The sequence below is a fragment of the Chanos chanos genome, chromosome 5, assembly GCF_902362185.1.
Source record: "Chanos chanos chromosome 5, fChaCha1.1, whole genome shotgun sequence".
Classification (NCBI taxonomy): Eukaryota; Metazoa; Chordata; class Actinopteri; order Gonorynchiformes; family Chanidae; genus Chanos; species Chanos chanos.
The window spans coordinates 9,554,427-9,615,374 of NC_044499.1; the positions used below are offsets into that span (position 1 = coordinate 9,554,427).

General features: G+C 39.4%; 2 protein-coding genes across 2 annotated transcripts in view; both read right to left on the minus strand.

The window, feature by feature from the left end:
* Window positions 1–5,447, minus strand: part of kif2c (kinesin family member 2C) — a 7,991-nt gene extending 2,544 nt beyond the window's left edge. Inside the window, exons 1-15 of the mRNA XM_030774607.1 lie at window positions 5,387–5,447; window positions 4,881–4,978; window positions 4,676–4,768; window positions 4,531–4,579; window positions 4,399–4,431; window positions 3,861–3,983; window positions 3,580–3,699; window positions 2,344–2,444; window positions 1,473–1,568; window positions 1,333–1,387; window positions 1,075–1,237; window positions 689–779; window positions 521–584; window positions 288–379; window positions 1–126 (exon numbers count right to left, since the gene is read on the minus strand). The exon at window positions 1–126 is cut by the window's left edge and continues 17 nt beyond it. Coding sequence (XP_030630467.1) covers window positions 1–126; window positions 288–379; window positions 521–584; window positions 689–779; window positions 1,075–1,237; window positions 1,333–1,387; window positions 1,473–1,568; window positions 2,344–2,444; window positions 3,580–3,699; window positions 3,861–3,983; window positions 4,399–4,431; window positions 4,531–4,579; window positions 4,676–4,768; window positions 4,881–4,978; window positions 5,387–5,447 — 1,365 coding nt within the window. The remainder of the gene's footprint in view (window positions 127–287; window positions 380–520; window positions 585–688; window positions 780–1,074; window positions 1,238–1,332; window positions 1,388–1,472; window positions 1,569–2,343; window positions 2,445–3,579; window positions 3,700–3,860; window positions 3,984–4,398; window positions 4,432–4,530; window positions 4,580–4,675; window positions 4,769–4,880; window positions 4,979–5,386) is intronic.
* A 48,923-nt stretch (window positions 5,448–54,370) lies between these two features.
* kiss1ra (KISS1 receptor a) lies at window positions 54,371–60,485 on the minus strand. Its single transcript, XM_030773763.1, has 5 exons — window positions 60,257–60,485; window positions 58,268–58,392; window positions 55,492–55,627; window positions 55,148–55,386; window positions 54,371–54,745 (listed from the first exon to the last, which is right to left on the minus strand). Exons 1-5 carry the CDS (start codon window positions 60,483–60,485, stop codon window positions 54,371–54,373), a joined length of 1,104 nt encoding a protein of 367 aa, XP_030629623.1.
* Window positions 60,486–60,948: the final 463 nt, after the last annotated feature.

Genomic DNA, 60,948 nt, shown 5'->3' on the forward strand with positions numbered 1-60,948 from the left:
TTCAATCATCTTTATGACATCATCAACTGATGACACAGGCATCTCCTGTAGACCAACCACTTGGACCTGTTGCTTCTCATCCTCCAGAACACGTAGCTTGGTCTTCTTGTTCAGCAAATCAAACACCTGCATTGCCAGAGCACATATGAAGCCAAAGACACACCAACTAAGAGTCTAATGTCAGCGTTGTTAAAACACACACGCAAGAGAAAATGGAAAACGGAAAGCATCATTCCCCGCCCCCAACCTGCCACGAGACATTTCAAGTACGTGAAATGGACACAAACCTTGCCATTGTAGATCTCAAAGAATGTGACGTAAGGGGTGAGTTCCAGGCCCGAGAACCTCCTCTGCTTCAGCAGGCTAAACACATCCTGCGCTGTGGGACACATGGGATAAATACATAGATGGACAATTTAATATAAACGTATGAGAGAGAGAGAGAGAGAGACAAAAAAAAAAACTGAAAGAAACCGTGCTAGCTGTATAAAAGGATCTTTTATGTGTAAGTTAAACTCACCTGCCAATGCATAGATCCCTTTAGAGCTGTTCTGGTTCTTTCCTGAGAAGTCTCCGCCCATTGTCTATGGAAAAAAACCCCACATTTTCACATGAATGACATTTCCTTCAATAACTCGCACGGATTACGCTTTGCATTCATTTTTCATAAAAAGGTCAAGACACTCACATGGGTCTTTCCACTCCCTGTTTGCCCATAGGCAAAACATGTGGCCATTCCACCTTCAAAAATGGTCTGGACCAGAGGTTTGGCTGTGAACCTGGAGTATGAAAGATGCCATTTTCATAAGCAATTCAAGTGTGTCTAAGCAACGTCCAATACTAACGTTTTACAAGAAATTAAGACCTTTCAGCTGTAGAGTGTTCGTGAAAAAGCATGGCAATAAATCAGTGATAAAAAGGTGTGAAAACATACTTCACTTTTACAAATAAAGACTGTGGTGCTTTTTAAGGTGAAAGGTACAAAAACCACACTGTATTCAATACCGGTAATTTCCATAAATATGTTATGATTCTTCACGGATGGAACAATTTCACAGAAAAGCACATGGTTACCTGTAAACCAGGTCATTAGAAGCTTCTTCGTCAAATGAGTAATCGAAATGGAAGGTCTGGTTGTCTAAATATTTGGTGAGGTCAACTTTCTGCTTTGGTTCGTGAAAGAGGAGGGTTCCGTTGCCGGGAATGGTCACCACGTCAATTTCTTTCTTTGCTATCTCTGAGCATAAAGCAAAACAGTGTATGAGGAATTCTAAAGACAACGTGGACCAAATACCTCACCGACTTTCAGGTGGACTATTTCTATCCGTTTACCTTTTTTATTCAAAGGACGCTTGCGGACACACACGCAGATTCTGTGAGTCTCAACCTACGAGAGAGAGATGTGAAAATTTATACCATGCATGGTCACAGTGAGAGGAGTAATGAGTAGGACAGAATGTTCTGGACCGTACCGGGTCGGACAGACACAGGGGTATCCTCTCCAGAGTTTCTCTGTAGTCTTCGATCATCTGGTAAAACTGCTTATTAGGACGATTCATGTCACCATACTGGGGGGGGGGGGGACACATTGATTGTTACAAGGATATATCAGTAAAAATGAAGTTGATTTATTATTATTTTTTTTATTTTAATTTGACCTTCAATCAGGAAGCTTATTTCAGTTTTCATGTCCGAGTCTTTGGTGAATAGTGTGCTGCTGCTTACAGACGTTAGCCTCGACTAAGACCATGAGAGGGCTCCCCCTGAACAGAACTTTCCAGAAAGGCCTCATCAGGCTATTAAACGACTCATCCCATATCACGAAACATCTGCAGCTGTACGGTCCAAAGTCTAATGTAGTCAAACTACATCACACCAAGTCAAGAAAGCATATATTTTCACTTTTTATTTATTATAACAAATCACTCTTTGGCTGAACAATGAAATCAGTTTGAATGATCTTGCATTTGTTCAGACTCACGTCTTTGTTCTGCCAAAGAATGTTATAATAAATAAACATGGAAATGCATGCTTTCTGAACTGACTGCGCTATACAGTCTGGCAGGAGAAGAAATGGAGCGTATGACAGATGTTTGGCAGACTTTTGACACCCATTCCGAGGCCCTCTGTTTGTGGAACCTTGTCACATATTCATCTGCAAGGCTATCAGCTTTCAGCAGCAGCTAACTCTTCACTGACAACATTGATAGGAAAAAGGGTTTGTCAGATTACTGGGCTAATATCGGGGACGACTGAAATAATAATAATAATAATAGGCTCTGTCTCGTTTCTGGGTGGAGTATCACTCTTAAGGATTTCACCTTTGCCTCACAGAATACTTACTTTGCCTTTCTTGTTTTGCGCGTCGGAGTTCTTTGTCATAAGAGATAGCCTTTTGTTTCCTGGTCTGGCCACATCATGGTTCATTCCTGAAATGCGTCGACCTGAGGGGAACACAAAAGCGCATAGCTGAATCAAACAGACGCCTTGCAACAGGAACAAACGGTTCTTCTTCTTCTTTTTTTTTTTTTAAATCGATAAACCTACATTCCATCACCCCTTTAGTATGTACCCGAAAGATTTTAATGGAGGATGCCGTCCAAATAGCAATAGGATGATTAAGTCTGGCACATTGTGTTCTCAGCATGAAGACAAGCAGAGTTATGCTTTAATTTAGCAAATGTTTACACAGATTTAGCAAACTGCCATCAGCCGCATTACGTTTTGGGTGTGTGAGACTTGCATATTATCCAAGTGATATAACTATATCATTTATTTAAACATTTGCCAACCACCACTGATTTACAAAAAAAAAAAAACCCCACCAAGATGTTCATGGCAACCTGTGCAAGACAAAACCAGTAGCTGTGAATCTCTGAAAAGCAGACAGGAATGGAACACACACTGTTGACTAGGCGTAGGATTTCTACTTCTTTGAACCAAATGAAATCATCTATTTCCATAGCAATGAACCATCTGCTGTTATCATAGTATTCTGTAGTCTTGCGATGATCTTTTTGATGTTCTTTGCTATTAACCTCGTGTTTGAAAACCTAACACCGCTAGACCTGTTCATTCTTCTTACTTTCCCCAGATTATCAAACAAAAGACGCTTGTTAGGTCTGCTTGCCTACAGCCTGTAAGCCAGACATGAGTGGCTGACTGAAACAACTGCTGGGTCAGCACTGGGACATTCTGCTGTTAAAACTTCATCACACACGTGTTCATATGGTGAAGAGACCATTTAATTACCATCCCGTGTAAAGGACTACGTGCACTAAAGGGTTAAATTCAAAGCCCTGTACGATATAGCCACGAATTACAATATTTCCTATAACAGTCAAGCCCCCACATATTCTAACCATGTTTTACTAATGGCTGAAAACAGTAGCACAGTCTGTAAGTAGATTTTTTTCTACAGAAAAACAAACAAACAAACAAACAAACAACAAAAGACCTAATGTCAAAAACGACTGCTTCGATATTCAGAGTTTACAACCCCGTGAGTTCCCACAGTTAAAGAAAACTCACCCGCGACGGACATTAACTGTTACAGCTTCGTTTAAAATGCGAACTCACTTGAGGTGACGGCCGGGGGAACACATTTCGAGGCCTCGCTCTCACACACGGCTTCATTCACCGGGAGCAGCGGAGAGGCCGGCTTCGCGTCGTTCTTCCTCTGCTGAAAGCTTAGTAACCCTGCAGAGGGGAAAACAGCAGCAACAAACGCGAGATTCACCGTGCGGACACACACAGAAACTGGGCTGGCCTGAAAGCCAACCATTAATAAATGACGGTAAAATACATTACTCAGTACTGAAACTGGAATAAATGTAGCTAAGGGACAGCTCAGTACCAACCCGAAGACCTAGGGATGGTAGACGAGGGTATCTCTGGAGCTGAGGGGTCGTTAGCTGACACAGCAGGAGGAGCGGCAAGCTGCTTGAACATACACGTCTGACGTGTCGTCATCCTCCTGGGAACTAAGCAGAGCAAGTCAAGGGCACATCAAGAACTGTGTATGCGTAAGCCCCACAGTGTTGAATTAATGTACGTGTCATTAAAAAAAGAAGCTGTTCCACAGAGGCCCAAGGTTTGATTAAGAGAAAGGATTGTATTGAGTGGGAACAGAATCAGCCCAGCAGAAATCAGCACGGTCTGGGTTGATCTAATGTAATCATTCTCCTGCTTTATTCGTACTCAGATGACAGACATGTGGCAGATGAAAGTATCTTTCTGACTAAACTGGAGAGGAATTCACTGAGGTTAAGGGGAGTATGGTGAGGTGTGATGAAAAAGGGAAAAAAATCAAAGTCTGTTGATTTGATTTTTGAAGTTTAAATCATTGTGACAGTGCCAAAGTGAATACACATTATTAAACATGCACTCCATGCAAACCTGACTCCTCTGTTGGACCAGCTGGATGGGCAACTTCAAATGGGAAATATACAGACATATTAACCAGCAACTGGCTTTTAGTTACATTTAAAACGAATCATTAACAAACAAAGGATAAGATAAGCTACTTACGAGAGGATGGGGCAGGTACCCTCGACGACCGCAAGTTGCTCTCATATTTCTATATGACAGAGAGAAAAAGGGGAGAAATTGTGATTCATCTTTAAGTTTGGTGACCTTTTGAAATGCCTTGGAAAACAGGGGATGGGAAACTGACCTTTTCTGTTACTGGAGCAGATGCAGGTTGATTTGAAGATTTTATGTACTGCAGCAGCTCCTCATTAAGAGGCCAAAGTTCGTCAGCATCAATCTGGGAGAGTTGTTGGCAGGGACTTTACGTTCACATTCACAGACAGTGAAAACTATTTCAAGCGTTTCAAGTGGTTCTCAAGATGCTTTACGAACAAATAACAAAAAGTCACCTCTTTCCCTTTGCATGTCCCGTCTTTCTCTTGCCACTCAACGGAGACTGTGGATTTTGCAGTATTAACAGATTTCACCGTAGCTGCATGTATTCTTCCTTTAAATCGACATGCAATATGATCTATTATTATTCACATTCTTACGCAGCCTCTACATACTCTACATACATGCAAGCTAAAGTGAACATTTTATAACAGGTTTACGGCTTAGAAGACATTGAGGCTATATATAATGCACGAATAGTCGCAGAAAACTGGACAAGAACACAGATAAAAACGTCTGAACGTGTTAAACTGACTGGAGAGCTGAGTTAGCTTGAAGGGAGCAACCTATGATATAATATTGACTAGCTAAATTTTAGCTGCAAGACAATACCGTCAGTATGTCTGAGAACGAAAACGCATTAATACATAATGTCTGTAGATAGCACTTACTGACAGAGTTATTCGCTTGCTATCAAATGTTTATTTTGAACCTGTTTGTGAGCTAACCTAGCTTAGCTTACCATTACTGCGACAGATGTTGACAGACAGCCCCATAAGAAGGTTTGCAGTGGTTGCATCCATCGTAGTTTGAAACTATATTTCCGTTGTAATATTATAAAAACTTCGTTATAGTACATATATACTTCGTTAGCGTTAGTGTTGTTACTCTGACTGATTTCTGATTTCAAACAAATCAAGAACGGTCCCAGCAGACTACATCACATTTCCAAACCCTTTACCGCCTCATTTTTAAAAGTCGCCAGCGGAAGTTGCTCCTTTGGCAGGTCGGGATATCCAAACATAAGCCGGAATATGTTTTCCCGTAGGACTTTGACCAATAATGACTTCACACAATATTGTTTTTCAATATTGTACACTTACATTTACATTTTTAATTATCGGAATATATGCGAAGTGTCGAATCGGTGAAATTTGTATTGTCGTGTTCTGTCATGTGCCCCCCCCTCCCCTTTTTTCTGTGTAGGGCGATGAAACCATGTGTTACTTAAAAAAAATAAATAAATAAAAATAAAAGTCGAATAAAATCATATATGGTAAAAGTTTTCGCTTTAACCTTCTGGTCAACATTTATCTTACTCGGATGTAGTAACATACACAGCCACACCGTGGAGCACTAATACCTCTGAAACACCATCCTTGCACCTTTCTTTTTTCACTGATGTCCCACACTTAGTTACTGATATATTTACATTGTCTTTTATTGCGGGTATTTCCGTAATATGAACAGAAATCTAATTTAAAACAGTCATGCACACCAGATCAAAAGGCAGCGATGCCATTTTAAAAGATGTAAAGGTTTTCTAATCATTTACTTTATTTTATTGTGGCATCGTGTCTCATTATTGGGTTCTATTTTAGAGATCACTGAAAGCTCCGAAGAATGACAACCTGTGCTTCTCTCCTAATTATACAGCCTATATTCTGCATCAAGTGGTGCTTCTTTCAAGTTTATATGGCCTTTGCTCAACAGTGCTGCTTCAAGCAATTAACGGCTGACAAAGGGTAATTTCTTGGGGCACTGAAAAGAGAAAGATATGTTTCATCCATATGTAAGCACTGCAGAAGACCCCAACACGCTTTGAAGCAAGACAAATGAGTTGTGTTGGACAACACATGAGTATCAGAGACACTGCTTAAGGGAATCAAAACAAGCAAGCGCCTTTGGAGGACACATCTGGCTCCCAAAACGATTAACAGATGAAAGCTTTTCGTGCTAAACAAACCTCTGACTGAGAAAAGACCAAAAATAAAACTGATATTTGCGGTAATTTGGAGAATGACTGTGCTCAGTGATATCACATGGTATGGGCGCCAATGAATTAATATGCCCTCTCCGATAAAAAAGTTTTTTTGCATGCAAAGGCCCAACTTATTAACACAATTTGTTTTATTGTCAGAGACCATAAAAGATCATGTTTGAGGACCTATCCCATTGAGCCATATGCTACTCATATTACATTACCGTGGTGGAATTGAATTATGGGTAGACAGCCACAATGGGTTTAAAGGCACAGCTATGATGAAAGAACATGCCCTCGCCTTGGAAGTCAAAATAAACACTTTAACATCCTACAGAAAGAACCTGATGGATTTCCCTAATCAGCGAAAGCAATTCTCTGCCTCCTTTAATGCACCAAGAAACCAAAAATGAACGAATTCATTTTTTTCTCAAACAAATAAATACATTTGAATAAATTTGGCTTGACAAAATGTCTGTCTTTTCTTTTCTTTTTGTTGCTGTATGGCAAAAAGGTGTAGAATGTTTCGTGTTATGTGAGTTAAGCTGAGTTTCTGATTCTGTAATTTCATTTCACCTGGGTTTATTTATTATTATTATTATTATTATTATTATTATTTTTAATTTTGTTTTTATTTCAAAAGCAATACCTATTGTGACAGTAAGAGGGCAGAAGATTCTCATCCAACTGAAATGGTATTGTCCTTAGGGACATTGATTCTGGTGTTAGTATGATACAGCCAGTGAGGAAGCTTCAGAGTTCATCCTAAGGCCTTAGAGAAATAGTATCCAGCCATTTGGGGTCCCACCTCCTTGACCACTGGTGCACTTTGCCCATCTATTTTCAGCCGACAATGAGGTAAGTTAAAATCCAAGACAGCCCCCTGATTACAAGGCAGCATCAAATTTATCCCAACCTCCCTCACCACAGTATGCGTGCAACGTGCACATGGGATAATTACCCAACCCCTTTCCCAACACACAAACACACACACACGCCCGCACACACACACACACACACACACACACACACACACACACACACACACGCACGCACACGCACACACAGCAGGCAGACAGACAAACAGGTTAAAGATGTACTGGTTTTCATTATGGTCCCTGTGATTATGTTGGGTTTTTCAACAAAATGAGTACAGAAAAGATGCCCAAATACTGCTACAGTCACGAAATGTGTGACAATCAGCAATACATCCTGACAGGATGAGACATCCTGTGTGACTTTGAAATCAAAGATAACATTCTGACCGCTGACCACACCCATCCCCAGTTAACCGGAATCCTGTGTTCTGTTCTAACTGTTCTAACTAAAATGACACGTTATTTATCCTCTTATTCACAAATTAGCATAAACTTCCCTCGGGCTGATGCGATGAAAGAACATTTAACGTGATTTCAGTTTCTGCAACACCAAAAACTGCATTACGTGATGTATTAAATAAATAGCAACAGCATTAAGGATGTTTTAGTTTATCGGACTCTGAAGAAGGACACAAAACAAGTTGTTCAATTGTACACAGCTCTTTTAAAGGACTGTGCAACGTCTTAAATGATTAAATTAAAAAAATTCAAATTCCATTTACAGTTCTGTTCAGTTCAGCAAATGCAGCAGACTCCAAGGCTAGTCTTCCGACAGTATATGACATCATGTCAGTCGACAGTTCCGCTCACAATTTTGTATGGCCCTCCGGATGAAATGGAAGCATACAAAAGACACAAAAAACGGAAACAGTTTGTGCACTGCAGAAATCAGTTAGCTTTGTACTGGTCTCAGTCATGGACATAAACACACACAGAATTCAGCTCTCTCTCTGACTGCTGGTGCAAATCAAGTGATGTAATACATGCTAATCTCATCTTAGTTCTTTTTCTGTCTGACTGTGAAAGGCAATGCTTGTTCTTTCATTCCTGTTCTGTTTTATCGGGAAAAAAAAGGGGGGTAGCCACACTGACAGATGAAAAAGAGGTTCTGTGTCCTTTGACTGGGCACGGGGCCCACCACACAAGTGCCAGGAGACACCTCTGTCGACAGATAGACTTCTGTTAAGATAGTCTAAGGTCACAAGAAACACTGTACACAGATACATCATAGATATACTGCACACAGACTGGAAGGAAGCAGTATTGGCAAAGAACCAGGTAGAACAGAACGCCATACAGACGCTACTGGGAGAAATATTGCTGGAAAAGCAAAATGTGAATAGAGAACTAACTCTCTTGATTAAATACACAAAACCCAAAAGTTACATAAAGCAACATGCCAGAGGCGCATTCCTCTTCTTAGTAATATTCTCTACATATTCATGACATTATATGTTCAATTAACGCAGAAGAAGAGACTGCTAACTCTTGCTGTCTCTGTCCAAGCTCCATGGACAGAATGAAACACACAGGTTTAATAAGCAAGGAGCTCTACTCTTGGCAGATCAGAGATTTAAGGAAATCTACTCCTTGATGATGAATTAACGCGGTTAAAGATGAAAGCTGGAGCTCGACACATTGCACGTAAGAATTTTTTTTTTGCCTATTTTAATCTTGTCGGGGCTTGTATGTAAATGTATGGCCTTCGGTCATATTGGAAACTGTTCAGGTACAGAAGTGTTGATAAGTATACATCTATGAAAACATGAATGTGACTCCACCACAACAGAGCCAAGAGTCATTACCGGCTCTTACCCCTGACGGACCACATGACTCATCTGACAGGTTGGTGTGCTTTCTTGGGAAACATGACCCGTTCTTTTTTTCAAGGTTGTCTTCCCCGAGGGACAGAAAACAAACTTTTTTTTTTTTTTTTAAAATATCGCCTTTAGATTAAAGCGTTCACCTGTCAGCACAGCTGAACTGGAACTCGAGGTCTCTTCTTCCTGATTAAAAATACAGTCTTAATTAAAGAGTCAAATACAACGTTATCTTGCTCTTCCACAGTGTCAGAGGGGATTATTAAGTCTTTGCAGGAAATGAATGGACCACCACGGCCTAAAAAAAAAAAATGCTTTAAAATACAAATGCATGGTATATGGTGAGAAAAAGAGAATGTGGATTCCACCCATGATTAATCCTCTGCTGTTTGTAAAATTTCTGTTACATATATGCTGACGTTGATGACTTGACTAAATTAACCAGTGTTTGCTCAAGGAGATGGGGGAAAGGCTAAAAGATAAAGCATATTGCACACATTATTAACTGTATTATTATTTCTTGTCTTTTGTTGTTTTTTTTGTTTTTTGTAATTTCAAACCTTATGGTAGATTTCAGTTTCATTGTAATAGCACTGTTTCGACGGTCATAATGTGGACTCTGGTATCAGGAAACACCATTCACTGAGGTGGGGAAAAAAAAACAAAAAAACCCCCAGAAACTTACCATTTGTTTTCAAAGTTTTGTCACGCACACCAGTTTAGCATACCAAAAACAGTTTGACCAAAAACATCGTAAATCATAGCAAATCGTGTGTTCACTTCACCAAAATTGCACTAATTTTTCTTTGTTCCTCTCAAAACAGAACTATCATGTTCTCTCAATTATGGTTGTGCCTGGCAGTTTTAATGTGATGATGTCATGGCGACGGAGAGCAATGGAACAGTGAGAGCTGCTACATTCCACTGCCTCAGGTGAGCACTGTTACACTTGAGCTTATTACGATCCACTGTTGTAACCAGAAAACAGCCAAAAGAACAACAAATTTTATTCTGAACTATCAGAGTTACAGAATTATGACAATCTGGGTGCAGTGTAGCCTAATCAATCAAATGAGAACATAGTGTTATATGTATGAATTTCAATAAATTTTGACAACATTTTACAGTTATATGCAAAGTTTTAAATGTGTGATAGGACTGAAAGGTTATAAAACTAGGAACGAGCCAACTTCCCTTAAGCAGTATTCAGACGCCTCAGCAGTGATAGACACGTTGTCATTTGTGGATCTCAGTTAATCGGTTTAAGAAAAAAAATCTTGTCAAGTGTTCTGCCTGTTGCAAGCTTTTTGGTCGTCATGCAAGCTTTTGTAAAGCAATTTAGCCTACTGTTATTTTAACCTGAGAAAAAAAAAAAAGGTAAGACACTACTCAGTCACAACAAAATTACTAAAGTACTCAGACACTGCGCGTGAAATATTCTGGCAGTCTACCACAAACGAATGTGTCAGAACACAAATTGAGGGGAAAAATCGTTTACTGTGAACACACCTATGTGAAAATCCAGCTGAATATTGATGAGTGAGTTAAAAAAAAAAAAAAAAGGAACAAATTTAACCAGCCATCAATCACCGAAATATGAATTTGTCCCTAGGCATGGAGGCTGTTTGTCGGCCGTCATTGCTGATTATCTACCCTGTAGAGATTGTGTTGTCATGGTTTCCAGTTCTGTTGAGGACAATGTTCCATAACACATTCATGTCATTTGTAAGCGTACCTGTATCTATCTAATTACGTGTATTTAATGTGGTGGAAATGTTCTACCTGTCTCTCGGAACTCACTGGGCACTTTGCCTAATTCACCTCCCTGTTCAGATAGTTGAGTTGTTTTGTACTCTTCCCTTTGCTTTGATACGCTACTGTCATATAACTGCACCTGAGTGAATTTTGTGAGGCCCTCCAAAATGTCAATCAATTTCCCCAAAGAAAAATCAGCATGACATCGCTTCTATTTTGAGTAATTACCTTGGAATGAGCGTGTTTAGGACATAGCTTTTTCCCTCCTGTCATGTTTGACAGTTAAGCATGTTGACTTTAGTTTTATTCCTAGCAATGACTGAGTACATTTTTTTGCAGCTTGAGAATCAGAAGGATTCAGCTGGATTAAAAACAGGCACAAATCGATAACTAGACTTCACAGGGCATGGTAATGATTGGTTTGATGTCATTAAATACGCTGTTGTTGATTAAATATGAAGCCATTTTAGGGTAGATTGAAATTATTTTCCAGAACTTTCCCACCCTTTTGGCATCTTCTCTAATGGACTGAAACATATTGTTCAGGTTTGTTTTTCATTAAGGGGGCAGAACGCTGTCAGACACTGAGACGGAACACAGCCTGCGATCCTGCAAGAGAAAGATCCGAACGATAAAAAAGTCCTCGCTGCCTCCATCCATCAGTGAATTATCTACCACAGACAAGGTATGACGCCTACAGCCAAAGTTACAGCACAGAATTCTCACGTTCATACTTTTTAACGACGCAAACTTTGGCTCGAGCATGCATGTCATTATAACAAAGAGGTAACTGTCGTTTTTATTTCTTTTTTTTTTTTTTTTTTTTTTTTCTCCGACCGTGAAGGGATGAGAAGATGATCTAGTCACACGCAAACTGCCTCCAGACGGTCATTATGTAACTGCGGAGGGTCCACAGCTGCAATGAATCTACGAGCTCAGTAAACCCAAACGTACTTCAGTTTCCTCGTGTGTCATTATTGGCCCTGTTATAAAGTCTAGCAGTAGGTCCCTGCCTGCAAAATAAAAATAAAGTGTTTTGATGTCATCCAATTACATTGTTTGCTTGTATATTACCATAAAAAAAAGAAAAAAAGAAAAAGATGTTTATTTTTCCTTAAAAAAATGAACGTATAGTAGTGCTAGTGAATACTCTGTGGCACAGACTTGATCTCAGTTTGACGTTTTATTTTCATTAATTATACAAGATATTTTTGTCTTTTCCGCTGCGCTCCAGAAATAACATCATTGACTGCTGGAGCCGTATGAAACGACATCGTTTACCGTCTGAGTGAATATACAGATTACAAATGGTCTTGGGTGGGAAGCATGTCTGGAAAAACTCTGCTCCTATAATCTGTTTAAGACGCAAATGATAGGAACAGTCTTCCTCCATGGCCCCTGGGCCCCTGCTGATGACCTCACGGTGGGCGGTTTCCTAGGTGACAGTTTAGTGGGGTCAGCCATAGGTTATGGGGTTTTTTTCTTGTACGTTACAGGTGTCTCTAAAGGGCGTAACTCCGGTTCCTGCTGAACTGAGCCAGTGCTTTATAATATCAACTGTTATCAGCTCAGTAGGCACAGGAGGTTGCGCCCATTCCCTTCCTCTGTCATACAAAGACTAACCACAAGGAGGCAGTCTCTTTTTGTAGGGGAGTCAATACTATCCATGCCTCTCAGGCAGACTTGATCCTAAGCTTAACCTGGAACTTTGAAATTTTCTCATCGTGCATTTCAACTGATTAACTCAAAGAAATAACGAATGAGATACAGGGGGGTTACAAACCACATATTCACCTCGTAACAGCTCCAAGCAGTTTATCATCTCCAAGAAGCAACTATCTAAACAGTTTGTTGGGTGTTAAAGTAAGATTTATGTATTTAATTTTTCAGTTTCATTCTACTGAAACTTTCAAGATTTCAGTCTGCCAACATACGGTTACTGAGGCATCATGATGTAATCAAACAAGGAGTGGAGTTTATTTAATTTGTCAAGTGAAATCAAGGCTCTTTAAACTTCCTGAGCTTGTGGTAGTCTGGGCATGAACTTTCATAAGGAAAATGAGGTGTTTCTTGGTTTTTAATGTCGTCATGACCTTCTGTCAGGATGAGACTGCAACTGCAGCCAACCGGGGAAAAAAACAGTAACTGACAACGATTATCTCATTTGCTAAAGAGAAATAGAAAGACGCTGCTGAAAAATCTGATAACAAAACTTCTTTTCCCTTTCTTTTTTTTCCTTCTTTTTTTTCCCTCCAGATTTTAGACCGGTATTGAAAAAAAAACAAAACAAAAAACGGCTAACCTGTAAGAACTAGAGGAGATGTTTTCCAGCGTATTGTAATTCATTCTGATTTCAGGGTGGGGAGAGGGGAAAGGCGATGTTAGTATGGACCTTTAACTGAATGTCTACTTAACCAGACCACCATGTTTCAAACAGAGAAGTTCACAGTTATGCTGGGGCTCCTTCCCCCCCCCCCCCCCCCCCCCCCCCCCCGTGGGTTATTTCCTGGAGTCTACAGTAGCACTCCCAAATCCCTCCGCTGCTCTGTGTTTGTACGGCTGGCTGTCATGTTCGTGTTTTCAGTCCTCGGCTGATGAGAGTTTGGGGCTCAGAGGCGCGGAACTTAGCCACTGTGAACATAGGTTTATAAAGATCTGTTCACAAAGTGGGCCAAGTCCTGCACCTCACGAAACATCGCCGAATGCCATCAGCACGGTAGCAGCAGAGCCGCACGCTCCTGTGCACTTCCTCGAATCTTTTTTTTTTTTCTTCTCTCCTTTCATCACCCTGAAACCCTGTAAAAGCCCCCATCTGCAAACAGACTCAACAGCAGAGACCATGCAGAGGCCATCTGCAAGGGAATATTTTCTCAGTATGGGGGATATATATCAAAAATTAGCCATGAGTTAGGTGAAATAAAAAAAAGTTTCCACGTTCATTATTAACTGCTTAAATGGAAAATAATTTAAGGCAGAACACATTTTAAAATGTATTTTTTTCACACAGTGTCAAATGTTGAAAATGATCATCACATTTATAGATTTTTCTGAAAACTTGTCATATATTTATTGAACACTGAAAAGATGTCAGTGGTTGGTATCTGCTATCTATTTATGACTCATAACTGTTTAGAGATAAGAGCAGGTCAGACCATAGCAAGGACTATGGAACATTCATGACAGAACACACAGCTCTCTACATTCCATACCACATCGGTTTAAGGTTAAATGGTGAGCATGGGTGTGTGTGTGTGTGTGTGTGTGTCAGTAAATCAATCATGCATTCAAAAGATGCTTGAACATGTTGCAAAAATATTTTTTTATGAGTTCAATAAAACTCCGTCCACAGAGATGCTTTCAAGAGTCTGTATTTTTGTTTCTTTCTTTTTCCACTCTGTTTCTGATTAAGCAGTTAAAAATACTAAAACGAATCATTACCTTATCTTAATGAACCCATTACCACAATTTTCTATGTGTAGTTACGTACCAAAGTAGATGGGATTCAATCCCAGTGCACGCCACATGTGGTGTTTCAAAAGAAAGCTTCAAGTGTCGTAACCGCTAAAGCCCCCCCCGCCCCGGTGTCAGCCTACATGCCTCTCGGGGGCATAATATTTTCAGATCATTTTTCAAAACTGTGATAGTAATAATTTAGAAGGGGGTCATTAACGTTACACCGTTACAATAATGTTATGATTTTATAATAACCATTTTAATTCTCTTTGACTGTTAAGCTCAGTGATTCTCGTTCAGTCTAGAAAGCTTTATAGCATGAAATGAGAGAGCACAAATAAAACCTTGCTATTCTTTGTGAGAGGGGTTACCAGCAGCAGCTGCAGACACATAGCAGAGGGCAGGAGAGGGAAGGGCCGTTATGGGCTTTGGTGAGGTTGATGGCTTGCCGCTGGTTGGAAATCCCTGGCAATGTGATTTTATGATATAATCCCAAATCACTCTGCCAGGAATCCCTCCAGCGGCCCCAAGGAAATGAAGGGCTAGAAGGGGAAAGAGAGAGAGAGAGAGAGGGAGAGAGAGAGAGAGAGAGAGAGAGAGAGAGGGAGAGACAGAGAGAGGGAGGGAGAGAGAGGGAGAGAGAGAGCAGGCAGGAGAGAGAGAGAGAGAGAGAGAGAGAGAGAGAGAGAGAGAGAAAGTGAGAGCAATCATTGGCAGATGCTTGCATTATATCTGTATCAGTCATCAGTTATCACTATCAAATTTCTCACACTCTTTCTCTCTCTCTTTCTCTCTCTCGCTCACTCATTCACACACACACACTTCCTTAACAGCTTGTGGAGTGAATTGCTTGGGTTAACTCAAACACCTGAGAAAACACAGGCTCAATGCCCCATGTTTGCCTGAGGGGAGACAGCGCAAGTCCTATGTTTTTTCAGTTTACATCAGTACGTATAATTTGCCACAGCACAATATATGTTGACTAGAATAATCTGCTCATCTGTCAAAACATTATAAACTCATGTTACATATAAAGAGGTGTTGACTACCTTAAAAGGCTCATTGAAAATGCCAAGAGTGTATATTCAAATCAATGGAAAGGACTTGATTCATTAACTAATGTCAAGGCCAAGTTGACGCATATCATGTCCTCCAACTATGCTCTATAACGGTATAGAGATATAATTGATCTCTACCGATACAGCAAATTTTTCAGTTACCCTAATGAAAACAGATATAGGGCTGTCTGCCTTGCGTCTTTTTTTTTTCTCTGAGTGTGTCCTCGGGGATGTTAAGAATGAGTCGCTTCTTTAGCCATTGGAGTGTAATTGTGCTACGGGACACACTTATGGCTTGAAGGAGACTGCAGTCTGAATTCAGTGCAAACGGATGTGCTCATGAAAGCTGCACTTGTTCCCTCAGACTCTGTGAACCTTGTGTGTGGCTTTTTGTCAGCGATACAATGCAAGAGCTGAAAGGAAGCAGAATGAGCTGATGTTTCTATGTAGAATGTCCCTAACGGGAACAATATTTCATCGTGACTGATTATAACCGTTACCTGACCAATTAATACCTTGGCCTTGTTTCCTCTGAAAGCAGAACTGGCTTCAATACAAAGTGCTCTTCCCGATAACCTCCCACCTAGAAATAAAGACAAAAAAAAATTGTTATTTGTTTGACTTCAATGGCATGAGCAATAAAAATTTAGTCAGAAACTGAAAGACCCTGTTTCTGTGGAAGGGAACAGTTAACTGAAGCCTTGTTGATTATATGCTTAGCCTCAGATATCAGCAAGGAGGTCTGTCCCAGGTATGATAACAATCACACCTGCGTTTATTGCTGCTTTGAACTGCATCATAACTACAACTATATGAACGTCTTTTATCATTCCATAATCAGTCCACATGACCCTCCACGCTCATGGTGCAGGTCACGTGTTATGTAGTACAGTTCCACTGAAAACGTATGGAGGGTATAATTTATTTCCTTACTGTCTCAGTATTTATGTAAGCCAAACTGTTGATGTGAATTAAAATAGTTCGAAATGAATTCAGACTTCAGTTATCCTGTGAGATCACTATAAATGTTATCATTGCTACTATTATTCCTAACGCTGTCATTACGGCTTTTTTGACGTCATTAAAGCAGAAATTTTAAAACAGACATGCAGATGAGTCTTCTAGAGGCTATAAATGGTCTAACAAACAGACTGTTGAATGTCAGCAGGGACTGACCATTCATACAAACACAAGTTTCTGATGGAGTGAGACGAAACAATTGCTCTACTTCTCACAGGGGTTTAGGAAGCCAAAAAACACTGTTGCTAACCTTGGGCCCGGGTTGCTACTTTCCTGGGGCACAGTTAAGGAGCAAACATGGTTTCTCAAAATATTTATTTCAGACCAGCGGATCAACGTGAACAGGAAATAAGAAGGGTAAATCCAGAGTAAACAACAATCTTCCTGTGTTGTTTCAGAGTATTCCTTTAACTCTTTCACATTCCTGTAGACGTTGTATGGCTTTCTAAATAAAGTGTACAAAGAAACCAAAAAACAACAACAACAACAACAACAACAACAAATCCAAATGAGATGAAGAACATTTATGGTGCTGTAATTTACTTTAAAAGTCATTTAAAAGGCACCATTAGCTAGCACTGTAATTACAGTCAAGTCAAGCTTGTCTTATTACATGAGTTATTTCCTTAGATTAGGGGCCATTATTGCAGCTCCTGTCCACGTTTTATTCTCTGACAGTCCCTCGCAAATCAGCCAGACCTTCGAGAACGTACTTCGCTCTTCGGGTTGTGCTCGAGTTCCAAAGAAGAGCTAGTGTCTAAAAATGGGTGAGCCCTACTTCTCTGCTGCTCTGACAGGTTAATACATAACAATTAAACTGGTACAATGAGACAGCGCAGAATTGTCACATTGGTACGGAAATGGCTCAAGCTCCTTCCCTGAACCCCGATCTAATCCACTTCGTACAAGGCCCAGGGATCTTTTTAATTGCCCACATGTGTGACAAAGCAGGGAACCCATTGTATGAAACACGGCCAAACAGTTTAAAATGATGTCTGTCCAAAGGCAAAGAAGAATAAGAAAAACCGCTGTGAGTTTTCTGCAGATCTGTAAACAGTCAAGTAGGCCTATATAAATCTTACAATATGAATATGTATTTTTATGGAGTGTTTTGTACTTTAATGTGGTGTTTGTGTGCGAATTCCGTAATGCTGTTACTGTCCGTGTGGTTTTTAAAAGTCACATGAAACTTTATTTGTACTTGGACTTGAGGTGCCCGTAAAAGCTCTGCCTTCTTTTTCATGGACTCCTGAATTTTTTAACAATGCAACAAGCAAAAAGATAATCTCTTTGAGTTAGAGCGTTGTCTTGAAGGATTTATAAAATTTCCACAGTTAACTGATTGTCTCCGGAGGACCACAGAGGATATTTTGAAAAAGAGACTACAATTGTCACACACGGGCATAAAACAAAAAGAGGATTTTATGACTGTCTTTGAAAGAACAAATAACAGTATCCTAATAAGATCAAGTCGGCTTATGATATCCTTTTTCCTCAGAGACAACATTTTCTGCACTCGTCTGCCCTCAGCTTGTCTCAAATTGTTCCAGCATGCCCCAAATTACAAAAAAATTACACTAATACTGGCACCTTCTACATCTGCCTTCATCCAGCAGATGACGACCTGTCACATCCCTGCCAGCCAATCAGCAGGTCTTGTGCTACAAGAAAAGATGCCAATGACCCCTCCCCCCCTCTCTTTCTCTCTCTCTCTCTCTTTCTCTTTGTCTCTCTCTCTCTCTCTTGATTACACAAAATTTTCACAGCCTCAGCTGTTACGGCTAGACAGCCCCAAGGGCAGGCTGGGACACACGTGATTGGTCTGCCTGGTCTGACGCCATCCCCCTTGTCCTGGCAGAGAGGAAACACTTGAGGGCACATAAAGGGGGAAGCATTGCATGCTGGGAGGAGGGGAGGCGGGCTTCCCATGCTGATGCTGCAGATAAAGTTGACTGTGTTCTAAGCACACTGGGAACACTTCTTTTCTTCTTTTTTTTTTAACACTGGGGAATTATGATGCGTGCAGGCAGCCTGATATTCTCAGGCGGTCAGAAATGGTCAACAACATTGTTAGCCTTGAGTCGCCTTCTGTCTGATTGCGACCACCTACAGCATGACAATCACAGCACCATCCATAGGCACACACACACACGCGCGCGCTGAGTGCATTTTAGGCTAAGAAAGAGTTCATGTTCAAAGATATGTCAAAAGTTATTGACATCACATTTGTTTTCTGTATTTTTTTTTTCTCTCTCTCTCAGATGCCATTCCAACTCCAATTATACACATATTTTATACAGATATTGTGAAGATAATGAGCTCAGCCAAAACATATGCTCATGGTGAGATTTAGTGCTCTCTAAAAGGTTGCATCTCTTGAGATATTAAATGGCTCCATCATAAATTTTTATTGCTATTGTTTTTTTTATGAACTATGAATGAAACTATGAATCATCATTAGGGATGGTAGCATCAAAATAAATAGAAAAAAAAAGATGTTGTGTTGGGGTCACTGTTAAATTAAAAACAGACTGATTTGTGTTTCAGCTTAGAAGCTATGTGCTAAGTTTGAGGGATGATTATAACTGTAAATAAATAAAACAATCCCAGAAGGCAAAGCACATCAAAAACCTTAAACAAAATTATATCTCAAATTAAAAGAGGATATTGTTGATTCGTTTTGTATTATGTGCACGCGTGCACACGACTGGATGTTCATACACTGCCTAGAACCATCGTCCATTCTCCACAGGTAAAGACATGATCTGTTCCAAATGCCTCCAAGGTAATCGAATCTAACGAAGTAACATCCCCTAAAAGGTATTTATCACAGTCTCTCTGACATGGTTTACATTTGCCCATGGAAGGACCACATGAAAAAAATAATTACATTGAGGTCGAGCCGCACTTGCCAAATTACTTCCACAAATACTCTTCAGCCGTTGGATTTCTTACAGGCCTTAAGCCCAACAAACTCAATCAGGAAACAAAATAACTCTTAAAAGTATTTACTACACAGAACAGACGAGTGGAACATGCTGGAGACTTTAAAAGTGCATTCTGAGGACACAACACAAGGCTGAATAAAACCAGACTCGAACCAAATGAATGCTTTGGTTGCCTGAAACCAAACAGGGCCTTAAACAACAGTATATCACGAGAGAGCGGCTGAATGTTGAGTGTTAGTAAAGGTTACTGTTCTGTGACTTCAGCTTTCCTGTGCATTAAAGACTCGTAAAGCATATGAGACAGTGTGATCCTGCACTCACTCTAATGTGTGTCCTTTGGCATGATTCTGCTCAAGAGGCCTCATGCTCTCAATGGAACATTTCAGAATGAACTCGCCAGTTTTCTTTCTTTCCTTTTTTTTTTTTGTGCATTCTTTCTCGGAATGCCTCCAGGCGTTGCTTGTTATTGGAATCCTCATTATTAAAATGATAGCAATTGTGACCAATTAACCTGGTGTGCTCACCCGTTGTCCATAGCTGATTAGCCGCATTGAGACAAGTAGCGGCAGAGCCGCTTTCCCACACATAAACGAAGGTAGGGAGAATTTGGGGACTTTATTGGGCTTGGAAAAATGCAATAAAATCTCTCTCTGTGAATGCACCCATCTGTTGGACCTTAGAACACTTCCTGTAAACAAGGCATAGAGAACAAAACCTCTTACACCAGGATCTTGTCTATAATCACTCTTTCATCTTTATTTTCCTCTTTTCTTTCACCTCACTCCCTCTCCCTCTGCCTCTTTTTCCCTTTCCCGCTCTCTTGTGCACTTACGCATATGCGCACACACACACACACACACACCCCACCCCACACACAGTAAGTCTCCTTCTCTGTTACACAATCGTCCATACCCTGAGTGTAAAATGAAATAGCCGACGAGACAAATATTGATTTATGCTATAGTGTCTCACAATATACTACATTTTACAAAACTAGATTTTATGAACATTTGTGACAGCCTATTCTGTGCATGTGCGATATCCGTTTGTGTCGGTTTGTGTGGAGGGTCAACCGGAGAAACGTACAAGTGTGTTACAGTCAAGTGAATTCATCATCATTCAGTGACTCGTTTAAAGCTTAAAAAGAAAATTATCACCTTGTTTGAGAATGCTGCTCGCTGTCAATGACAAGACCTAAATGCTAAAAATACGTAACTGTGTTTTTTAAAAATCCTGTTTTATATAAAGAAGTTTTATTTATTTTGCTATTTGTCTGATGAGAACATGGTGTCCCTTGATCTGGGTTCTAAACCTGATTTGCTCTCGTACGAACATGATGTCATCGCTCCCTTCCCCACAGCGCTGTTTGTGCGCCCTTTTACTAACATTTCCACATGTGCCAGTGAATTAGACAGGGATCCAGCAAACAAACAGAGTTTTGTTTAGAACACACGTTAAATAGAGTAAAATTACACCAAATGCTCTGAATAGTTTCGCATTTCCACCGGCACGTCTACAAAACAAGGCGTGGAGTTAACCATACAAATGTTGCCATTTTGTTTAACCCCCCCCCCCCCTCCTTTAGGGTGAGAGAAAAAAAAAAAACAACAGGAGAGAAGGAAAGGAAATGTTCCAAGTCATGTAATGGTGTTTCTGACAGGAGATTACCGCCAGGAGACAGAGGACTGACGGGCTCTCAGGATCTCATTAAACCCACTAATATGTGAAACGTACGGTGTTAAAATGCAGAGTTTTTTTTTTTTTATGAGGGTATATAAATGACAGAAACTGAACATATTGGACAAAAAATGAATGTGTTATTTAGCAGGAAAAGCCGTAAGATTTATATGGGTAAATGCCCTGGTCTTGGGGGGTGGGGGGGGGGGGCTGTTATCACTTGAAATGTAAGCAAACCAATAAAATGAAGTTCAAAAATCTCTGTTCTTTAATTGCCGTGTGTTGTTCGGATCGTATGTTCAATTACATAATTCAAATTTACAAATACCTTGTAAACCGACAGGTACAAGGCCATCTATGATCGGTTCATGCAAGAAAAAAAAAAAATTATGAGATACTCATCTCTTAATATTTGAGAGAGATTTTCGATTTTCATTTAGATAAGTATCCTGTCTGGATGTTAAAAAAAAAAAAATAGCCAACGTTTGGTAATTTCTGTTTCTTGAGATGTTTTGAAAAGATGGTAGTAGTATGATTTTTTTTGTTTGTTTGCTGATTTTTTTTTTTTTTTCCGCTGGGCTGTTATATAACCCAATTATTATTGAAAAGTTTACTAAGAAATGAGGAAACTAAATGTCTCGTCCGTAAAATGATTGAAGAAAAATCAATTATAGGATTTATCCTAATCTAGAAATGTCGACATGTGCGTCTCTTTTATAATATCCATTAATGCCCTTTTTTTTTTTAAAGAAAACAAAAAAACAAAAACAAAACTGGGAAAACTGGGATGAAATATGTGCCTTTTAAGTTTCTTGGAACTCTATGATGAGCTTCATATGATAAAATTTTTTTATCTTCTAGACTTTTCTTTTAAGATGAGCAATATAATTAGGAGATTAAGATGGGCAAGGCCCAGAAAGACTGTGAAAGGGTATGATGGTACTCTAAGAGGCAGTAGCACAAAAAGAAACTTGTTTGTGAACTTGGATTGTTCTGTATGAATGCATGTATACGTATATGTGTACACGTGAATACGTGTGTGCGTATACATGCGTGTGTGTGTATGTGTGTGTGTGCGTGCATGCGTGCCTTGTGTCAGTTTGTCTGTCAGCCTTTTTGAGTGTGTGCGTCAGTGCGTGAGTGTGTGTGATTAAACTTAATTTCATTCAGTCGACCTCTTGTTCAAATGACTGCATTGCACTAACACAGTGTAATGGAGTATTTACAGTGACGTCATCTTGCAATTCATAAACTGTCTATATCATAAATCAAACTATTTAAACTGCACAAACACAACAGACCGGTCATTAAGGATTTGTTTTCCTCTTAAAGCTAACTTAATCACGTATAAGCCTAAAATTACAAATAAATTCCTCTGATTTCTTTTTGTATGGCACCATTTAGCAGCTGGCTTTGTCACAAAGACACTGAAGTTCAGACGCAACACACCTCAAGGAAGAATGAGAAAAAAAGTTGCATTCTCTGAAACTGAAGCCTATTCATGAAAGACAAGGAGGCCAGAACAGATCCTCAGAACCCTAGCAATCAGGGCCCCACACATACTAATTGAATCATATATATCTAGCCAGCAACCCCGGGTCTGCAAACACGCACACACAGTCTCGGCCCAAAATGTTGTTCTAGTCGTGCCAGTCACGTCAGGTGAAAAAGATGGCTTACTTCCCCTGCCATTGCCAGGATTCAGTCAATAGAATATATAGAATATATCATTCTTTTATATATCATTTTCTCTACTTTATTGTTCAAAGTTATTTTTTCTCATTTTCGTCATCCTACCTTTTTTTCCCTTCAAAATAATAATGAGAAAACTGATCTGTTTTTGGCCCACTTAGCCATTTTTCTCCCTAGTCTTCCCTCCCCATAGTTTCCCTAGTCTTTGTGTCACAGTTTCCCCCTTTTTTTGAAATGTTCTTTTGAACTTATTGGTTTTAGCATATGATATTCCCATACTTTTTTCTTGGCTTTGTGATCAGTGATGGGTTTTGAATGCTGCCTTTGTTTTTCTTTCGTTGAAAATGAAAGCGTGGGATCACTCTAAACAGTCGAAGATATTCAAAATAAGATTACACAAACATGTAACATCATAAGAATCCTTTCAGTATTCCACTGCAAAAAGAAAAAAAAAAACAACTAGTTCTAGCTGCTAATGTGTTTCCATTCTATGAAATTTGTTAATGTTTATTAAATTCCCCTCAAAATCCACATAAAATGGGTTTTACAATGTAACTTTATGCATGAATTGTGGTTTCCTGTATTATGGGGGTTAAGGAAAGGTTCTAGCATTAAAACCTCAGCCCATGTTTGGGAATTGGGTATGCTTTGGAAAATGCTGTAATTTTAGTGTTAAAATCTTAATGTTGCTGCAGACCAGGTCTTTGGCAAGAATTCAGATTCATGAGTTGACGAAATGCCTATCATTAACTTTTCCCCCCATATTTTTCCATTATTCATGCTATATGGGGTTTTTTTTTTCTGGAACAGTATAATTGATGCTATATTGATTTTGTCTACACCTGGAGTTTGCAAAGTTATAATTTCCCTACATACTACATTTTAAACAGTACAAAATGCTGTTTCAGTTCTTTGTATATCATTTTACAGTACATACTACAAGTACATACTTAATAAGATAACAAAGGTAAACTTTGAACAAACTGTAGAAAACAGCAACTTCCAAAGGCAAAAAAGGCGTTTTTCATTCATTCTCCGTACATATTCTGAAAACAACTTTTAAACACACAAGCGCGTTACAAGCAGCTAAAACCAAACCAAACCTTCAGAAGTCAATGGAGAATGCAAACCCCCTTGTTTTTTTTTTTTAAAGACTAAGCCACAGAAATGAAAAGAGCTGCAGGTCTTTATGATATCAACAGGTTAGAATCATGCACAGTCATTTTCTCCTAGTACAGCAACGTTAGAAACAGAAAGCCAAGCTCAGATGATGTAGAAATTCTTTTTTTTTGTTTGTTTGTTTGTTTTGGTACTCACTTCAAAAAGTACTTCAGACTTTTCTCATTCTCAGAACTCAACCAGCTCAGGAGATTTCTGTACAGTCCCCTTGGCCAGACGGTTCCATATTTTCGGGCTGAGACGTTAAGGAAGGGTTCATTAGAAGAGAGAAAACGAGTATTCACGTGGTGCCTGAGCTTCAGTGTAAAGCTCAACTCTCAGTCCAGAGCAAAAGCCTCTGCTGCATGCTCCTCCTCCAGTCAATGCCAAGAACTGAAGCAGAGGCGTGCACATCATTCACAGAAGTTTGTCTTTGAAAACCACACCTAACCGGGGCAAAGAGGAGGGGAAACACTGCCTTTTCCTTAAAGGGGGGGGGGGGGGGAAGGGGGAGGGAAGAGGGGGAGGAGGGGTGGAGGTTGAGTCGGGGTGGAACTTTTTCAGCTTTCAGTTTCCAGCTCAAACCCAAATTCAAACGAGAGAGCAGTAGGCTCCCTTTGGAAAAAAAAAATGGTGGGTTGTTTATTTCAGTTAAAAAAAACCAGTCTTTATGAAATAATGCTCTAGGCTGTAGGGTGAGGGCTTTTGGTTTTGAAACGTGATTAAAGGCCTGGATCTTTACTTTTGATCATGGATTTGTTAGAGATAGAGCAATGTTTATGTGTGTCTTGGTATACTGTCTGTGTATATGCTCAATAAGTACACTTTAAGTTGGGTATGCACTTGGTATGTTCCTTTCCTTGTCTTGTTTCTTCCTTGTATCAGTTAGACAGAGTCCCCTATGCCTTTGTTGCTGAATGTATCGGGTTACAAAGTTATCGGTGAAGTTTAACTTGAACCATTGTAATGTTTTCAAAAAAGGTGTTTGGTTGCAATATTTGAATTTACCGTATCAAAGTACCACCATGCCCAATTTCATATGCCCCATTTTTCAATGTTCTTCACTTTCACTGACATCGGTTTCTCTGACTCACAGCACAACGGCACTGGGCAAATTACTGGGTAGACCTTGTAATTAATGGTTTGCATTAATGCTTTCTTTGCCAAAGTTCTAAAGACATTTATCTCCTCACCCTGACACAATATTATATTGGGCTTCCATCACTCAATCGTAACGTATGGTTCATTATCGCTGAAAACTAGAGCAAAGACATAGAATGTACACATGGAAAAAAAAAAGTACTAATGTTTGACTACTACTTTCTGTTGACAGCATAACAGCTCTTGTTGCTAGGTAACGAGCTGCCACATTATCAAATTAATCCAATCAGCTTCAATCATTGCCCATTAGTTCAGAAATTTGATACAGGATATTCAGAGCAAATTTTGATCATATTTGCTTAACTGATGGCTAAGCCTATGAGTCATGCATTCAGACAAGATTTACTCTCAGACTTAAATGTGAACTCGATTCTATATGGTACTGATAATACTGAGTAGAGGAGAGAGAGAGAAGCTCGGAGAGAGAACAGATAACATTTTATGGTGATCTTGTTTTGATGTCACATGCTTTTCTCCAGGATATTGCTCATATTTATCTGAGCATACTAACCTGCAAGAGGATATGACACAATTAACGGCCCACCTAAAATCCTGTAAGGGGTGTCTGACAAAGGAGGTAGCTACAACCAAACTATAAAATCTTTATTTAGACTGGCTGGTTGCCCGGACAGCAAGTGAAAACAAATTTTTTTTTTTTTGGTCTGCACAATCCCTATCAGTGACTTCAGACAGCCAGACAGCCAGACCCACACAAAACACTTTCACCTGCACCTTACTAGAGAGGGAGAGGAAATCCCGTGCAAAGCTGCATGGCTGTGTGTGTGTGCGGCTGTGTGTGTGTGTGTGTGTGTGTGTGTGTGTGTGTGTGTGTGTTTGTGTGTGTGTGTGTGTGTGTGTGAGTCATGCTGCATAGAAAACCCCACCCTGCGTAGGAGGGCGATTTTCAGCTTGTCACTTTGCCTGTCTTGGGAAGAACTGCTCCAACAACAGTTTTCTTTGTTAGAATGTCAGTTAAAGGCTTTCTTGTGGCTGTGATATGATCTTTCCTTCTCCCGTCTTCCTGGGCTGTTTTTGTTTTTATGGTTCAAAATGTCATTTTAAAACACCAGTCACAGTGCCGTTTTTGTGGCTGTGACAACCTCTCTCTTAATTCATTAACATTTGACATGTAAATCAGCGTCTGCCTCGTCAGGATTCCGTTCAACCATTTGTTTCTACTTACATGTGTTAATGTATGCTTTCCTAAATTAGCCTGTACCCATGGGTTTCCAGTTAGCTAATGGGAAGGCTTTGAGAGTACGCACAGCAGTTTCGGGCTTTACCAAAACCAGAATTCCAATGTGTCATTTTAGGTCTTAGCTGCTTGTGCAATGAAACTCGGCTGAGTGAAACACGCTCTTGCCCCAATCGTTCAACCGCTCCGGAGGCTATTCGGTCAAAATCGATCCTGTTCCCAATTAGGAATTAATCTGAGCTTAGAATGTTCTGACATTTACTTTGAAGTGCTGAAAACTAAGCGGGTAACTTTGGAGCGGAACAGCAGCAGGGGAAAGCAGACACATGCGATCACGTGTGCTTCCTAATTTCAATCTAATGGGGGAACATTAGGTTTGTTCTAATGTACCATGCCAGTTTGGCAAGGCACATATGCTGTACATCTGCTAGCTGGTCCAAACAGAATATCCCTGCTCTGCCCACTATTCTTGTTCTAATCCTCCAATAAGTTGCTTGTTTTTTTTATCAATCAGGAGTCATTGACACTCAGCTCTTTTCTATCTTTTTATCTTTCTTTATTTCTTTTTTCTTTGTTTCTTTCTCTCTCTCTCTCTCTCTCTCTCTCTCTCTCTCTCTCTCTCTCTCTCTCTGTCTCTCTCTCTCTCGCTCGCTCTCTCTTGCTACTTCGGTGTGATTCTTTTTCCTCATAAATACCATAGTTTCACGACTGTTTCACATTGCCCGGTTTGGCTTTGGCATTCGATATGACCAAACAAACTGATGTATATTTGACTTCAGCTTTGCCCTCTTTAACAAATTTAACTTCCCCTAGTGGCCAACAGTTAGGTATCTAACACTGGTTATACACACCAGCTGAAATGCGGGGCACAGAGAATTGTAAAGTTGAAATGGTGATCTGGAAACACTTACCCAGAGGCTTATCTGTGAATCTAGATTAAAACTGCAGGCCTGTTCTGCAAGTCTGTCTCAGACTACTGCATAACAATGAGCAGCTATTTCTGGCTTGGGAAACAGGTGAGTGATATTCATCATATTCAAAAAAGCGAAATCAACTTAACCCCCTTGATTTTTCATTCATATGCAATTGAAGCGATATCATGAATTCTTCCTCTTTCTGCATTTCCTTCTCGGTGTTGTCCTCCGTATTCTTTGCATCATGCTTCAGTTTGCAGATAAACGCAGTTCGAGCTTGCGCGGCAGAAATGACATTTTATGGAATGTCACATCTTATTTTTAAATTGTCTTCATGTTGCCGCACACAAGTTTTCTTTTTTCTTTTATTCTTTTTTTAATGTTTGATGGCGTTTAGCGTTTCATTCATGTATCATCACGTCTCATCCCTCCCTCTTCTCTTTTATGAGCTGTTCAACATCAGGGATTGGGTCGGTCTAACATCTCAGCCCCACACGACACTTCGCACACAATGCTACTATACTTAGGTTCCAGCATTTTTTAAAGTTATTGTTGTAAGTCTGAGAGGAGCTCCCCGGGGGCACTAATTAAAGGATTTAAACATTCATATGAGAATGAGAATATGGAGCCATAATGCACATACAGCACCTGCCTCTGACATGTTGCAACAATATAGAGAAGTGGTTAAAGCAGGTATTGTGACTAAGGCAAGTCACGCCCTTTGGGATCCTCTCTGTCTATCCGTTTTTGGGTTTTTTTTTTTTTTTTTTGATGGGCCAGCAATTTAGAAAAGGAGCGGCAGGGAAATATGCAGACGGCATATTTCACATGAGAACACATGTCAGAGTGAAAACTAAGCCACGCTTAGTCGAATCTCCCACCCAACGGGTCACTAGCCATGTATAGCGTAGCACTGACTCATCCTCTGAAAACGCTTCTGTGGATGAGCCAATCACTCGATACATATCTTTCAGAAATATCAGCAGTAGGTTGGGGGGGGGGGGGGGGTGCGCTCACGAGGGAAAATGAAACAAAAGTGTTTTCCACAGTGTTAACTTGTGCACATGGTGCTTGATATTCAACTGTATGTTGCAGTGAAGGTACTGAAGTGTCTGGTAGCGTTCAGGGTATATATGTGGTTCGTGTGATCCAAATTTAAAATTTGTACTCTTGGTTTCTAGATTTCTTCATTAAAATCTGGACTGGATCAATCCCACTGAAACGAGCTTGTAAGCATAAACTCATACATACATGTTTTGTGTATTCAAGTTAGTTAATGTCAATAATGAGGGATTGTGGTGACATGGCAAATGTTTATGTAAAGTTACATAATAATTTCATAATTATCACATATTGTTGTCATGTAAAGGAAGTGTCTTAAGGAAACTCAAATCAAAAATACCAACTTATTCTCTCTCATTCAGAATAGATGATCATAACAGTTTAATAATGCGTAAAGTTAGTAATAACTATACTTTTAAAACATTGTAGCATTTCCATGTCAGGAATTTATTGCAGTTACAATAATTGCACAACAAAGTTTGGAATCCAGTTGAGGATCAGTTAAAATGATAAAATCAGTCTTTTGTCAGTGGATGATTTACAATAGCAGCCTGACTCATTTTTATTTGACCCTGGTTGGCTCTTAGAATGAAATATAAGCACACAAACGGTACAATAAGACACCGAAGTATACTATACTGTGTTTGAGTCACATCCTTGTTTTCCTCATAAAACCCATATGTTCACTGAATCAGCTTGTCACACACACACACACACACACACACACACACACACACACACACACACACACAAAAACAGGATAATGTGAAAAAATTTCATGTGTCAGTGAAGAGATTGATTTTATTTTCCCATCATAAAAAAGAAAACCTGTATATCACGATATACGCAACGTATGGTAAAGTGATTAATCAAGATTCGTGATTTATGGCGTGTTATTTGTCTCTGGTAAATGAAACTCTTTGATTAGTATTTTTTCAGCAGAGAGCATTATTTAGCTTTATTTAATCAGGCTTAGATTTCTAATAGTGAAAGTAACTGATCTGTTCCATGTCGGCAGATCTGTACGGGCAGATACAATACACAGCATCAGAAAATTTCGGTTGCACATTCTTTCTTGGTGCATTTGTGTTCTTTAAAGCTGCATTTTGTTATTGAGTAGTATTTTGAACTAAAAGTAGTCAAATTGACTGGAAATAATTATTCTTAAAATAAATTAATGTTGTTAATTATCATGTTTTTGCTTGTGTTCAACGATGCTGCCTCTACAGACATTCACAGTCCGTCCAGGACATAGCGATCTCAAATACAGAGAAACCCCCCCCCCCCCCCCCGACAAATCCACTCATTTAAAAGCTCATAAAATCCATAAGACAAATTATGGATATCGTTTTCTTTCATTTTATGATCCTTTATGTTTGAAAACAAATAAAATTTAAAGATAAAAATGTTATCTCAGTAATTGTGTTTTGCCCAGTTTTCTCTTTTAAAGCAAGTGTTTTTCTCTAGTGTTCACAATACTACTGCTACTACTATTTCTTTTACTAATAGCAGTAATAATAATAACAATAACAATAATAATACAGGAAGTGGCACCATTTGATAAATGAAAATTGCAATAAATTAAACTATTTCATCAATGAAGCCTTTAGAATTTCTTCTCACAATTTGTTAGTAATGTTGCCATAAATATAGCAAAGACAATGTTTTTTCTCACTGTTGGATGTAGTGGTGCATATCGATACTATTTTAGGGATTTAAGTTAATATCACATTAATAAATTCATTCAAACTGTATCCAGCAAAAAAACTGAAATTAAACATACCATGTTAAATGAAAGTTCGGGTTACGAGCTGCATTTAACAGCAAAAGAAAAACCAACTCTCTGTCCCTATATGTCAAAACCTCTGAATAAAAGCAACTGGGATAGACAAGACTAATTGAATTGGCCTTAACATATTCCCAGGCTTAACGTCTGACAGTGAAGTTTTCAAATCTTAATCGCCTCTATCTCCTCATAGGGTTCTCACAGGCACCATCATGTTTTTTAATTCCATGATGTCCCTTAAAGTGAAGTCGCAAAGTTTCATCTTGGCATGCAAAGCCAGATGTCTGCTGAGTTCTCAGTCTTTGGCACTGTGCTAGTGAAGGCATGTCTTGTTCTTCTTCTATCATTAAAGTACTCCGTGGTGAAATATGTCTTTTATCTTTTGGACAAGAACAACATGTGCATGCACCTGGGCACTAGAAACAAAAGCAAAAAAAAAAAAAAAAAGTCCAGGATAGCATCATTTGAAAGCAGCTTTGTGTATCGTTTTTGATGTGTCTTTCTGACTTTCTGATGTGTCTATTGCTCCTTATTATATTGTGCTACAGTGCTGTAAAACAAACAAACAAACAAACAAACTAAAAAAATAAAAGATGATTTGCTCTTTCAGTATGTCCTCCCTGTATGCAGTCCTTATTTTAAAAAGAAGGTTCCTGGTTTTTCCTGGATTTTTTTTTTTTTAATTGTATATTTGCTCTGCTATCGAGGGGTGTACCCTGGGACTGTTTTAAGAGTGTTGCTTTATTATTATGTTTACCTTATTTAGATATTTAGAACTTAGTTAATCTGCTTCAAGAGAGAGCTTAGCATTACACTCTGGAAAGACACTTAAGGTGAACATGCTGATCTGTGTCATTAAATAAATGTTGCTGGCTTTATCTTTTCATGTGAATCAGCATACGTATGTCACTTCAACTGTTTTGTTTTTTTTCACTTTGTTTTTAGATATTAACGCAAATAACTATAGCTCAGAGTTTCAGATAGTAAAAAGCCCTTACCAAAAAGCTATCCAAACTGAGACCAGCGGTGCACCTGAAAGGGTATAGCGTGTGTGTTTGGGTAAAAGGAGCGTGAGTGGTATCTCATGAGTCATATTTTGTGGGATATCTTTTAGCATCTGGATCTTATTTCCTTTCACTGTGTCACAGAGAAAAGCAAAAAAAAATAAAATAAATAAAAAAGCTTTAAGCATGAGTCACGGCCTCAGGGCAGTCTGCTGTGTTTAGTGGCTGCCCCATTTACATAGGGGCAAACAGTAAAACAGAGCCATTGTAATGGCCAAAGGTCCATGTGTCAGATCAGGGGGAGACAGACTGCAGTTGAAACCATGACTCTTTCCCACACTGCTGCTGTCAAGAGACTCCTCATTTGCCCGGAGTAAGTCTGACAGCTGGGGTATTCCCTCTCTCTCTCTCTCTCTCTCTCTCTCTCTCTCTCTCTCTCTCCGTCTCGCTCTCCTGCCCCCATTTTCTGTCTCTATTTTTCTTTCTCTGATAATGAGCAGATGGTGGGTGGTAAATGTAGCATCCTCTGTTAGTCTTTACCTCAGCTGACCCCTTCAGTAGATGCCGCCATTCATTTCTCACCGAGCACAGACATCAACATAGAGATGTTTATATTCAAGAGCGCAGAGAAAAGCCTACAGATGTTTATCTCTTTCTGAATGACACGCGTACAATCCCAAATTGCCAGAGGAACCCAATTTTAGAACTGAGCAGTAATCACAGTTGTTATAACACGTGCGTCTTGAATTTCTGTCCATCAACGGTCCTGCAGTTTTATTACTCATTCAAAACAAGGTTTGCCATGAGGCTCACGCTAACCACAATGAAGGCATTTGTTGGCAGGAAAGCGCTGGACATTCACAACATTGGATTGGTCAAGTAAATGTTGATAGTAGTCTCCTCACCATTCCAGTCTCACTTTGTAGGCCTGTTCCCGAAGCATGAAATGTGACTCTAATGTGTTACTCCCCACACCCTGGACGGCAGTGTTATTTTACTTGGCTCTCTTCGACTGCGCAGACATATTTCAGTAGCTCGGTCAACTTTATTGTGTCTTGCTTTTTGCCAGATGAACAAAGTCGCGAAGGCAGGGGGTTGCAGCAATGGTGACATTCAGAGTGAAAAAATGGTCCCATTTTTTAATACCCATGTCTGTTTTCCTTTCTTTCTTTTTTGTCATAATGGCTGCTCTGTTTGGCACAAAGCCCTGGCTCTGGAGACCAAACATCTGGTGTACACTCACGTCCTCAGCTCTGGAAATGACCTCGTTAGCTTTCACTTCCTCTGCATTGTGATAAATGCAGAAGTCAGTGATTGAGAGAATGCATTTAGCCCGGCCTGTGGAGGCATAGGTTTGTACCGTTTCCCCTTGTCTGCTCTTGGGTGTCAGCTTTTGACAGTTAATCTTACAACAATGAGTCATTTGGAAAAAATAATGGCTTAAGATCAACAGTTGTTTGTTCATTGAAAAGAGCCTGTCGTTTTTTTTTTTTTTTTCCCCAAAAGTAAATAAAAGGTTAAATATTAAAAGTTATTATGGTGGATGAGTCAGAAATCAACTTTGAAACTCACAGGAAGATTGTTGGCCGTTATGTTTGTATTTGTTTATTTTACAAATGTTTACACTTTTAATTGAACACTTGAAAACCTATTCAGCGCTACTTTCTGGGTTCTAGAAAGCCAGCAGTCACTTACTTTATCTAATTTTTAAGTCTGTGTGCAATGAAATTGACAAATAAATACATTTTAAAATATCACCAGCAGACAAAAGACGTTCCCGCCAAAATTACTGGACACAATCCCGAGACTCCAGTTGATGTTTGAAGAAAAAAAAAAACAAAAAGAAAAAAAAAAAACGATGGAAAAGAAGGATAGACAGAAAAAATAAAACAAGACAAGTTCAGTCAGACCACCATGCTCATTCGACAGCTCAGGGTTTATTGTTGTAGGCTCTTAGCTGAACCACGCCATACACAACCAACGAAATTCCCTCTGAATCTCTGCCCTGAAATGGCTCCCCTAACTTCATTTGGGTTTATGTCCTCCACTCATTTCCATGTGAGTCATCCTGCGGTTTGGAACGCAGAGGAGGGAACGGAGAAGGGCTGAGGCTCTCAGGAAAAAAAAAGGAAAAAATTGGAGTAAACTGGGTACTGGAAGACGGAAAGCCAAGGAGTGTGGGGTGGATGATATGTGAAGTCCTCATTCAATCCTTCTTTCCCTTTTACTAGTATGGTGTTCCGTAGGCTACAGGGTTAGAGCAGAGGTGGAGGTGCTGATAGGGTTAATGGAGATGGAGACCATGACCTTGAATGTCCTCTGATTCAGAAGTTGACTCATAAACAAAATATTATAAGGAGCTTTTGTTTTATCAGGTACTACTGAGTGCAATTGTCATAACTTATAATATAATATAATATAATATAACATAATATAATATAATATAATATAATATAACAAAACAAAGTAAAAAGAAAGAAAGAAAAACAACAACAACAACAACAACAACAATAACCACAAGTGAGGACACCCACTTGTGAAGACATTCACAAATAAACAGTCATTAATTTCAATTTTGCTTGAAAGTTATTCATGCTTTTAAAAAAAAAAATTGCAATTGACAGTATAATTTATAATAATTAATAAATGGTTCTAAATTAGCATGTGATATATTTACACCAGACACTTTTTCAGTCATCTAGCAACGGACACATAAGTCAGCTATCACGGTGATCTGACAAAAGTATAACTAAAATGTGCTTGGATGGATAGTGATACTCCATTTATCTTAATTGTTAATTCAGTTACAGTAAATTATCCTGCTGTAATGTTTTCGACAGACATCAGAGTGCCTCAGCAGTAATGGGTCCCCCTCACCTCAATCACTAATATCTAAAACCCCGATGGAGGATTCTACAGTCACAGTTTCTACTGCAGAATACACTCCATTCATCAGTCTTTATGTCAGCCAGTGTGGGGCTGGATGAGACAGTCTGTGAATGTCGTTTATAGAGAGGCCAGGATCAGTATGGGGTGTACTCATAAGCCCAGTTAGCTCCCTTAATCTCTGCAAGAGGTGCCTCAGTGTGTGTGTGTGTGTGTGTGTGTGTGTGTGTGTGTGTGTGTGTGTGTGTGTGTGTGTGTGTGTGTGATTACCGCAGAGAATCTTGGTTTTGTTTAATGTCGAGGAGTGAGCACAGACTATCTGTGACAGCAATGTGAGATGCCTGTGATAAATCACTGTCATCATTAGCGTGAAATTCTAGCAGCTGCAGTGCTCAGACTCTACTTATTCATTTAGGCCTAATAGGGTGTCCGGGCAGGGGTGCCAACTCTGAGGATGCACTAAAACCGTTTCATCTCAATGATCAATACACATTGAACTGCATGATAGCTCTGCAGACTAACATAAACCAGAACGCGTTGATCTTCCCTTTGTCAGTACGTATTACACGGAGGTAAGGAAGAGTCTCTCCAGACTCCTAATCAAATTCTGTTCCTGCTCCCTGCACAACACTCACAGCTCCACTGATCCCGACAACCATGTACACCGTTATATTGTAAAAAAACAAAGCAAAAAAAAACCAAAATCACACACAGAGTGCAATTCTTGTTCTGCAATGCCAAAGGAAAGATATTTAGTACATAGGTGGATAAAGAATTTGTCTGATTCTTCTGTGTACTTCTACAAAAAACTGAGAGAGGGAGAAAGAGAGACAGAGAGAGAGGGAGAGAGACAGAGAGGGAGGGAGAGAGAGAGAGAGAGAGAGAGAGAGAGAGAGAGAGAGAGAGACATGAATGAGATGTAGGGTTCATCCAAAGTCAAAAAGTCTGTGTAATTTACTGCAGATATGACTACAATTTTGTATGCCTACTTTGAGTGATACTGGCAACCAAATCCAGGATATAGTTTATTAATGCTTGGACTAAGAATCATGTGAATTTTTCCAATTTGTGACACTCCAGGGTAATAACGTCAAAAAGCCTACTGGAAATTGTGTAAATACTTCTACCATTGTGTATCTGTAGTTCCAGCACTGATGAACCATCACGGTTAACTCTTCAAGCAGGTGTTAATGATGTAGGCAGGGACATTTTGTTCCAATCCAGAATTTGGATGTGCTAACCGCTCCCAGAACTCTTAAAGATTGTTCTTATTTCAGCATGAGCAAGAAAGAGAGGAAAGTGGGAGTCACACCCCATGGCGTAGCTCTCTCTCTCTCTCTCTCTCTCTCTCTCTCTCTCTCTCTCTCTCTCTCTCTCTGTTGTATATATGGAATAAATGATGTTAAACATGGGTAAGTGAGTTGTTCAGGCTTGATGAATCATCTACATGTGATCCTACAATGAGAAAATATCACAAAGAGCCACATTGTCAACATTTCCAGACTGCTGCAACTGAAGGGATAAAAATCGTTTTAACCTTTTTTTTTTTTTTTTCCCTGCTGATTCTCTTTCACCGGCACAATTTAGAATATCAAAGACAGGATGAATTAATATCCTCCCCATTGTGACAACCGTCAAAATCGTATACTGTTCTGCTGAAATTTATAACCTCTGTAAAATGTGTTTTACAAATGTCAGAGAATTTATGGAGCAGTGTATGGTTTTCCCAGGTATCAGTTACATTAACGGTTACATTACAGGGAGATGGTGAGGACTGGATTACACATTTAGTGTGACCAGAACTTGTAAAAGTCGAAAACTCATCAAGATACCTATCTTTGCTGTGAGTTACCTAATTAACCGACCGCTTCTCTGTTTCATTCCACCAAGTCTGTGCTGGAAAGACACAGAGATGGTGGACTGCTACTGGTAAGGCCATCACGCAGAATAGTGCTAGGTGGATAATTTGTCATGTCCAACAGCAATGCAAAGGAACGAGCCGCTTCCAGCTGTGTGTCTAGGCAGAGATGTACACAATACATTCTACCTCACAAGCTTTTCACCCCCTTTTTCCTGAGCATCACTGACACCCACAAGGACCTACAGAGATCAAGGTAAAGCTAGCAGAACTGGTGGTGTAAGGGCCGGGTATTTTCCACTGCTAGACGAGCTTAGGTTTCTCTTCGAAACGGAAGCATTGAATTTTCACCGATTTTGTGGAGTTGTCTAGTTTCGACAGGAAGCGGTCGAATGAATATTTCATCAAAGTTACGGAAAAATAAGTAAATAAATAAATAAATGAATAATAAAAGGGAGAAGAGCAGGATCAAACTTTGGCATAAGCTGGTGCTGTAAGAACAAAACCTTGAGCATGTTGATCTGATGCTTGACGCTACTTTCAGTTTCTTCAGTAAGCCTAGAGCCCGAAGTGGATAATGTAGTTCCATTTTGAAAGGCAACATTTAGTTCCAGTGGATTTGAATTTATACTTTGGCTCAATGAGCAGCTAATGCAAATTCATTTGAACCAATGGAGTTCTGATTCCCAAGTGCAGCAGACTAAATATTTCATTTGCAACTCAAAACCAGACCCGCAGTGGCAGACTAAGAGCGCTCTCTCCATTTAAATCAAATGAATACAAATTTCGAACAACGGCTTTGCTCCTTACATGCGGGTCCAATGGTTAAAAATGTTTTGATGCACTCAATATGCATTCAGTATCAGTCCATAAAAACACACACTCTGTTTGTTTAGCACTTTACTTGTCTGGGCCTCCTCTTCACAGTGCCTTTTTGAAGCAAAACATTTCTGCAGCAAAGTGACAATCGTGGAAAAACAGAGTTTGAATATGCATACGAGAGTGCATTGTGCTGCGCTGACTGTTGATGAGAAAACTGGTTTAGTGACTGTTGTGGTGGGGTGTAACCTTGGAGATTTGTCATGGGTGTGACTGCACTGACTCAGCGATGAGGCATGCTGCAGTTCAAGGTGAATGAGTCATCGGGCAAAGTGTACTCTTCCACGGAGAGAGTTTCCTGCAGATAAACTCACTTGAAAGAGAGTCTGGGACCAAACCGTGTTCCATTTTTCAGAATGTTTGAAAATAAGGAGAAGGCTTTTTACGAACCCAGCACAAAGCCCCTGCTCTTGGCTTATTTCCATGCACTTAGCAAAAAAGACAGCAGTTTCCATGTCCATCAAGCTGGAGTGAAGCTTCTCTTTGCTGAACTGAGGGCAAGAAATGACTGTTTTGAGGGAATGGAAGAAAAGTCGATGCTTACAAATGCATGTTTAGTTCCACTTCGTTTTAATGGAGATCAAATATATCAGATCTCTTGTACTGCATGGAAACAACAAACCATGTATTGAAACACTGCCATTGCACCAGTTTCCACACTGTAACAACTTGTCCATCTCTTTAATGACAGATGTTACTGTCAAAATGTCTTTCTGTGATTAACGTGTTATCATATTTTATTACTCTCACTTATTTTTTTTGAATACGATAGAACAACGTGAACAAGCTTGATCTTAACAAGAGTGAAGATTTGCATTCCGGCGAATACAGGGGGCACATGTTAGCATGTGGCTGGTAATGAGGCTCATGAGTGCATTACAATGGCACCACTCTGTGACTCATGCAGGAAGGAACAAACAATGAGGCAGGCAGTAAGACTCCCAACTGTTCCTCAGGGCTTATTTGGCCATGACCAGCAAATAATAACCCCACACACTGACACAAAATGAGAAGCAATGACTACGCTGTTCCCTCTGGAGTCCTGACCAGACCAAACGGTCACGGGAGAGTGGCACGAGAGCTGCTCCTGTCGAGTCCGAGGGAACGCCACCTCGCTTTGAAACTCCACGATGGCTCGAACTGGTTGTCGTAGGTTGTTGTGCGAGAGGGCGATGATGACAAGGGAGAAAGGCTGTGTTTTTTGTGATTTATGGACCTTCGCTTCAATATCTGTCAGACAGAAATGTGAATCAGCCACCTTGCCTTTTCTTTAAGCCCTATTATTACTTGCATGTGAAACTGTTGCAGCTCGCTGAATGTCAGCCACTTTGGCACCTCTAAATAAGCTGACTGAAGCTTTGATGAACAATGGTGAGAGAGTGTAACGACTGAGCGAACACCTTTTTTTTTTTTTTGAAACGTTGACTTCAAATGAAGTGTCTGCATTCAACAATTTGGGCGCTCTCCTCCCACTCGTTGGCCACTGGCCGCTCGCCGTGTAATTCTACCGACAAAAATGATAATGAATGACTTCAGGGTAGGGGACTCAGTGCAAAGCTCTAATCTTATTTTATATGCATCCACATAGTGAAGAAGACAGCAGTTTTAAAAATCCATCAAACTGAGGAAAAGATCCCCCTTTGCTAGCCTGAGAGGTGGTTTTGTTTGATGTTTTTTTTGGTGTGCCAACACCGCACCCCCACCCCCTTAAAAAAAGTGCCATGATGTATGTTTAAGGATAACAATAAACGTTGAGTTGACAAATATAGATAAACATAGATAAGACGACATGTTCGTTCCTGATTTGCTTATAACTGTTTGCATGCAGCGAGTTAGGCATGAAGGCATGAGCTGTGTACAGCTACAAATATATTTGCAATCAGAATTTTAATTTTTTTAACAAAGTCTTGACCAGTTTTGAATTTTGGAAGTGCACGTAAATTCAGTCTGTTTCAGATTAGTTCAATCACTCTCTCTCGCTCTATGCACACACCACACCACACACACACACACACACACACACACACACGCACAAAAACTGTTGCACACTTTGAACGTTATACTTTTGTCTCAGCTGCAAAACATTAAAAGTAAAAACTACAAATCAGTTACCTCTAACTGCTGCTCCTCACATCCCTTTCCCTTGCTTAAAATGTATTGTCAATCATATTAGTTTTCATGACAGAGCAAGTCAACAACACACTCAATCTCACAGGAAGATCAGTCTTCCAAATTGGTGGAAATTGCTCTGACAGGCAGAGACGTTGGAAGTGCCCACTAAAGTAAAGTAGATTTATTGCTTTTATTAAATTGGTCAAATTTGAACATATGAACAGCTTGTTCTATTGGCCTGCATGCATAAAAGATTTTATAACACGGCACAACAGCCTTTTAGTGAGAGGCTGTTCCCCTCGGCTATTCATCGCGGAAAAGCCGCTCCATAAAGATGACTGCACTAAGTCTGCTTTTCAGATCTACATTACCTTCATTTGATTTCTTCCCAGAAATGACCACATTTCATGTGGAAATATGGCTGAGCTTTGTTACCAACAAGGCATCGTTTTATGACTGAAAATGTACAGACTACCATTTTAAGGATTAGAGCTCTTTTGTTTTCCTCATTAAGGCACAGTTCAAATACCAAAGTCATTACTAATGCCATCCAGTGAAAATGACTTCGGAAAATATTTACCGCAGAAATTTGAATGGCACACACGTTTTCTTACACACTAATATGTAAGTATGAGTACCATTCATTCCACAGAAACTGATGGTGTTAGTAGAACAGGTATTTTCTCAGAGGAAAGTATATTGTACAGTGGAAGAAGCAGCTGGGGAGACAGGTTATCTGGAGGCTGATTATGGCTTACTTTCTCTTTCTCTTACAAATACATAAGAAATTCTTCTTACAAATGCATATGAAATTCTCACACCTTGACAGGTGAAACCCCCAGTCCAATCTGGAGACTTTGAGTACTTACATTAAAAAAATGGGGTTCATGTGTTTTCACTTTGAATGTTTTAAAAAAAAAAGTGAGAATGTTAGAAGGGAAAAGTGATTTTGGGTTATAAAAATGATAACGCAGATTTCTCAGTGGTGAAAGGTCAGCTGTTCTGTTTATCAGTGTAGGTGCTAAACTTCAGTTGAGTCAACCGTTTTTTTTTGTTTGTTTTTTTTTTTTTTAATGACCTCAAATGAATATGTCCCATCATCTTTTGCATAACTGTCCATAGACTGTCGATAACTTTCTTTGTCTTTCAAACAGTTCAATAATTAACCTACAGTGGGTTCTGCCCTATTCTATACGTTTTGCCTCGAGAGGTAGATAAGTCTTTCAGAAAAATAATCAAAAATTAACATCAATCCAATGCAAATGAAAGCATTTCTCATGCATGACAAACATGTCAAAACTACTTTAAATAATCTGGAAATGTGTATATGTGAATGATGTACATGCATATGTGTGCTCAGAAGTCACATTTGTGTATGAGGGTTCAATAATACAAGTGCATGCAAGTGCTATGTGTGGGTGTGCATTTGAAACAAGCCCTGAAAAACCCCACCTAATGAAATCATTAAAATGATGATATTCTATTCTATTATACATCAAACAATTTCTGCTTTATTTAATATCTTGATATACAGCTTTGAGTAAATGAATTAATACATTAATAAAACAACCATAAATCCACAATTCTGTCAGGAAATGCTCGCTGTTGTTCGTTCTTGTTTTGGTTTTAAATGCTAACGTACATAAAACATACACGCAACATATGAGGTAATATTTGCAAAAGTCTGTAGCTCAAAAAAAAAAAAAAAAAGAAACCTAATTCAAACATTAAAATTCAATGGGTAATGACCAGAAGAAAAAAAAAAAAGAGTTTTGGTTTTTTTTTTTTCCTGTCAGGTCTGTTAATATCTCAAAGACCTTCTTACTTATTGTCTAATGAAAAAAACGTGTGGCGTGAAATCAATAACTGCAAAAAAAAAAAAAAAAAAAAAACCCCTCTGTTTTTCAGCTAATTTGGCTGTTTGAGTTTTAGCCCAACTCTGATTATGTCTTGTACACTGTGCTTTGTTTAAGAATTAAGTTCATCATTAAACACGTGTCAAGTGAGCTTACAGAAGACTGGTCCTTTTGCTTTCACTCATCCTTTTATTTATCTGAAATCTTCGGCATAAAGGCATTATGTTCATCGGAGTCAATTTTGTTTAAAACTTCTCACAGACATAAACACACATGTCTTCCGCTTATAACAAGTATCTCTTTATTATTATTATTATTATTATTATTATTATTATTATTATTATTATTATTCAAATAAATATAAAATTAAATTTAAAGCATTTCGATTTTTTTTTTTTACTGGCATCTTTACTTCAAACATCAAAGACTATCAGAGTTCAAAGATTTTCAAAGGCAAATAAAACGTCGAAATTATTATTTAATGTCCCTTCTTTTTCATGAGTTAGAGAGAGAAAAACTATACTACATTTTATGCTAAAACTTGCTTTAATTTGAAATTTGATTTCAGATATGAAATAGAATTTTCACATTAACGTTAAATTTAATTACACCCTATCTGGCCTTTAAATTATGAGCATATAAAACCCAAGATAATTAGAAGTGTCCAGAGAAAGGAACAAATCAATTCATAAATTAAGTTTTGCCGTATCTTGAAGCCACTAGTGTACTTTGGAGTCAAATCTTAATTATTTATTTGGCAATTTACTAATAAACAAAATTCGTCGAAATGTCCTCTACCATGTAATAGTCTCAAACGACAAACAGAACAGATAAAATAACTGCTTGATAGCGTTTGCCATCCTCTCTGCTCGGCATTCTTGATGTTTTAAATCTTCTCATTTACCGCTTAGCTGTAGTCTTGCAATGTTTTATTTGGTCTGATAGATCAGCCCGAATTGTGGCTAGAAGGAAATCTCATTATCATATTGAACAGACAAGCTGATACTTTTCTATGAAGAACTTTGGCTCAAAGATAAATGAATGAGAGGGGGGTCATTTGAGAGCACTGGAATAAGCCACTCCCATGTGTACACACCAGTCATGCTGTAATCGAACATGCCTCCGGGCTCTTGAACAGACGTCAACATTATACATTCTTTCATTCAGGGGAAGAAAAGGAGTTCTATTGACTGAACTCTAATTCGACTGTTACTGTAACTATTGGGCTCATTCACCGTGTTTGTCTCACCACCCCTTAATCAGTCAAACTAAGCCAATTGAGTTAATTTGACAACAGCTGTATGAGCATTGGCACGGAGTATCTCCTCTATCTTGAAGGTGCGTTCAAACGCGTTCAAATGATGGAAGATGGCGACAGAATGGGAGAGAGAGAGAGAGAGGGAGAGAGAGAGAGAGGGAGAGAGAGAGAGAGAGAGAGAGAGGGAGAGGGAGAGAGAGAGAGAGAGACAGAGGGAGGGAGAGAGAGAGAGAGAGAGAGAGAGAGAGGGAGAGAGAGAGAGGGAGAGAGAGAGAGAGAGAGAGAGAGAGAGGGAGAGGGAGAGGGAGAGTCAGTCACAGGGCAGTGATTAAAAGAGCTCTACTACCCAGTGTGATGCTGACGTAATGCTGAGTCTCCTCCCCCTGGGCGCTCTCTCTCTCAGGCAGTTGTCCTTGTCTGATGTGCACCCAGACAGGCATGTTTGTGCTAGACTGAGTGGCAGCACTTTAAGTGTCTCTTGGCACATATACATGAACAATACACACTCCAGGTGGCTTGGCAACCATACACACACATACATATACAGAGAGAGAGAGAGAGAGAGGGAGAGGGAGAGAGAGAGAGAGGGAGTGAGAGAGTGAGTGAGTGAGGTGGGTCTCACCCCTATCACAGACACTGCCAAATCTACAGAGGGGGAACTTCGGGTCAGTAACTGCATACAACTGGGTACATTCACACCCTCTTCGACTCAGAATAATTAGCTTACCGACTAACATTGGTTTACCTCCGCTAATAATGACACTAATGGCAGTAATTAAACCAGAAAGGGACTAAGTGCCATTTTAATAGGCCCTGCTCCTGGGGTTTACTGTTTAAGGAATCTGGTTGACATGGGGGACACAATATTAATTTCAGCTCAAATAAACTTGTGAAAGGAAAACACCCCCACACACACACACACACACACACACACCCCACCACATATGTACATATTGTTGTGCTACTGGCCATATGGGGAAGTTTATTTTTAGTCCGGCGCACTATTGGGTTTCATTAAGGCTGCCATGAGGGCCCCAGACACCCCTCCTCTCCACAGCCTGTACTCTGCCAGGGACTTAGTGGTTTCCTGCTTGTGTTGTGACGCAGGGCAGCGGGGCACACACACACACACACACACACACACACACACGCACACACACACACACAGAGACACACACATGTACGCACAGAGAGCCTGTAGAATGGTTTCTTTGTGCTGGTGCTGCCGTATTGGAGAGCTGGTGCTGCTGTTTCTGTCTCCAGCTCTGACGGTGTTTTTCCCCCCTCCACAGACACACACGTCAACACCACCAACGCCACCCAGATCCCTGTTTCAGAAAGAGAGAGCGGTTAGAACAGATCCTTCTCAAAGCGCAAAAAAAAAAAAAAAAAAAAAAAACCTCGTGCGAACAACTGTAAGCAGGGAGCCCTGATGAGCCTCTATCCGTTACACATAATAAGCCCCTCAGGACTGTTCCTGAGTCAGTGTGTGCTCCGTATTCTTTTGATGTGGCCTTTGAATCACAGTTTCTGCCAAGCTGCAGTCCACTGTGTCTCCGCATGCCGTACTGCATCCAGACCCAAACCCCCTGAAACCAACTGCAAGCACACATAGGCAGATAAAGGTCAAAAATAAAATGTTCCCTTTTCTCTCTTTCTTTCCTCTCTCGTGGAGGATTGTATTTTGCCAAGTAAAGCACCTACGGTGGGAAGGGCTTGTTAACTGTTGATTTTTATGCCTGTTACTGAAGGTTTGACTGATGAGGGACTCTGAGCCCTGTCCCTCAATTACTTTGGCACTCTGCCGCCCTCCACGGGATATCATGGGGAAAATAACTAGTCTGTACTCATACTTGGCTGCGGAAAAAAAAAAAGAACGAGGTTTATATTCATTAAAATGATATTTATTCTCTCTTGATTGCTCCTTAATCACAAGAAAAGAATGTCACATAGGAATAGCCTCACTGTGGTCACTTCGACAGTTAAGATTACCTTAGATTCTGTTTCTTAGGCCACCTTAGACACTGTTTCTAAGGAAACCATCTAATGAAACTGCAGAATTCCCTTTCTCTCTCTCTCTCTGTCTCTCTCTCTCTCGCTCTCTCTTTTATATGCTTTGACTAACACTGAATAGTCTTTGTATGTTCAAGACTCGCTATGGTAAGTTCACAGATCACCATTACAGACCATATACACAACAGATTATGTTCTCACTTTGAAAAAGACGCAATGTGTAGAGTTGTGGAACTGTTGGTTTCTTTTGCATCGGGCCTGTTTTTAGTGGTGGTCCTTCTTGGTCATCTGCAAGAAAAATTTTTTACTAGCATTCAACCACCCTTTTGGATTTCTTTCCTTCTTTTCTTTCTTTTTTTTTTTTTAAATATTGCATTCAGTCTTGTTACCTAAAATGTTTTATTTTTCCCATATGTTTAAATCTAAGTCTATGACACGCTCATTAGTCTCTTTTCCTCTGATGCCTATTTTTCTGGTTATGTCATATTTCCTGTGAAGTTCTTTGAACAGCTGTGTTATATGAAATGTGCTTGAAAAAGAACATGATTATTAATTTTGTTAATTCATTGTTGTTGCCTTTATAATCATTGTACTAAAGCTTGATAAAACCAGAACTCACCAAATATTATGTTTATTAACACAAGCACACATTGTATTAACCCAAACCTGAAATAAGCAGAAACACAGTAATACACTAACAACAGGGTGCGGTTCCCAAACTTCGGCCGTACTCTAATGGGTAGGCAGGAAGGATAAATTTCAAACCATTTAGCGTTATTACAAATTCACCAAGCCTTCACCCATGCTACCAGCATGAGCCTCCCATAAGACAGATGACTTTGACTTGACTGTGTTGTTTATATTCAAAGCTTTGTCAAAACGAAAGTATGCAAGACATTGGCCATATGATGGAATCAGCGCACGCACGCACACACACACACACACACACACACACACACACAACTAGATCTTGTTTTCTTTTTTTTTTCTTTTTTGAAGTTGACCTGACTCTCTTGGGAGAGTAAAAGAAAGCTGCTGCTACAAGACATGCATTTCAATGTTCAGTTTTGAATTTTCGTTGGTCATTGGCCCCTTTTTAAAATCCGTACCAATCCGAAGGTTTAAAGGTCAGCTGGGAGTTTGTTTTGTGAAATGTCCCCTCAACTCTCCTGCACCTTTGCCACCACGGAAAAAAGAGCCTCTTTTTTTGGCTCAAGTATGGCCATGGAGGTCCCTTCTAACAGTGCAGATGGATTTCTGTGTGAATATACACTATGAAACTATATGAAAATGGAGGTTAAACACAAATACAGTATGAAAAAGGAGAGTAAGAAACTCAAGGAGATTTGGAATTAAACAAACTTAATGATAAAATAGCTGTGGTACATGCTTCTAATCTAAAATGTTTCTGTTTGAAAATGGTGGAGAAAAAAACATTTCAAAAACAATGGGAACAACAGTGAGTATCAAATACTATTCAAAAGAACTTTTAATGCATTGATCAAAGCAAGTCAACTTGGTGATATAATCCACACGTCTAATGCTAAAATAAATCGTATTTAAAGATCAAGTGGGAATTCATCATATTAGAAAAAAGAGTGGGCGTCTCACTGTGGATTTCTCTTGGGCTCATCCATTTTTGTCTGATTTAGATCCGGACATTCGTGATCCTCAAATTTCAAATCAAACGACTTCTGCAATACATCTAAACAGTTAAGTTTACTTTAGTTTTAATAATGAATCTCAGAACATTCAGTAGGGAATGAAACTTCTGCCTAGTTGAACTTCTTGTCTGCTTGGTCCAAGGTAATTCAAGGCGGGTCTCAAGCTTTTAGCTGCTACCATCTGCCTCAGCAGAATGTTGAGCTTGACACAACAGCGTCTCCAGACTCTGAGAATGTTTCAGGGGCATCCGATGGCTCATCGCTCTCATTCTCTGATGAAGCATCCTCCACTGACAGACTCCTGCAGACACTGAGCTCCACGTCCTAATCATCCGACACCATTAGGAAGCACGAGGAGCCTTGAGGGGAAGAAAAGCATAGAAAAAATAATAAGAATAAGAAAAAAAATGAAAACAATCCACGTCCTTACACTAAGTACTTAGTGACTTATTGATAGTCAAAGCAGTATTTTTTTTTTCCTTTTCAAGATCATGGTGAAACTTACAGGAAAGGGAAATTTATTTGTTCCTGTTTGTTAACACAAACAATTTCAGCTCTCAATTTCATGCCTGGCAGACCACCTTAGGAATCCATAATCTGTTGTTGCGACTGGGGGATCAGCTTACCGGTGGATCTTTAGATGAGCTCCTTGGACAGGATTCTCTATGCCTCTTAAGCATTGTCTTAGATGTGACAAAAGTCTTCATGTCAGCAAGGTCATCAGAACTGAATATAAGCGTAATATGAAATTTCAGTGAAACTGAAAACATCCTGTCTGATAGTTTGGTCAAGTTTCAGCGCTCTGTGAATGTTGGAGGATGACGATTTCCCAGATGCTCTGGCAGATAGGGGAATGACTCTTGTCACTCTCTTGTGTTCACTACATTTTTGTGACCACAACTGTTTAACGGTGGCATGATCAAGGTAATCCTCCAAACTAGTGAAGAAAGCTACTTTACTAAACCTCTTCGAAATATTCGCTTTGGGTGCCAGCACTGAGCTTAAAAAAAGAATATGTCTGAAGACATATCGCACCACACTGAAGCAGAGATCTAGGAAAATGAAGAACTTGAATGAACTTGAATGAGGTACTAAAGTACAGAGGCTCGGCATTCAGCTGAGGACAGCGCCGAAGACCGGAGCTACAAAAACTACAGCCTTGTCCTGCCGCTGCCTGGGTGCGTTTGTAACGGTGCTCAGGGAGATGCTCAGACACTTGAACACAGCCTGCACTGTCAGGAACCGCTTCGTCTCATCTGTGATAAAGGACATCGGCTCCTCAGCCAATTTTTCTCTGACACCTCTGCCAGGCAATGCCGACTCCTCCATATGGTAGCCGAGACTGGATGCAATTTGTAAGCACTCTGACTGGACGGAGTTCATCTAGAAATAGGAGCACACAACAGATGTCTATCGGCACTATTTCCCTCACCCAAGACAAATCTGTACAAAGGGAATGGTAACATTTTATGAAGCTGGGTTATGATCGCCCTCTTTGGACATAATATAATAAGTATTTCAGAGCAGTAGCTATATATTATGTAATACAGTATTTCTTGGACAGGTCAGAGCAGTTACAATCATACATGATTTATTAAATATTTATCCTGTGATGAATTTTTCAATTAACATTCAGCAGCTTTGTCAGTGACAAATATACAAAGTGAACAGTTAACAATAGTAAAATAAATGTCACACAGAGAGGTGTCCTTACCTATTTCATACCCCAAATTCTTATTTAAAATTCTCATCATTTAAAATTCTCTGTGTAGTTCTGTGAGTGGAGGTACTAGTTTCTGTCTTGTGCTGAGCCCTTTCCGGCATCATTTGAGAACCAGCATTCGGTCATGGACCTGCTGACCACTCTACAGTTGTTGTTGAAGATGCTGACCTTTGTGATGCCGAATAAGTTCCTCAGAGGTTCAGTTATGAGGCCACCACTTCTGTCAACACGAGCAGTCTCATCCCAGCAACCTATGGATCCCCAGGTTCAGTTTGGCCAGCCGATTCTGAGAGGAGTCAAAATGTCTGAATTAAAGAATATACTTCAATGGGATCATGTATAGAAAACTAAAAAAAACCTTCAACTCGATCGCATTAATTCTGGCTCGGTGTGATACGGCCAGAATTTTCTGTCGATAGTTAATGTCTCCCCAGTGTCCATTTTGCAGCGATGGCAGACCGCTGTGTACTTTTTGTCCTGCCTCAGCAGGACAGTATTGACCCTCAAAGGACATAACTGCCAAGGGTCACACTAGCAACCCACCTTTAATGGCACCACATGTGTTTTCAGTCATTTACAGGGCCATGCAAACGTTAAGAATGCTCATCTCATCTGGCTAGATACATCGACAAGGTGGGGGAATTTTTTTTTATTTTTTTTATATTTTATCACAAATTCCTCCTAAATCATGTTGGCCGTGTATAGCACTAACTGGTTATGGTTCAATTCATGGAAATTTAGTTCATGACCAGAATACAAAGCATTTAACATACCTGCAACAGCAGACTTAACCAGCCCTCTTAGGACTATTTAAGCCAGGACAGAATGGCTTTGATACAGTCTAGTGTGCACAGCTTGCCTGTCCTTGGCTGTCACTCCTCATCCGCCCTCTCCTGCTCCTGGCCCTGTGTCTTATCTGTCTTTCTCTTGTTCTTTCCTCCATCTGCTCCTGCTGTTGTCTTTACGTTTTATCTATCTACGTCGCTCTCGCCCTTTTTTCTCTCTCTCTCTTCTCCCTCTCTAGCTTTCTCTAAGTCTCATCTGTCCCTCTCCGTGTGGAGCTGTTTGTCTCATTTGTGTCTTTTGTTGCTCTCTCACTCCTTTGCCCTCCCTGTTCCTTGCCTCGGTTTATCATAGGGGCTGTTTTGAGTTTGCCTGGATCAGAGAGTTCTGGTTGGTCTCACTAGGGCTCACTGCTGTGTAAAAGCCCCCCCCCCTCCTCTCTCTCTTTCTTTTTTATTTAGATGGTTCAGCTCCTCTCTCACACTTTAAACTGCCTCTTCATTCTAATTCCTTTTTTCAAGGCAACCAGGTCAGTCCTGTGTCTCTCCTTGTCCTGTTGTACTTCTGTAATCTGCTCTCTCTCTCTCTCTCTCTCTCTCTCAGTGCTATTAGTTTTGTACTGTGACTCTCCCTGACCTGCTGCAGCTCTGAGATCAACTCTTTTAGTACTTTTAACTCTCTGCTATAGCTCTCCCAGTGCTGTTACTGCTCTTTTTGATCTGCTTCTGGTGTGTTTTCCTGTTCTCTTTTATTTGTGTTATTTTCCTCTTTGACAGCTGTGTCGAGTCTCTGTTTGTTGTTTCAGAAACAATTTGCCAAGCCTCACCAGTTCTATTTCCAGCTGGGAGAAGGGTTCCTTCGTCTGTGTCAGAGATCAGCGGATGTCTTGAGCATGCATTTAGAGGGTCACTCTCCTCAATGTCTTTCGGCTCTGCTGTTTAACTGCTGAGAGCTGGAGCAGCGTCCGTACTTTCAGAGAGATTTTCCATTGGACTTCTCCTTCTGGGTTAAACCTTATAGTGTCAGAAAAAAAAAAAAAACTATTTGAGGTATCGCTGTGCCATGATGGCACGGGCATTTTATATATGATGGCATTTTATATATTACTGTTACAACGATCAGGGGTGGAATTTTGCGTGACCTTCCTAAGTAAAATTCCAGAGGAAACACCCTTCCCAGAGTGAATTAATCAGATTGCATTGTTTCTTTACCATTCTAACAAGCGGCTATTTTTAACTACTGTGATCAAACAGGCCAATGGAGGCCCTTAGTACACAGTAAAGGACTCCAACTGGGCAGATGCTGAGAAATAAACATGTTGATTAGCTTGATATGCTTATTTTGGAAGTCTTGCTATGAAAAAAAAAAAGAAAAGAAAAGAAGGTTTTGCGGGAGTGCCACAGCTGAAGCTATCTCAGTACCTCAGGATAGCGTTACATTATAAATCAAAATCAATTCAAATTGGAGAAAAAAAAAAATCTGACCATTTCAGTATAACTTGTTTCTTACAGATATATCTTAAATGATTTATTTAAATGCATTTATACATTAAGATATATTTTTGAAAGCTTTGACAATTGTTTTGTTTACTACTGCTGGCTGGAAGTTAAATGTTAAGTTCTTGTTTCATCTGTGTAGTGGAGAATGAGCAATATCGAGAGGAAAAGAGCAGGACAGAAAGAGTAAGAGCAAAGAGCAAAAACCACTTCTCCGTTAAGTGCTGATTGACATCTGTTTCATCCAGTGAAGCACCCTTGGTGCTTAGCAATGAATTGCTTTACAACCTGTGTAGGTCGAAGCAGGGTGTTAGACTGAACAAACTGTTCTAAACGTTCAGAACTACATCCAAGGTGCCTGTTAAGCCCGAGTAAACAAATGAACGTATGAATGAAGGAGCCAAACATTCTTGATGTTCAGATCAGGGCTCTTATGGAGATGCTCCCCAAAAGCCGGGCCGCACTGTTAATGAATATGCGTGTGACATTTTGAAACGGTTGTCATGTAAAACATGTCATAAAAGCAGAACAATGCTGAAGATAAATACACCATTTCACGTTTGAATTGTATTTTTTTGCTGACATACACATTAAGTTCAATATTTCATGAAATATTTTGGGGCATAATTTAATACAGTGACATTTTAATTTCATTTGATAGCTTCTGTTCCTGTGTATTACGATAGATCTTGAAATAAAAATCTCACATGGTTTTAATGTGTTCACCACTCTGCAGGAAATGCATTATCAAAAACCCCTAATATTCAGACCGACCCCTATTTCCCATTTCCACTTCTAACTACGGGTTCTTAAAACCTCTAATTTTCATTTTGCTTTCATTATAAATTCCTTCTTCATTGACTGTGGGAGATTGGTTTATGAAGGTTTTGTGTCAGGCTCCGTGGAGGCCAGAATGGAAGATGAGGTCGCACAAGCCTCGATTCTTGTTCAGTTCCTCAAAGACTGTCTTTGTTCTGCCTTTCAGCAATTTTCTTAGCTAATTTAGACCTATGCCAAGCACTGGGGTGAGAGGAAGTAGCTGTACTTACGGGCTCATTCTTTCAGGTAAATTGCAGATAAAATTGATAACTTTGAAAGATGTCAAAAAAAAAAAAAAGTTTACAACCATCACTGTTAGGTTTAATACTTTAGCATGGTACCACAATCTGTTAGCTATCAATGTTTTCTGTTGTTTTATAATTTCAAATGTCACCGGCTGTAGAACATCAAAACCATCATAACACAGACATATAAATACTATGACACTATGACTTCACTATGAACAAAAAAACTCAACATCTTGCATAAAGGAAAGAGAATATAACATCCTATAATTTTAACATGTAACATATAATCATTTTTCTCAGATGACTGTTTCCTTATTTGTGTTTTACTCTAGACACTAACTTTCTGAATAATCTAATGATGTTTATATTTACACATAAAAAAAAACATACTGTCAACAGAACTGAGGGAGGCAGAAATGCAGCAGTACTATTGATCCAGAGTTCTTTTTATATGAGTGATACAACAATGTCCTCAATTGGTAGGAAAAAAAAGACCCCTCTATTATCCATAGATTCATTACAGATTGTTGCATTCCTCATGTACAGAAATGCAGCAAGATGTCCAAAATGCTTAATTACTGTAAAACCAACTTCCAGCCAGCGCTCGGTCCAGCCCCTCCCAGCCCGGCCACGGATTGCGTCCCCTGATTGTTAGCCTGTTAGTCTGTTGTTCATTATTATGCTTATTGTGCTCTGTTTAAATAAGGACATTTGTTCTCTTGTGTGTGTGGTACTGAGTATTTGCACACATATCAAACCTTTGTGCCTTGTATCCAGTTGATATTATTCTCTCTGTATAATCTTGATTTTGTATTTTATATTAGTACTTCAATACCTGGTTAATGTTTCTGGTTGCAATAATTGTCCAGTCTATGAATTTACAGTTAAAGAGCTCTCACCTCTTTTTGCATGCCGATTTTGGGTCGTGAGTTGGATTTGTTTAACTTGAATAAAGCTTCATAACTCTGCACATGAATCAACAGCCCTCTCCGTTAAAATGCGATAAGAACCATATTACTTTCTCATACCGACATGTATAAGAGCAGTTAACTTCAGATTTAACTGGAAAGATCATCCTATTTTTTTTTTTAACAGACCTTTTATGCATAGTACTTGATAAAACAAAATCACGGTGAATGTGAAGTATTAACTAATATGACACAAAAAGCGAGACACGTCCATCTAGCTGTGTGTCCACTTTCATCAAGCATTAATGTTAATTCCTCCCCCAAGTTCCAACACGTACAGAGCATGCAGTCATCCAACTTCAAATAACGACAGTGGTACTGCTTCAGTAATTTTCCTCTGTGACTTTGTCTGGGTAGAAGGGTACACTAATCTCCCGATTAATCATTCCTGTTATCCTCCCACTGAATCGGTCAGGCGAAGCTTGAGGTGTGGTAGAGACAAACGTTTGGAGACTTGGTGTGGGAGCTGCCAAAAAGTCAGCCAACTTCGTAAATAACTGTTGTGTCTCAAACATCACCAAAGAATCGCATGCCTTTAGGAGCGAGGGAAAAGGGATTCGAGGTCATCTGATTGCCATTAGACGCAAGCTTGACTCATCTCCTGCGCGCACATAGGCTAAAAAAGGCTATTGTTTTCGCCACTACTGAGCCCTGGTTGGAATGACTACAGTTTACAGTTACAATGACTGATTACAGATTACAATTGTTACCTATTTATTTTAAGACCGGAAGTTTATGCGTGTGACGTTGGACAGTTACTGTCAGATTAGCACATGATGAAAAGTCAATATGTGTGTTCTGTCAAAGTGCCTTCAGTAGTGTTCAGACTACCAAAGTTCCTAAAGGAGAACAATGGTAGTCTAATATGAAAGGTGATCACCAATACAAAAGCTGAGAAACCTGATGGTTAATGACATAGAAAGGCCATGTGAACCAGCTTAGAAAAATAAGTCTGGAAATTTCATCCCTTAAAGACAAAGCCCCACCCACAGACTCCACTGAGAATAGTGTGCGGTGTCAGTCAGCAGATAAAACCATAATGTGCTGGATAATTTTTTTTTTAAATATTTCAATACAATATTAAGACAATCACATTTTCTGATTTAGGTCGAAACCATTTAATAATAATTCTACAACCTACAGTTATGCAGTGGTGCTATTTTAAATGTACATGCCTATAACCTGTTAAAGTCATATGAACTGCGCTTTGGGGATGCTACATAATAAAACTTCAAAGCGAAAATGTTTACACATCCTGAAAAACATACAGCAATGTATTCACGTAATAGTAGACAGCGAGATTAATAAAATGATAAAATGATATTCTTTTTTTACAGACGTGAGGATTTCTGAAATGCAACGTTAATGCACACCTGCCAGCCATTTAGAAATATTTCATTGTACTCTGGTCATGGCCATGGTACGATATGTGATAATAGCCGGAAATGTTCATAATTAAAATGATTAGAAAAGAGTTTAGCAGTTTCTCTCAAAGTGACACATTTTTCCTTTATGTGCAAGAATTTTCTTAATAAAGAACATTTGTAAGAAAGCATGACAACATTATGGGAATGTGTAATGCCCCCCCCCAAAAAAAATAACATTAAAAAGATCAACAAATCATAAAATAATATTTAATCACAACAGTTCTGCAATAAAAGAGTGACCCAGAGTTGAATTTGAAATGGCAGTTTTCAGTTACAGTGCTCAGAACAGTTCCATTACACATTGAGATTTACAGTCTGATGGCTTGACTGTCGTAGACAATCCCAACACATGTTAGAACTACACTCAGAAATGTATACTGGCACACCTTCCCGTGTTGAGAAACATGAAGTCACATTTCAGAGATTGCAAGTACGGCCTTGGAGGGAAATAAAAGCCGGGCAGAGCGCAGTGGGCGTGATGACTTGTACAAGGCCAGCTTTCTGCAGGGTTATGTACACAGTGAGGCGTTGGAACATCTCTCCAATACAATGGTTGAGTCAACAGTCTCTAAGGCTAATTTAGTGAACACCCTCTCAGGCAAGCTCCTACACAGCACCGCTGGCATTAGACCCGCTTAGGCGCTCTGGAATCCGACTCCGAGCTTGACTCATTGATACATTTGGGTTTGATTTTTATATAGACATAATGTCAGCCCAGTGTCGCATATTCCTATTGGCAGCCGTGAAGATGGTGTTTGGCAAGAGCACGGGCTTGACTGAATGAATCTACGTTAGTGTTTGTTTGGTTTTTTTTTAGTAGAGTCATATGTTGTACTGTCTAAGTGCATTTTGTCCACCCAAATTCAAGCTGGAGAAAAGGAATTTTCTTTCAAACGCAGGTGTTTCATCTTGCAAATCCAAAATCTGATGCTCATCGTGATGTTTTTTCATGATTTTTTTTTTTTAGCAACATATTTACATTTTGTCAGTTACTTCTTTTTATTATTATTATTGTTATTATTATTATTATTATTATTATTATTGTTATTATTATTTGTTTCAGTTTGTCAGCTTTCACCACGTAGAAAACACTAACACTGAAACCCAGTTATGTTGGTTCTGTCCTCATTGTTCAGTTCTCCAAAGATATGTTGATCCACACCCTGTTTGTGGCTCATTTCCTCTCATTGTTGCTCTCCTCTGTTGCAACAAACTTGATTTCTGCGTTGGCGGTTCGCGAGGTGATGCTGCTGTCCCGCACTTTGTGTCTGTAGAGAAAGGGGAATGTTTTCCTGAAGGACTTTCGGAAGCTGGCCCCCATAAACCCGTAGACGATTGGATTGATGGAAGAGTTGGCGTAAGACATGCAATTCGCCCAAGTTTTGATCTTATACGTCGCGTAATTGATTTTAAAATTGGGGTAGAAAGACTGAAAGAGGACGAAGATCTGGATGGGTCCCCAGCAAATGGTGAAGAGGACGACAATGACCACCACCATTCTGGAGATTTTGCTCCTGACTGTGACAGTTCTCTCAGAGAGCAAGTGGACCTGAAAAAAACCCCGAAAAAAAACCCAGATTTCCTGTAACGGTTTGGTGACTTATTACAATACAGACAGTTATGTATAATCGGTAATGTCAGCAATTAGTAATGTCAGAAAGTAACTATTAGGAAGAGGGGTGTCTTCAAATAAGAGCATGTCATTTTCTGGACCAAAAAAAAAAAAAAACAACAAAAATTACAGAGGGTCTACAAAGAAGCCTATTGTTTTTGGCTGTACACACACACACACATACACACACACAGACACTAACACACAAACACACACACACACACACACACACGCACACACACATTACAGTTTCCTTCAATTAAAATTCTCTGCAAGAATCTCTTAAGAGGACAGTCTTGAATTTACACCCACAGAGAAAAAGAACATCAATCTTGATACCTGGTAATTATTGTCCACAGGCTCTACCACAGGTTGGCCCACCCTCTTTAACATGAAGGAATAGCAGAAAGAGATGGTAAGGACAGGCAGGAGGTAGACAGCTATGAACTGGTAAAGAATAAAGGCTTTCTCGTGGGTCTTCGATGGGAACCTCTCCATGCAGTATTGCCTTGGTCCGTACCAGTAGCCATCCTCAATTCTTTGATACAGGAAAATTGGTGTGGAGAGAATGAAAGAGCCTTGACAGAGAACAATAGCATTCGTTACTCAAATGAGCAGTGATTACTGAATACCGTGAACTGATCGATCAAACAATAGTTTTCCTATCAAGAATCAATACTTACCGATCCATATGCAGATACTAACAATCATGGCAATGCGGGGTGTTCGGTGACGTAGAGATTTTAAGGGATATACTGTCACATAGCAGCGATCGCCACTCATTGCGGTCAATGTGATGCACGTAGCCTGGACCGTCACCTGTGGATTTAAAAGGACATGTCCCTTTGATCATGACTTGAGTTGTTAGATATAAGATAAACAGATATACACTAAAAAAAGGGAAAATAAACTGATGGACAGCCCACTGTGTTTTATCTTCCAGACAGAAACAAGAACTGTTATATAAGGATAATATTTTTCAACATTTTTGAGTCAAGTATAAAGTGTATATACTCTCTTCTGAATGCATTCTGTAATAAGAAATAAAAGAAAAGACAAATGAAAAAATATTGCTCACAAGATATGATAACTATAGTAAATTGGTTTGTACAATGTCATTTCTTATCCCTAATTTGTGTTCAGGCTAAAGAAGGCTACCATTTGCAGGTAGTTATTGCAAATTAATGACTGTCCTTTGATCATTTTCCTTACTCTCCACCTCAGAGGAGCAACAGGTGCTCTTGAGGGATCAGGACAAGAGTGAAGCACCTAACAATGAGCCCGCATAGATCTGCCAGGCTTCATTAACATAAAGTAACTATGGACGACAGAGACGCAAGACCACCAAGACTTATTAAAGAGAATAAGCCACGTGGAACCAAACCTTGACGTAACGAAAACAGAAGCAATAATTAAAAAAAACAAAACAAAAAAAAAAACCCAAGTGCACCAACCGACCTTTTAATTGGGTTCAGCTGACAAGTAGAGTTGTCATTTATTCCTCCCACAAAAAAATGAAATAAAATAAAATAAACAAAACAAAATAAAGAAGAACAGAGGGTAACGTGGAGGAGTCAACTATTCATTCGCAAATGGAGTTTATAAATCACAGAGAGCTAAGACTAGTAAATTATCAGAGATCTACTTCAACAGATGTCACCTGTTTTCTGGTGTGAACAAAACACTGAAGATCGCACTGTAGTATGCATACAGCCATAATTTTCCTGTCAACAGGTTGCTGAGTACCCTTGTCTTGAAGTACTGCAATAAGCTTGAAAATGGAACTTGTCGAAGCCAGGTCTGCTCTGCTCTGCCCCCTAAATTAACCCACCGAGTGTTTTTGACAAGTTCATGTTCTATTCATAAAAGCCCACAGTGACGTTCCAGTTGACATTTATCAATTTTGTACCACTTTTTTTTTTCTTTTGTCACACAGGCTGAGATAAAATCTAAAGCAAAAAGTTTGCAAATTGCTCTGTACCAGTAGCTGACTATTAATTTCAGGTTGCTGTATGGTAACCTTACCGATGTAGGACATATATATATATATATATATATATATATATATATATATATATATATATATATACACATTTTTTTTTTTTAACAAAGTATTTATTTGATGAATTAAGTAACTAATACAATATTCACTTTTGCCTCGTTAATGGTTAGAAATTAAATTTACTTGGGTAAATGTCAGAGGCTGATTCATTGTCTCTCAGGCCAGCAACCAAACTTTCGCCTCCTGGCTAACCCATTTAAGGAACAGAATGCTAGATAAGAATACAGGGTGACTCACAACTTGTGTAATGCCATCTACAAACAAAGACGGCGTGAATCATTCCCCACTGAAACCTCGTGAGGGGTGTGCTCCTTCCTTCTCAAGCCCTTTTTCCACAAGGTTTTAAGGGAAACATTTATATTTTTTTCACCTGAAGTGTTTTCCTGACACAACTGTATGACAAAGGATTTGCGGCATTCAACTTTATGTGGTGGCTGAGTTTGAAGGTACTAAAATTAGCAACTGTAGCTGGAAACAATGAGACCTTGTTTGGTTAGTTTAAATCTTGGCCTAATATATTCATATTGTTTCCAGTTAGGCAACCTACATTGATGTTAGTGCCTTGAAATTCAGCTATGACACCTCCTGGAAAGCACTTAATATTCACTAATAGATATGTTTTAAGGTTTGTTTACGATCACATTATGCATTACGATGTGATAATATGCAATATTGTTGAACCTGTCATTTATATTCTGAGAATTTATTACTTTTGTATCACATTACTTTTTTCTTTTGAGTTCTGGAGAACAAAACCACTATTTTGTCATTAAGATTAATCAAAGAGACAATTAATAAATCCCAATCTAGTATGACTATTATACCATTTTCAGTAATGGTTGTACCAGCAATTATTCACAATCAGACAGAAAAAAAAAAAACGCGTTTCTTTCCAGAGGGCGATAGTTTCTAATTGTGTTAGATTAAAGCATTACGGCTCTGAATTATACAGCCACCCAGCTGCTTTTCAGGCCCTTAATCACTAACCTCTAAGCACAGCTACCAGAGCTGAGAAAATCTGTATGTTAGTACAATGAGACTACGGCACTGATGAGTCAGGACAAACAAAGAAAAAGAAGAAGAAGAAGGAGAAGAAGAAAAAAAAAAAAAAGATCACATAATTTAATTACTCAGTCACTTTGCAGATGTACAATTCTCTTTTTAGCTGCATCATCTTAGGAGGATATGGATTATTCAAGAACTGCTAAAGTAAGTAAAAAAACCCCCAAAAAACCCATGCAGCAGTCACCAGTGACATGGTACTTAAAACTCATCTCGCTATGTCGTTACAGCAATTTATGGCGTTTGTATTTATGTCTTCTCTCGCTGCTGAGAATTTCTTTGCCAACGGAAATGGAGCCCAATGAATGATGAGAGCGTTATTTGTCCTGAATTACCTGCTGAAGAAAAGCAACAAATTTGCACATGAAGTCCCCGAAGATCCAGGAAGGGAGTGGGTAGAGGGTGGCAGTGAAAGGTACACAGCATACTAGGAAGATGATGTCAGTAGCTGCTAGGTTAGCTGAGGAGAAGAAAAGAGCAGTTTAATGGAAATGTGAGATTTAAGGTGGCATCCGCTTAATGAAAAAAAAAAAAAAAAGAAAGCAAGTGCTAAGTGTTTGGAGCAGACATAAATTTGCATTCGCTTATGAAACTTTCATTTGTTCTGTTAATGAATTTTTCTCCTTCTAGTACGGCCTTCTAAAGCGAGGTAATAGCTTCTTACAGTGCTTGAAGCAAAGCTGTTTTGACAACATTGTGCCATCAAAGGCACATTACTCATGGCAGAACCATGAGTCTAAAGAGAGGGAGGAGTGGTAATGAGGATTTACCACGCATTTCAGGCAGCAGTGTAAACAAAAGAGTCAAGAAAATTTTGTATTCTGTACTCAAAAAAAAAACAACCTATCCAGTCAACATCTTTAGTGTGGATAGACAGATAGACAGATAGATAGATAGATAGATAGATAGACAGATAGATAAATAGATAGATAGACAGATAGATAGATAGATAGATAGATAGATAGATAGATAGATAGATAGAGAGGGAGAGAGAGCAAGAGAGAGGGTATGTAAAATGTTACTTTTTCAAAGGTAACGAACTGGGTCCTAGTGTATTTCCTCATAATTCTTTGTGTAATATGTTTATGATGCACCCCCCCCCCCCCCCCCCCCCCCCCCATCCCCAAACTCTAAGTAAATGGTTTGAGTGAAGTTCCTCATATCATATTACCCTGAAATTTGAGTTATACATAGACATAATCACTGGCCCTAACCAGACAGGAAATGATTTGCCTCATAGTTCTGAAAGCAATATGAATTTTATCCTGTGAAGACGAAGGAAAAGAAATACTCCTTGTTCAGGGCAATAAATCTATAGCAGTCAGAGAAAGAAAGAGAGATCAAGTGAGAGACGGAGAGAGAGAGAGAGAGAGAGAGAGAGAGAGAGAGAGAGAGAGAGAGAGAGAGGGAAGAAATATTCCGTACAAACAAGTCGAGGTGTATAGGCACACTGCCAGTGTTTCTAACACGTACTCTGTCGTCACATAACATAACGTTCTGCTGTTTTTGGACATCAAACAAACCTCAATAATCAGCAAGATCCCAGACGAAGGACCATCAGTCAGAGACACACATAAAGGCAAATTCGCTCTGATCCTCTCACCAAGTTATTTTTCTTGGCCAATCTTAATCTCTGCATTTTTCATCCTTCTTTGTCCCAGCTACAAAATAGCGTTGATAATACAAACAATTCCTTTCGAATCTCATTATGTTTGAAGAAATCTTCACAGTGTTTGTGCCTTGTATGTTGAACTCTGTGTTAACAGGGCTTTGATGTTCTCTGCAGTACTGGGTAAATAGAGTGAGTATATCAACTGCACTATCCGAAATATTAATTTTCACTGGCTATTTGAAATAGCTTTTCATCTGACCTTTACACATTTTTGAAATGTCAGACAAATGTCAAAAAACACAGGCTCTAAGGTGACATTTACCATTTCTTTCCTGAATGAAATATATTTGCATAAAATGAGGTTGAGCCTCGTTTACCTGTGAGGGACCTTAAGTGTGTAATAACTAAGCAGTTACACTGTAACCCCTGTGTAGTTACATAGTCCTGAATAATACAAAAATAGTGCATGTCTACTTATCTATCAGTAAGCACACACAAATAACAGATCCATTTCAATATGTTTCCTTATGAAATCGATTCAGTTACAACACAGATAATGGTGAAAGACTAACATGCATAATGTATTAACACCCATAACAACAAACAACGTAGCTATAGGATTTCAAAAGACTACAAACATAAGAAAGTAGACAATCAAACAGAGACTGTTCAGTTATTCTTTTAAATGATACTGGCAAAAAGTGGTACACACCTATGTAGAAGTTAGTTGCAGTTCTCATCTGCCTGTGTTTGGAAATCACGTAGATGACCAGAGAGTTTCCTATTAGCCCCACCAGCATGATTAGAGAGAAGAAGAGTGGTACCAGCCAGGCATCCGTGAGGAAAGGATGCTCCCTCTCCACGGCATCTTCCAAGGTTAGGTTCCCAGACGAAGAGTTGTAAAGAAATTCTGTAGTGTTCCAGTCCTCAGAGAGAACCATGGTTAACGAATTCTTTCGAGTCTGTCCTATTAGGTATTAAAGCGTAACGTGCAAATGCTCAAAACACAGTGTAGTCAAATTGAAAGTGTACCTCAACAAGACTTATAACTTCAGCTCAAATCTGATGTTCCTTCTTCTATAGGGTTTAGTATTTTTTTTTTTTTAATTTAAATTGTGTTAACAGGGTCTTCTATGGAGATTTCCTCTCGGATCAGCCTGCTTTCTGTTCTGTTCTTGAAAAAAGGAGAATCTAAGCCTGTATCCACTCTGACACGGACTTTCATTGGTTTTATATGGAGCCTAAAGACACACGTGGGTAACAGTATGACTGTAGAAGGAGTAACTGATGTCAGGTCTCCTAGCAACAGTTTCAGGGTGCTATCCCTTGCATTCACAGCTGTCTGCACCAATACCATTGATGCGAGCTGATTACACCAGAGATATGTTTACTGCATGCATATAA

Coding starts and splice junctions, on each gene's coding strand:
- kiss1ra (XM_030773763.1), bottom strand. CDS start 60,485: ATGGTTCTCTCTGAGGACTGGAACACTACAGAATTTCTTTACAACTCT. Junction 55,628..58,267: donor TTGTTGCTTTTCTTCAGCAG/GTAATTCAGGAC, acceptor TTAAATCCACAG/GTGACGGTCCAGGCTACGTG. Junction 55,387..55,491: donor TAGTATCTGCATATGGATCG/GTAAGTATTGAT, acceptor TTCTCTGTCAAG/GCTCTTTCATTCTCTCCACA.